Genomic DNA, 59,302 nt, shown 5'->3' with positions numbered 1-59,302 from the left:
ATAAGCACTTTATTAAAGCTGGTTTCTTTTAGACAACACAAACTTTCAAGCAAAATTTGATGATTTTCCTTGATTGGATGGAAATTTGATGAAAATTTGTTGTGTAAACATACAATTAAACCAAAAAAAAAATCATATGAGTATAAGAGAGTTTTGTCCAATTTTTATTAAACTATTTAACAAAAATAAAAAAATAAAATAGCAAGGAAATTTTACTCCTTAAGAATTCAGTGATCCACTGTTTATTGTGAAGTTTGTATTTTTAAAGTTTTTTATATAGTTTAATGTTGTTGAAAGAGGCTCAAAAAATTGCTAGTGGACGACAATTTAATTATTTATTTTAATATGTTTTAAAATCTTTTGAAAAAAAAGAGGGCTCGTGGAATAATCAAAAACTATAAAAATTACTGTGAATGAAACATCTGTTTCTAATTTCGACTTAATTACTTTTGCGTTGGTTCAAATTATTTTCTCTATGGTTATTAGTTAATTATTTTTCTTTTGATTTTAATCATTTATTTTCCACATACTTTTATTTTTCAAATAAACCACTCTCACTTTGCTTCTACTATAGATATACTTCGATATGGATAACTAAAATTAAATTTGATACCAGATTTGATCAAATAATGCTTAATGTGTAAATAAAATTCATCCAATTTCAAAGTTGTCAAATTTAATCGTCAAAATTCACTTGATGTATGAAGGGTGTCTTACGTTACATTTTATCGTATGTATATGAAAACAGTATTTTAGCAAAGCGTCTGTCATCATTTCTGTTGACTGTTGGATTGTTAGGTAATGTTTACATATAGGACAAAATCTACAAAATCTTAGGTTAAATAAAATTTGCTGACAGTCTGACTTAACGTAAAAATTTAATAAATCTACCATAAAAATTATAACCAAAATAAAAAACCGTTTCTTCAAACATTAATTATCGCTATTCTACTTTTACAAAATCTGACAATAAGTCTGACGTGAATATAGTAATTCCTATTATTTGCTGTTGGACCAATTCTGATAGCAAACAGTGTCTATATATACACAGCTTTCATACTCAGATTAAATCGTAGATTTATACGAATATGTAAGTAGTAACTTAGTTAATAAACTTATTGTGAATGCCCAATAAATGTGAATATAATGTTAAAAATGAAATTTGTTGATAAGCAATTTACTTTATTGCTGGCTGCTAAAAATCGTTTTTTGACAAAAGGTGAATTTTTATAAAATACACACAAATATTAAAATTAAGTTATTTGAAAGGAATGTTGTGGTCAATCACACTACATAAGAAGATAATCTACTAATAAAGAAGAATCTTATTTAATTAACGTTGTATTACTTTAATTTGAAAACTTAATTATAAAAAGAAAAATAAATTAGAAATATTAATTAGGTGCTTCTAATAAAAATATGTATTCAATTTAGACGGAATATCAAATGTTGGGAGTTGGTGTTATAGTTTTGGAAGAAAAGACTGGCATTGTATAAAGAATATCAAAAATGGAAAATAGCAAAAAAAATTAATATCAATGAAAAATGGTTTTAATATAGCGGAAGTTTAAGTGCTTTTAATACGATCAATTCAAGTGAAAAAGAAACATTTTTTTTTTTTGAGACAAAACGCGATTTTAAATATTGAAAAATTGTGACTACTCCCTTGGATATATTTAATATTTCACGAAAAATCGAAAAAAATTAAAATTTAATTCAAGTGTATGAGTTGAGGACAGAAAATTATTGTGAAAAAACTTCAAAGAAAAAAACCATGAACGGGTTAAGTTTAAGCGAATTATGTTGCTTATTCTGTTGTCCACCGTGTCCATCCAGGATTGCTTCAAAATTAGCATTTCTACCACCAGAACCCACTTATGATATTAAAGCTGAAGAAAATAATCCAACAAAATTTACATTAATATTAAATGAGCGTGCGGATTGGCAATTTACAGATCGTGATAAGGAATATATTGAAACATTTTATGCAAGATCTTCAAGAAATAATAAAATCGCATGTTTATTTGTTAGATGTAGTTCAAATGCCAAGTGAGTATGATATAAATTGTGACATATGTAAGATTATGCCTTAATTAAAAAAATCTTAATTAAATAATACAAAAGATATATTTATAATAAGGAATTTGGCATTGGTAGAAAAAGTACAATTTGTGTATACAGAAACTGAACTTTTTCCTTTTTCATTACTTATGATAAATCACCCGAAAATCTAGGATGTTGATAGTTATTAATTTTGTCAGTGTTGCTTGATATTTCATCTAAAACGAAATTCTAAAATGTTTCCTTAAACGAAAAAAAAAATTAAGTAGAGATATTTGCATATATACATACAGGTAGGTAGATAATGTACCTGTTTAGGTATATAGACTATACGTTATAATACAATTTATATAATACAATATATATGTATAACACAATTTCATATTTATCTACCTTGCATTGTAGATAAAAATGAAATTGAATGTTGTTATTCTTGTAATATAAAAACTTTAAGTAATTTTTCTATAAAAATAAATCAATATCGCCACCGTACGAAACTAAAAAGCAAAATAAAATAAAAGAAAAGTTTTTTTGTAAAAAAAAGTTTTTAATCAGGTTGATAAATTATGACGCATATCTTGTACATATATATCTATCCACATCACATATACATATATTTTTTTTTAATTTTCTTAATGAAAATAGTTTTGAAAATTGGTTCAAATTGTTCTCTTGTAAAATTGTTGAAATTATAAGTATCAGAAAACGGTAATTACCTACCTATTTTAAACTAAAATATTATTTCAATAATGGCTATTATTCTATGAAAAACTTATGTATAACTAATTTTTTGCTAATATATAATATTTATGACCGGTATTGTGGTAATATATAATATATAATGGCATGCCCGGTAGATAGGTTTACGGACTTTTTAAATTTAAAAAAAAAAGTAAACCAGGGGTTAGACATTAACGTATTTTTTATGAAATTACTTATACTTAAAAAATTTAAAACGTAAGTAGGTATTTGGGTATCTAGGCCTAATTATCCATAAATCAAAGTTTTGATAATATTTTCTAAAGAAGTTAAGTAAACAATAATAAAATAGCTATTTTATTTTGAACATTTTACATTTTTGAGATAATTGTAGTAAGTATAACATTGTTGTTATATAAGATGTTGCTTAAAAATCTAATATTATTTAAAAACATATTCACATAGAAAAATAAGTTTTTAACAAAACATAAAAAACATTAAATTATATATTCTTTAAGTAATAAAACAATAAATAAAATAAACTGTTTTATACGAAAACAATGCTACCTACCTACATAGATAGGGCTAATATTGTTTGGTCAAACTACTCTTGAAGCTTTTTAGATTATTTAACCAAAATATAAATTTTTAATAATCAGAGAAAAAAAACTAATTACAATGGATTAATACTAGTTGCGAAAATTAAATTGATATATGTATATGTTTATAGGTATTTACATACCTCATTTTATAAGATTATTCTGATAAATTTTCGTCTGAAAACGTCTCAAAAATATTTCATAAGATCTTAAAGGGGATAATATCGAACCAACAAATATGAAACGATTTCCAAAAATACACAAGTAATTATTGAAAACAGCCCTGTTGAACAATTCTTGTGTAAAATAGTTTTGTAGGTGTAAGTTTTTTTTTAATTTCTAAACTTAACTTTTCAAAAATCCAGCACATTTTTGATTAAATTCTAGCTTTTCATTTGATGTATCAAATTTAATTTTCAAATCGCTAAAATATCAATTTGTAAATGTTTGAATGCACAATATAGTAATTATTTTTCTAAATTCAACTTCCAAAAATTAAATATTTTAAAAATATTTATATACATATATATATATATTTATTTATAATAGTACATATTTGTTAAATTAATCCATACATATATACAGATTCAAAGAAACATATTCATAAGTATAATATGAACTATCATTTTGTAGCATGTAATGTTAAAATAATTTGAAATACTAGCAAAATTAATATTAATAAGGTTGTCTTAAGAGCATATTTTTCCGTTAACAGTTTCTATTATGGTTCTGATTATGGGTTTTTAAAATAAAGTTATTAGTTTATTTTAGCTTTAAAAGTTCAATCAATAGATAACGTTTTATCTTTTTTCAGTTACATTTTGTCGATAAAATTTCTTTGTCAACCAAGTATTCAGGATTAATCGAAATGAATTTTATGGCCATAATAAATAAATGATTACCTTTATTGCTTGGAAGGCTCTATTTTTATTAAACTTTATTGTGTCCATTATAAGTAGTGTATATTTTATATAGTTAATGACTATAGTATGATATACACTATATACATATGTAAACATAACCATATCTTATACTATTTATTCAAATATTCAGCGTCGATAAAGAATAAAAAAATTTAAACTAAAACATTTGTGAAAAATTTATTTTTGAATTTGGAAAGCATAATGTGTGTTTAACTGAGAAAAATGTTTCTTTTACAGTTTCGAACTGCCATTACAAATAAATTATGTATATATATCAAATGTGAAATTAAATTTTTAACCTTTTCTAAATTGCATAATTTTTTTACAGATTTACCATTCTGTTTTCGCATGGAAATGCTGTTGATCTCGGTCAGATGACTAGTTTCTTTTATGGTTTAGGACAAAGAATAAATTGCAATATATTTAGCTATGATTATTCAGGGTATGGTGTTAGTACTGGGAAACCTACAGAAAAAAATCTATATGCAGACATTGATGCAGCGTGGCATACATTAAGGTCACGATATGGTATTAGTCCAGAAAACATTATATTGTATGGTCAAAGTATTGGAACAGTACCTACTGTTGACTTAGCATCCCGTTATGAAGTAGGCGCTGTAATTTTACATTCACCTTTAATGTCAGGAATGAGAGTGGCATTCCCGGCAACTAAACGTACATGGTTTTTCGATGCATTCCCAAGGTATATTGAAAAAGAAAATTTAATAATTTATTTTAAAAATTTTCTTTGGAATTTTTAGTATTGATAAGGTACCAAAAGTCACATCGCCAGTGCTTGTAATTCATGGGACTGAAGATGAAGTAATAGACTTTCAGCATGGTTTGACAATTTACGAAAAATGTCCTCGAGCTGTTGAACCACTATGGGTTGAAGGTGCTGGACATAATGATGTTGAAATGTTTGGTCAATATTTAGACAGATTAAAACAATTTGTGTCAGTTGAACTTGTTAACTGACAAAAAGTAAAGAAATCACCTATTTTAAATAATCAAGAGGCTGATTCAGGTTTGTTTCAAGATAATTTTTACTTTAAAACTTTATTTTGATGAATTGTGAATCAAATATTTGTTTACCTTAAGGTGACGACATTTTAAATAATATTGATATGAGTGAAGATGAATCTGTAACGATGAGTTCTAACTCCAATACACACAATTCTACTACCGAAAAATTACTCTAGCATACAATGCCTGGTGGAAGCTTTAATCATTCTTCAAAAGCTGATGAAAAAATTTTGAATTCTCAAAAAACTACTAAAAGTCTTAGTACTAAGAAATCATCAGCTGCAAAATGTGATTCAAAAAATGAAAAAGCTAAACCAGGCAAAGCAACAAACGTAATTAATGATTCATCCTCCACACAACTTGTTGCAATAACAAATGAAAAATCAAGACAACTGCAGCAACAAACAACAAAAAAATCTTTAAATTTCATTAAAGCTTGTTCTTCTTCTAATTCTGTATCCCCATCAAAGTTGCCACCACCACCTTCTCCGCCAACACTTTCAAAAACTGATGCAAAAACCTTTTTGAAAATTGAAAATCGTGAAAAAGAAAAAATGATGTGTGAAGCAATAGCTACTATATCTGATAATAATAAAAAAAATATTTCTGCAAATTCTTTAAAACCACAAAAATCATCTTTACAATCCAACAAATCTAAACCCGATTCAATATGCTGTACATTGTGCTCATCAAGTGATGTGAATGAAATTACTTTAAAAATTAAAGCATGTCAGAGTTGTAACAACGTTTCAATCGACCAAATAAATTGTAGCGGGCAAATTCTGGTAAAAACAATCACAAAACAATCAGTGTATTTATTAAGTATTTTTTATTTCTAGAGTTCACCAAACGATATTATTTCAACTTTGACTGGGCAAAGTTCAATTAATTTTAACTACCAAAGTCAACAACCACCTCCAGTTAGCACAGTACAACAATGTTATCATCACTTAACTAATATTACACAAAAATTACGCAATATGTATAAAAACCAAATTCACACATCTCAATCGCAATCATCGTCCCAACGTTCATCAATAGTAACAATACCAGAGCAAGATATACCTATGGAATTTTTTAAAACACAACAAACAGATGCAAAATCACAATTAAATTCTTCGAAACATTTTCATTTTTCCGTAAAAAAGACCTCACCAAATACGGATCAGCCTCAATCTGAAAAACAATCAAATAATTCTACAATAAATTTAATTTCTTCCAAACCAAATATATCATCAATTTTCAACAATACAAGTAATATATCCAAATCAAAATATAATCAGAAGCAAGAAACTTCTAGTAAATGTAATATTAATGGAGACGTTTTAGTTTTAAAAATTTGTGATTTAGATCATAGTTCAAATTTGTCTAACAAAAAGTGTGAAAGTATGGGTAAAGTAGTTGAAACGACAAAAGCAGTAAAGTTGAGTGATTTGAATGATTTTGACCATGAAAAGTCATCCAACAGAAATAATAGCAATAATAACAATAATAATGAAATCTCATTTATCAAAAAAGACTGTCAACATGAAAATTTCAATCCCTTACGGCGTCAAAGTAGCGTAGACGTTGCAACATCTCCTTCGTTGTGTTCTCCAGCTCAGGAAGTCACCGTATTTAACTTAAGTCCAGATGAAATTAAAGTTGAAAAAATAACATCACCAGCACCTATTACTATTTCTCCTACATATTTTTCAGATAATAATAAGAAATTAAAGATCTCTTTAAAACGAAATGATTCATATCAAAGTGGTGATTCTGGAAAATTATCACCTTCTCAGATGTCATTCCCAAAAATTTCGCTACCTTCAAGAGGTAGTTGTGAAAAAAGATCACCAAAAAGTCATCAATTGCAGAAATCTCCATCAGGAACAAATTATCAATTGAAACAAAATAAAATAAAGATTCCTCGTAAAACTCAAAGTTTTCAGGGTGATGATATTCCAACAACCGACAGGTCGAAAAATTTGGTCAATAAATCTTATCGCAAAATAATGGTTATGTCCGAATATAATAAGGACAAGAATAAAATAAAATATAATAAACATTCAGATTTTTTGAATTCAAATTTAAACCATCGTCGTAGCTTGATGAAAAAATCAAAACAACAAAACTCTGAAATATCAAAGTCACTAGATATACTATTACCCTCAGATATCTTGAATGATTTTTCCGATCTCCCAGATTCATTCTTTAATCTTCCACCTTACACCCTAACATCAAAATCAACAAGTAATTTGAATGCAATTGTTAATGACTATGACGATGATGACGAAGGACCTTTTGAACATATCAATTCGGTTGAATTAATTTTTATATCTGATGAATTTTTAAATAAAGCTGTTAAACATGATCTTAAAATTATTAACTGTACTACAGATTTAAATGAAAAGGTAAGGTCGCCTATAGAAATTAAAGTAAGTAAACCGAATGTTTCATCAACTTCATCATCCAAAACAAGTTCCAAAAATAAGTTGCAGAAAGGTTCCTCTTCAACTGAATCGAAAACTATCAAAACTCCAGATTCAGTATCAGGTGGCAGTAGTCGTAAAAACTCAATATCGCCGTCAAGGCCCGATAAACCACTAATTACAAAGAATTTATCGGACCTAAATATAGGTTCAAAAAAGCTTATTGTAATTTCAGAAGATTTCAAGAGAAAATCACTTGAAAACACAGTTATCATAATCAATCAAACAGAAGATGACGACATAAAGCCACCTTATCCAGTGCAGCATCAGGAACTTGCGTTAAAAAACTTACAAAATTCTAAAGATAGAAGTCCCAGTGAATGTGGTACAACAATTAACAGCAGCAGTGATTGTATTGATGATAGTTTAAATGCTAATTTAAAATCAAATACGAAAACTACAACAAAGCGTAAAAATTTAAAAGAATTGAAATCTTGGGGTAGAGAAAGTTCTGTGGATGATGTTGGTAATCAGATGGTTAGTCATGCATTTTGTTCAGCTGAGGAACCTGATGAATTATGTCTTGAAAACAAAGAGATTGTTGAATCCATTAAATAAAATAAACTTTCAAAAATTAAGTCAAAACACGGCGAAAAGTCACGTCAATATAAGTAAAAAATTAACTTAATATTTCTGAAATTTGAATGTTTATTAAAGTAATATTTAATAATACATGCATTTTTGAAATTTTCATGGAAAATAATCATAATATTTATTATTGTCTGAAGAGAAACGAAATTACATAAATATAATAAAAAAATAATAAGTATTTTATTGCACTTTGAAAATTTTCAAAAACAAAAATAGTAATTATGTAAATTATATATGTATGTATAAATTATTTTTTTTAAATACATAAATGCATAATTTTTAATAACTTTAAAGAATTGTGTTAATACGAATAGATGAATATCCACAAAAGCCTTGTAAAGACAAACAATGTAACGATGTTTAGTGACAAGGATAATTGAATAAGTATTGAAGGCACATTTATGAATGTTACATATATAATTTAATTATGATTTTTATTGTGTTAACATTTTTATATAATATTTTAAACGAATTTACTATTGAAACCCTTTTTGCTTCTTTAAAATCTTGAAAACGACATTCTAAAAATCCGAAGAGTACCATATTTTTGTGTAGTATTTAGTAAGGCGGTATTTTTAGCCTTACGCAGTTATAAAATAACTTATTAATGCGAGAAGTTAGTTTTTAGGTGTGTTTTTAAATATTTTTAGATTATTTCAATAAAGTTTTACTTACCTTTCCGAAAACAGTAATTTTTATTTTTAATTTTTTTCAAATATTTAGAAAAAATCATAAGGTTGCCAAAAGTCATGCTTATTTTTATTCCTTGTATCTGAGTATCGAATATCTAAATATCTAAAAAAAAATTTTATTTTAAATTACATACATAATAAATATTTTAGTTTTACTTATTTCTTTTTAAAAGTATATATATATGCATACATATATGTGTACATATTATGTGAACATATATTATAATATTTAGTTTATAACAGAAAAAAAATTATTTTTTTTTCTTATATAAAATCTTATGTTTAAGTATTTTAAATATTCTTAAATTAAAAAAAAAAATAAAACAATAAAAAAAAAAATACATTATTTTATACAAATATATATAATAATCATTTTTTATTCTTTATTTTTATTGTCGACTGCATCTTTCTTTTCTTAAGCTCTTTATTGTCTCCCCTACTGATTTACAATATGTATAAAAATAAATAATTTTGATGTTGAAAAACTTTCCTAATAATATGCATGTCCAAAATATTCATAGCACAAATTATTAATGTTTGTTTCCGTGTATTTCTTTTTTGTGGGTTAAATTTTTTTAATATCACAGTGTTGCAAAAAATACAAAATTTCCATCGTTTTTTTTTTCAAATTTTAAAATTTTTGTATTTTAAGTTACATATTATATTAAAATAAAATTCAACTACGTTATCTAATTAATATAGTGCACATTTTGAAGAATAATTAGCACGAATCTAATAAAAAGTTTTACATAATTATGACACAGATTTTTAAATAATAAATTATAAATTTCAAGTATTTTTCTATATTTAAAATAAATTCAAATTTATACTTTTAAAGTTTACTTCTTAAAAACCAAAAAAAAAAAACCTAGTGCAACTTTTATAAAATTAAATATTGATAAAAAGAACACTAACATTTTATAGGATGTCTACCAAAATGCAGGTTTAACATCAATTCTTATTCAACAATGCTGTTTTAATTACTAAATAACGTAAGTCAATTTGATGTTAGATTTGCATTTTGGTAGATGCCCATATATTTCAATTTGTAAAAACAGAAATAAATATATAAATTTTAAATAAGGAAGTCTTCGTATGAACAAGTATTTAGTTTTGTTTGACCAAGTATTTTAACATTAGATACGTATACGCATGTTACTGATTTTGAGTTATTGTCTACGTTGTTACTTATGTATGTGTGTTCATTTAAAATATTTTATTAATTAAAATTTTGAATATTCTGTCTAATTAGGTTTTTCTTAAATAAAAAAAGATCGTTAATTTATTAAAAAATTTTTTTTCGCGGTTTAAAAAATTTGATAAAATTGTTTTCAAATTTAAGTCGCAACGACAATCGTCGCTTAACTTCGACAACTAGATTAAGGCTCAATATGTATTTTTTTAAAATTAATCCGAACGAGAAACACGTAACGGTTCTTTCAAAAAAAACATCAGAACCAGAACTTATTCGCTTATTTTGTATCAGATACTTAAATTAAATTTCGTTAATTGTAAAAATAAAATTTTTTTAAAAGTAAAGAGTATTTTTGTTTTATCGGGCAATGTATTTCGAATTTTTATAAATAATATACACAAATTTACCGTAAACTCATAATTAAGGTTCTTGACGTATACATTTTAATTTTTTTTTAAAAAAACTTTTAAGTCTTTTTTATTTTAATATTTCTTGAAAGTCTTATGACACTTATGCAAAATATATTATATTAAAATATATGTATGTACATTTTATGTGTATGTCTAAATACGTGAATGATAATATTTTAAGGCATTATCATTCTTATTGATTTATTTGGTTTTGTTATCGATAATTTAATAACTATACACTATGTCTTATATTATAATAATCCCAGAATATTCGTTAATAATAAATTCATATATTATTGAATATTAATCTGATATTTATTTAAGCTTTTAACATGTTTATGATTAAAAAAAATACAAAATATAATTAGGTATATGAAATAACTTTAACTAAAATTTTCCCATTCAAATAAATTAAATAATTTTTAAATTAAAATTTCAATATTAATTTTTGTTTTGCTATTAGAAAAATGTTGATGGGTTCCATACAGCCAATAAAAATATTTTATTACAATAGTTTTAAGTTTTCAAAGGAGCTTGGCAAATGAATTTTGTGTTTAAATGTCGTATTGAGTAAGGAAGCTTCTACTGTTACTGAAAAAAAATTTTTTTCGCTGCCTAAAGGAAATTGACATTGTAGAAGGAATATAATATACTCGTAATCAAACTTGTTGCCAAATTTCGATAAGAATTTTTAAAAGAATCAATAAGGGAATCGATTGCAATGAGTTTTCCTAAAATTGTCATTTCTTAATATAAAATATATGTCTGAACCATAACAATACGATGCAAAATATGATGAATTTTTGCTATGAATTTATACTAAATAAAAATTTAAAAACAATAATTAAGGTCACAATAAAAGAAAATAAAGTAACAGAAAGAAAATCGTGAATTGGAAAATGTTTACTTATATAAGAAACCTAATTATTAACACTATTCAAAAATATGATCTTTAAGACCGTGCCAGCTGGAGGGAAAGTTTTTGAAGTCATCTACTTTTGATTGCATAATTACTTTAAAACTTTTCCGCTGGACATATTATTTATCAAACGCTGAACCGTGTGAAGAACTATAATCTTCTAAATTGTACAAGTTTCTTCATGATAGTTGTAATTATCAATTATCATTAATTTTTGGTGACAATAGTCACTTGAAAAAACAGTTGACATTTGATCTAAAAAATCTGAATTTTAATGTTTTTATTGAAATGTAACAAATAATAACAAAGTTGAAACAAAATTTTATACAAACTTTTTAATTGGAAAACTAAAATTGAATTTAAAAAAATTTTAAATTTTTGAAAGGAAAAAGTAGAATTTACGAAAAACAAAAAAAAATCTAGTAATCAAAAAAATTTTTTCGAAACTTTTCTTGGTAAAGAAAATTATAGGTTTTTAATTTTTGCCAATTTTTATAAGAAATGGTACCTATATGCTTTGAAGTTTTTGAACACATTTTTCTCAGATTTGGTGCAATTTAAAAATTTGAAAAAAATATTTTCGAAGTCTGGACACCGTTGGGTATCTGAAGTTATTAAAATTATCCAGCTGAAACGAATTTTTAAAGACATGCCATATAAATTTTGACATTTATTTTATTAGAAAAAAATTTTTTTTAATAGGAAAATTTAATTTTGTTGTACAAAATGGAGTTTATAATTGATATGGTATTAATATTTTAAAGTTAATAAATAATTAATAAATAATTTGATGCGATTAATAAATTTTAAAGAAATTTCTACAAAAACTAAAATTGGTGTACGAATGATGCAACTAAAGAGGTGTTCCGGTTAAACAATTAATTTAAAATATGCGATTGAATAGAAATATATTTAAAAGAAGAAAAACATAAATTTTTGCCGAACTAGGTGAATCTCATAGGAGAATTTGGGGTTTGTTTTTAGAAATTTGTAAATTTTTTGGATAAGGAACTCTTATTTTTCTAAATTTTTTGATAAAGGAATATTAAATTGAATTTAATTTTAGTTTCATCAACATCTGGGTTTGATTTTATTTGAATTTGTGGCTCACAATATTTGTGGTTTTTGTGTTATATCCCCTCTACCATAAAAAATCTTTTAACGTTTGAGGACTTAAATTAAAGTTTAAACAGCTGGGAAAAATTCTATTAAAAAGAATTTAAAGTTTTTAAAAATTTCTTACGAAATTATCTAGTTAAAAAAACTGAAAAAATAAAACAAGGGAAAAATTTGATTTTCCCTAAAGTTCGAATGCTTTTTATTCCAAGGTACATAAAATACAGAATCAAGCAACATTTTTATTTTAAGCCCTTTACTAGGCCTTTCAGAAACTGTGTGTTTGAAGTTCCTATCTTTTTCAGCACGAAAGTTGTAATAAAAAAAACTTGCATAAGTAAAAATTTCGTGAAAATTCGTCAAAATCCCTGAAACTCGGAAACCATTGAGATTTGGCACCCAGTCCGGAACAAATGTTTTACCCATTTTCGATCTTCTAACCAATGGTATATGGGCCAAAATGTTTTAAAATTTAGTGAAAATTACAGATATGGATCTAGGTTACAACTCTATGATTCAGTAACTAAAAGAGACAGGGAAAAATCATACATATTATGAAAGACGGTTTTGTAAAACATTTACGAAAGTGTTGTTATCTCCAAAAATCGAAATGGCGGATGGATCATCTTAGCATTGGACCGACAATATGATATAACGTAATATTAGCAACTCACACAATCATGTTTTATACGATTAATTTTATATTCAATATACATATTAATTTTTATATCTAAGCTTTGTACGAGAATGCTGAGTGCCACCCCCTCACCGTAAAAAATCTCAAGACATGTAGTTGTTTTTAATCTTTTGACAAAAATTTAAAAATTGATCTTTTATTACCTTATTCTTTATTAATATGTATATATGAGTTATACATATGGATGTACATATGTACTTTTACCATGAATTTATTGACTTACTTTTCTCTATCCGTGGAAAATTGTGAAATCCCTTTATCACTCATTTAGTAATATGTATATCTGGATTAAAATTTATGTATATGTGTAGGTACAAGTGGTGGTTTTAGATGACACTGAATCAATTAATTTCGACAGTGAGATATTCATTACCCCAAGACAGGCCCTTTTAAACTTTTTTATGGTTATTTTGGGTAACACCAAGAAAACCTAAAAGAGGTTTTCAAGAATATTGTGAAAATAACATGGTTAAGGTCAACCTCCCAAAGATTAGGTTTAAAAAAAAAAAATATTTCTTGTTCTTAGCAATTTCTGCGGGAAATTTCTGTCGATACTATATATGTATATGTACATAGGTATTATAGAACCAGTGAAGATAATTTAACAAGTGTGTTTCATTTACGTTTTACTGTAAAAAAGTTTGATGTCGTTTTTATTTAAAAAAAAAATTCAAGATGTGTACATAAGTGTGTATGTACATATGAAGATTCAGCGACAAGCAAGACATTCAAATTATTCAAAAAAATTTTTTTTTTTTGGAAATATTAATGCTCGAAAATCCACGTAAGGGCCGATTTTTACATTTTATTCTATATCTAAGGATCTGATTGAAATAATTTAAGTTTTTCTTGTTACCTGAGTAAACGAACTTTTCATGGCATTCGAATGGCATAAGGTGAACCTCTACTAAAAGTCAAATTTTCAATTTTCTAGATAGGCTAACTAAATGCTTGAATTTGAAAAAAATGTTTGAAGGCCATTTTCATAATCTTACGTCCCACTTACACCCCACCTTTGCTATAAGAGAAGAAAATCTGATGTGCTGATCACATCATATTTTTTTTTCTTAACAAAATCAATTTTAAAAGAAATTTTCAGAAAATACTAAGAGCAGTCAAAAATTTAAAAGTATTTATTCTTCTTAGAAGTCCTATTTGAACATCTCTTCATAATTTTACCTACATACTTGTAATTTAAACAAAGAAGGGACATTTCGATTAAATTTCATGATAAAATTGCATGATTTAAAAAATTTTAGAAAGTAATATTTTTTACGATTGGGGTAAATTTATACAAAAAAATTGTTAAATTACGAGTATTAAAAATATTTTTAAGAAATTGTCAACATAAGAAAAAAAAATTAAATTGAAAAAAACTAGAACGTTTTAGGTATTGAAATATCATACTATCTGAGGTCGTCTTTTTCTTTAAATATCGTTCTCGACATACATATGTATTTTAGTACAAAACACAAATAAAGTGCCGTTTTCGAATTAAAGCAAACTTTTTTCTTTATATAAAGTTTCTTGTAAAATTATGTATTATAAATTTATTTTGTAAAATGAATCGATAAATTATAAAATTGATAAGGCTTCAATTTTCGCTTCCCCAAACCATGGGTGTGGTAACATAATTTTGTGATATTGTCTTAATATGTTGTTGACACATAAAACCCATTGTTAAAATTAATCTATGTAAATAAATAAAAAAAATCATTCTTACAACATCCGGAACACTATTTACCTTTTTAAAGATGAGGGATGTGCTTATATTCACTTCAGGAAATTATTTTACATAATGGTATATCGACTTCTGAGAACACAATCCAAATCGTTTAAGATTGCAACGGTTCGCGTCTTGTTAGTTAAGGTAGCATTTTGTCCCAAACCTAGCTGATTGAAGTCGGCGCTAGATCTGCAAGGTTAAGATTTCTTAACATTACATTGTTCAACACAAAACTCTGATTTAGACCGAGTGAAAAATCTTTATTCATCGTGGAAAAACGCTTCATCCAGTATACAAAGCCTAAAGCCTCCTCAAAACAAGAATAATCTGCACGGAAGATTTCCGCGGAAAGAATCTATAAGGGGTTATTTAGACAAGAACCTTAGTTTAGAAGATCTATGTTCATATCTAATTTAATGTTAATTCGGCCACCTGAATATTTCTTGGAAAAACACAATTATTATAATTAGTTTCCATACTTATATTTCAAGTTTCTAACAAATGTTATTTCATAATAAAAATTAATAATTTTTCTTTAAAATAACGTACATAGTATTTAAAAGTCATTGACTAGGTCTCTAATAACATCGTTTTAAAAATATACATGTGTGCCAAAATAGTTTGGCCATCATTTTTTGATATTAAATCATTTTTTGTTTTTACTTTGTCATTGCATTATGCCCCCTTTCTGTTAAATGTAGGCTTGCAGACAAGTGAAAAACATTCATCTACAGTAATTTGGTTCCAAATTGACTGGATGGTTTCTTTTAAATCACCGGCAGATTTTGCAGTCGCTTTCTCAGTTCCTTTTTCATCTCAACCCATATAAATTCTAAGTCGGAGAGATCGGGACTAAAGAGGGCCACGGAAGTAAGGGAATGTTGTGTTGCGCTACTCATTGCTTATTACTTTTGGATATATGACAGGTAGCACCATCTTGTTGAAAAATGTGGTGACTGTTACAACTTTGCAAAGTTGGAATCGATGGTATAATTATTTTTGATACCCATCTACAAAATGTAAATTTTTTGTCTGGAAATTTTAAATTTAAATATCATTTTCTTCGTTATAAACTTCTTATATATAACAGAAATCTTCGTTATAAACTTCAGTAGGTGTAAAAGTCAGTAGATCTTTTCAGTAGGTAAACTTTCTACACAAATTTCAAATGTGGATTCGTCACTCCAAACTATACAGATTGCCACTACGAATTTGTCCAATTTATATGTGTTTTATACTAACCCAGGCGGCGTTTTTTTTTGTATATTTGTAAGTAGAGGCTTTTCTTTTGCTTCTTGATATGTTGTAAAGTAGTTGAGCAAGAAAAACTCTTATTGTAAGTTTCTTTCCACTCACTTGTAATTTGCTTTGATATTCTTATATCAGTTCTAAGTGGTTTATTACGAGCCATAATTTTTTTTGGATTTTTTTTTATTATTATTCTTAATTTTTTTTTTCTTAACATTCGTTTACAACATTTCTTAAAACTACGATAAATTATTTTAATATTTATACTGCCCCCATAGGAGTTCTCTAAAAATTATATTCACAAATGCCAAATGTTTTTTTCCATTTACTTATACTATTACTACTTATTAATTAATTAATTCTAATTTTGTTTTAAATTAGTTTGGAAAATTATTTGAAAAAAACCAGACCTTTTTTTATACAAAAAAAAAACTTAAAACTAAATAATAACTAAATTAATAAAACTTAATCTAGTTCTAAAAAAACTAAATAAAAACTTATACTGGAAATAATATGTTATCAGGAATCATTCAACCACCATACGAGTATATGATTGGTTTTTTCATTTTTGTCCCTTTCAGTTTGGTAATAATCATATCTAATATCAAAATCATTATTGTTTATTACATAGTTTTGCGGATATAAAATCTTTTTATCAGTTGAATTTCTATTTATATGGTAAATAATCGGTATATTATTTTCATTTTTTACATATTTATTTCTATCTAAATAAATAAATGCCTGCGGTGGTATAAAACCTGATTGCATTGTATATCTTACATAATTATCATCTTCATATACTAAATCTGAGACCAAATCATTTTCTATCAGACTCAATTTACTGAAATAAGATCTTGTTATTTTAATTATAAAACTATCAATTTTTTTTATTTTACTTTCTTCATACAAAAACTTATTCGAATAATAGTGTTTATCCTCAGTTTCTAATTTTCTAAATTTACCTAAACAAATATCTGATACATTTCCTCTCAAACCTTCTTATCATTTCCACTGTCGATGTATTCACGTTATACCATATTGGGCATCCATATGTTATTATAGGCCTTATCAAACTCTGGTAAGACAGTATTTTCACTCTACGATAAATTTTATTTGAATAAAACAGGTGTTTGGCGATAGCAAATGCTTTCCGGGCCTTGTTAAGTTGTTTAACTACATGTAATTTGTAATTCAAATCGAATGTTAAAATTAAACCTAAATATTTTACACACTTAAAATTTTTTATAACTGTATTGTCAACAGTCGTTATATGTAAATTTTTCCAATTTTTTCGAATATTATTATTTGTTTCGTCAACAATTGGCCTAAAAAGTATGAGTTCGCATTTATTAAAATTGATTCTCAAATGCCAAGATTCAATATAGATTTGAACCTCATCAAATATCTTTTGCAGCTTCGATTGTATTTCTCCTATCTTTATTCCCGTAGTTATAATTTAACGATCTAGCTTCATAATAAGCCTCCAAAACATAAAAGCAAATAATAATTGTAACGGTACTAATAACTCCTCTTAAATAAAGCCTTAAAGTTTTGTACAGTGGCCGAACTGATATGATCAATAATATATGTGGCCGAACTATTTTGATGCAAATGCATTGTTTGAAATTCTTTCTAATAGCATCGCACATCGTGACTTTTTAAATACTATGTACGTTATTTCAAAGAAAAATTATTGATTTTTATTATGAAATAATTTTTGTTAGAAATTTTTAAATATAAGTATGGAAACTAATTATAATAATTGTGTTTTTCAAAGAAATATTTAGATGGCCGAATTAATACTAAAATTGCATACATATTCATTTACTCTTTGCAATATGAAAACGGGCAAAACTATTGTAGAGAAACTTCTAAGAATTCATGTTTTGTTTTTAATAAGTATTTTAAAAAAATATCAATTAAATAATTTCGATTGTACATACATGTATCTGTAAATATTTCAAAAGGTTTATTTAAATTTTTTTAATATTTAATTATGCTGTGTTGGTAGAAAAAGCCCCACACTAATTCCCTGCGTTGATAAATATTGAAAAATGTTTATGGTTTCCTTAAAATAAGTAGTCAAAAAAAGGCATTTTTAGGTCTTATAACTTTTAGAGAGGAGGAGATAGGTAAAAATTTTCTTCTATGGAAATATAAGTTTCTAGCAAAGATGAAATTTCAGCTTTTTGTCCGCAAGGTTGTAGAAGTTTTGTAAACAGACGCACGAACAGACACACCGACAGACGGATAGACGGACAGACTATAAGAAATCTGATTTCATGAATCTAAAATAGACTATAAGAAGTCTAATATCGTGCAATTACTTAGTCAGTTTGAATACATGTATAATGTGTCAATATAATGTATTAGATATGTATATGTAAAATTAATTATAAAGGTTGCATTTTAACAACGAAATATTCATGACTTTCAAATTGCAATACAGTAAATTTTGTAATTGCAACCCGTTAACTGATTTTTGAAGTCAGGGGAGATACAGTTTACATAAGACTTTATAATTTTGTCAATAAGAATGTGGGTTTTAAATAATGCAATTTGCATTACGTTTCTTTTTTTATATTTTGTATTGAAAACTGTACTTTTCAAAAACAAAGAATGTACAAAATTAGAATTAGAATTGGATTACTAAAAGTATATCATGTTAAGGTGGAAACATAGTAAGAGCTATAGGAAATTCGAAAATCAGTTCTGATTTAGATTTTAATGAACTTCAAATATAATTTTTTTTTAAATGCTTCGAAAATATTTTAAGTTTGAAAAACATCTCATTGAAAAATGTAAGATATTAACAATCTGGAAAAATGAACTATTTAATTTCTATAGTGAATTATCACGAAATAAACTGACGGCGATAAAATAGCTAGAATGCTATTTTATCATTGGCGGTTGTTTTTTGACATCATCTGTTGCCATTTGTTTGCTACATCATATGCAAAATATTGAACAGCAGCTGAAACAGTGAATTTAAAACGAATCTTGAAATGAAAAATACGTTTTAAATTTTTTTTTTATTTAATTTTATATATTAATTTCATTCATTTTGTTTTTTTTTTGTGTTTTTTGTTTTATGTTATTATTACAATTAATATTTTATGTTGGTATATATATCTATATATATATAAATATATGTATATATATATATATATATATATATATATATATATATACATATACATATATATACTTACATATATATGTTCATATATATATATATATATACATATAAACTTACAACTCTTATTTAAAGATTTTTTGGATTTATTTATTTTATAATTTTTTGTTTGCTTTTTTTTTGGTTTTTGACTTATTAATCTCTAACTATTAAGTCTAAAATGTATTATAAATAATATAATAATTTATAAATCATTTTCATTTTATTTTTTCAATTATAATTTTGAGAAACTAGGGGTATGTGCATTTTTTTTTTAATTTTAATTTTGTTTTTTTTTATTGGTTTTTTTTTTTTTTGCAAATTTACAACATTATTACAACAGTAATTATTTTTGTTTTATTATAGATATTTCTTTTATTACTTTTAATAAGTAATTATCGCTTTATATAATATTTTATTCGTAGACAAACTAAAATAATTTCTCAATTTTGTTTTAATTTTGATTTTAATATTTTTATGTTTTTATTTTTTTTTGGATTTTTAAAAGTGCTTTATTAATGATTTTATTTGTTTTGTTTTTATTTGGTTTTTAAATATTAAATATAAAATTCAATTTTTATAGGAGTCTTAAATCTAAATTTAATTCTTTTTCTTTAATTTTTAGGTTCAACGTATAAACAAAATTTTTCTTTTAATTTTTTTAATTTTAATTTTTTTTTTTTGTCATTTATTAATGTGTATATATATAAATAAATTGTACATATAATTATTTGTATATATATGTATATACACATATATATTTAATTACAAGTATCTACGTATATTATATATACTTATGTATACGTATATTATATATACATATACATTATAACTTAATTCTAAATTAAAGCTTATTCAAAGAACCTAATATTTTACTTTTAATTATTTTAAACTTTAATGTTTATATATGTGTGTATATATATATACATACATTTATGCCTAATTTAATTTATATATGTATATATAAACATATATGTTTTACATTTTCCTTAATACATAGTATATTTTTATATTATTAATATGAATATACAAATATAAATTAAATGTGAACAGAAGTATTATGTAGTTTAGATACATGTTTTATTAAATTTTTTCAATTCATATATAATTAATTAATTATATATGTATATGGATGTGTAAATATAAGATATTTATTATTATTTTTTGTTTTTTTTAATAGAATTGTGAAATTTTTTAATAAATAATTGATGTTTTCATGTACATATTTTTGTTAATAATATTATTTAAAAGTTAACATACAAAATTTTTATATTATTAATTGGAAATTTATATAAGAATATATAAAAAAAATTAAAAAATAATCAAAATTTGCATTTTATAGAAAAGTAAGATAATTTTTCAAGAAAGTAAGATAATTTAATTTTTTCTTTTTTAACTAAAATCAATGATTATTTGTTTATTATAATTTAGGCCGATTATATTTAATGAAATATATATTTACATACATTTATTAGCATATATATATATATTCACATATACTTATATATGTGTATATGGATATATATGAATATAACAAATATATGAATATTATTACATAATACATATATGTAGTATATAGGTACATATTGTTATTTTTAAATAATAAACAAATTTCTCATGTTATATATTCATAGTGTTTTTTTTTTTTTTTTTGGAAAATTTAAGATTAATAAAAATTCAACAATATTTGTTTAACGAATTTTTAATGATAATGTTATAATAATTTACTATTAGGTAATTGTATAATTTTTTATATACGTTATGTACATATTTATAAGAATATAAGATCATATATACATATATGGACGCGTGTGTTACAAATAATTAGTTAAAATTATATATCTACATATATACATATATGCATATGTGTTTAAGAACATGTATGTGGCAAAGAAAAATAATCACTAAACTTGATTTGTAAATTGTAAAGTTAATTGCTCTCACTAAAATTATGAGAGCAAAAATTAAAATTAACATAATTTCTTCTTTTTTTTAAATTTATCAATTCATAGAAATGAAAGCAAAGTCATAATTTTACTACAATACTGATTGCAAAACTATTTTTGTACTTTTTATACAATTAAGAAGCTTTAGCCTTTTTTTTTAAATATTTTTTGTTAATTTAAAACTCTACTTAGTGTTACTTTTTGTCGCTGTTTGGGCGCTAAACTTTATTTATTTTTTAATAACAATTTTGCTTTTTTTTAGTTATGATATATATATATATATATATATATATATATATATATATATATATATATATATATATCTATATTGTATTAATATTTTAAGTTAATTTTTGTTTATTATTTCTTAAGTATGCAAGCTTAGCTATTCTGGCTAGCTATGTATGTTTTAAATATTTAACGATAAATTTATATTTTAGCGGTTATTCCATATTTTGGTTTGATCATTTTTCTAGTAGTTCCAGCCAAAAAAAATTATAAGCACACAGAAATTTTTTCGTGCATAGGATTTGAACATTGAAAAAATGAATTAGCATTGTTATTAAACATTTCGCTAAAATTGACTTTAGCGATTATTCATTATTGCCATATATTATGGAGTAAAAGAGAAAAGATAAAATTCACATCAACATTTAAATTGAAATTTAAAATAAAATAATTTTTATCGTATTGCTATTTTTAAAATTTTGAAAAATTTTACTATACATATATGTATGTACGTATAGAAATTTTGTTCTAATCATTAAATTAATTTTTGTATGTTTTGATATACATATGTATAAGCATATATTTTTTTTACTTTTTTAATCATTTATGAAATCCCTGTATCAATTTGCTAAATAATAAAGAAAACAAAAAAAAAAATAAAGATTCTTATTTAATTTCAGAAAAAGAAATAAAATAAGAAAATTTTTCAATTTAACGTATATTTTTTTAAAAAATTAATTTATATAATTTCTATTCGGATTTTAATATAATCTTTATATAATATTACATTTAAATTCAACTAGCTTTTAAAGAAATTTATAAAAGAGAAAAGTTTTAGTCACATTTATTGTAGGGTATCATTTATACTTCTTTTGAGAATTTTATTGATTTATTAAAGTTATGTAGAAAAATTACAATTTAAATAATATTTAATATTGGTAAAGAAATTTTTAAAATAAACAAATTATAACGTAAGAAAAATCTTAAAATTTTATAATTTCAAATAAAAAAAAAATATTACCTAATTTAGAAATACCCTATTGCTGGAAAATAATAAATAAATATTTTTATACCAATAATATTGCATGGATACTATGCTTCAATATAATCTTTGATTTTTTAATTTACACTTCACATGAATGTGCGTTGACCCAAAACTGTGATTAGTTTTGTGATTAGTTCTTATTTGCATGTAGAGTAAAAATAAGTATGATATTTTGACTACAAAGAAACAACTTGACTTTTTAAATGAATTTCTTGCAATTTAACAAATTCTAAAATAATTTATTAAAAAATTTTATTATATTTCAAATCTTTATTTTAAGAATCGTATTAGAGTGAAGTATCGAAATTTACGTTATTAATAGTGCACTGGGAAATTGATATTGTATAATTTCAATAAATGAAAATTTTTATATGAACACAAAACAATTTATATAAAAAAAGGTTTTTGCCTTAGTAAATTGTTAAAGTTTTCATTATTAAATATCGTATATACTCATTTAGTGATAAACTTCTTAGAATAATTTACAATTAAAATATGCGCATATACTCTCAAAAATTTTTATATGCGAAAAATATAATTTCAAATAAAAATTCTAAAATTAATCATAATTACTAATTTTTTTTAAAATTGAATGAACTTTAAACCTATAAATACATTCGTAAAGTAAAATTTAATTTTATTTGAAGAAAATGGAGAAATGGTTACGTAACTCCATTTATTTTAGTTTGACAGTATTTTTCTTTTCTAAATTCATTTCAAATATTTTAAAATAAATTAATTAACAATTAAGCAAGAATAATAAAATAATTAATTTATTTGCAATATACTATGAATTTAATATTATAAATGTAGGTTAATTAAAATAAAAATATTTAGGCCGTTAAATCAATAAAACCATGTTATGAGCTGCAATATCTGAAATTGCATTCTGGGGGGGATAAAAACTATTCCGGATTTTTTATATTGCACGAAAGCATTGCTCATATAGTCATATGTCATATGTATGTTTCTATTTTGAACTTAATAATAGTATTTAATTGTCTATATATATATATATATGTATATACAAAATGAAATAAATAAAATGTTAATTAAGGTAATTTTATTTAACTAATTTTACTATTTACTATATAAGCTTAAACCAAATGATTGAATTTTTTTTTTTTATTCATTTTTAATAAAACTCTATAGAATTAAAATTGCAAAGGGTTTAAGTATATGCAATATTGCTATATTTCATTATAAATATGTACATATTTATTAGTATTTTTGCAAATGCTAAATGGTAAATGTGCACTTTAACAAAAAATTTATATATGTAGGTACTAGCGTAATCTTATTTTACATGTATTTGTTATGTATACCTTTATATACATGTGTACTTTTTCTTTAAAATTAAGTAATAATATAATATACTAATAATAATATTGTGTTATGGTAAATGAAGATACAATTTATTCATTTATTAAATAATTTTTTTTTTCAGTCTTTAAAATTTAATAAAAAATTATATTGTGTGTATGTAAAAAAAAAATTTTATTTAATTTTTTTTTTTTTTAAAAATAAAATGTTTTTGAAATTTAAAGCGATTTCGATTAAAATTGCTCATTTTGAATTTAAACTTTTGACGATAACTAAACGCTTAAGGAAATTTTTAATAAATTTATTTGTTATAATTTCAAATTTTAAGTGTTTATCATAGAGTATCTGTTAGGGCTATCGTAAAAGGTTTGACGATAATGTCAATCACTTCATTCGCTTCATTTGAAAATTTCAATCTTTTGAAATTAAGTAATTTTCGCAAATGACATTTAAAAAATTGTTTTGATAAAACGGAAATTGTCATTTATTTCGCTAACGAAATTTTCAAAAATCTTCATCCAAATTATAACAATATAATCTATTTAATTACTTATTATTTTTCAATTATTATTAAAGAATTAATTTAATAATAATTGAAAAATTTTTTAAAAAACATTTTATTAAAGTAATCAAATCAAATTTCAAAAACATTTTAAGTTTATACATATGTAGTTGAACATGATTATTTTATAAATTTATTTAAGTAATTTTGTTTTTCTTACAAAATATAAATAGGTTTTATTTAGTTTAAATTTTCAGTCTGTTTAAATTTAATTGAAAAACAACAAAAAAAACCTTAAAAAATGCAACCCATTGTTTTTATTGTATTTTTTTTTTGTAAAATATTTTTTCTATTTCCTATTTGTGCTTAATACTTTTTTTATTATTTTTATAATAATTTTTACTTTGAAATAATTAATAATTCTGGAGAATTAAAATAAGCTTTAATTAATTATCTTTTCTTATTTTTTTAAATTTTGACAACCATTTGATTTTTGTATTTGGTTTTCGTTTATTGAACTTATAAAAAGCAAATATATGTATATATATATGTAAGTCTCGATCCAGTGAGAATATTTAAGAAAAACAAACTAGAGAGTTTTTATAAATGGGCCTCTTATATTTATTAATATAGTTTTGTATTTTCTATTATATAATGTATATTTACTATTATATTTTATCGCGACATAAGATTACAAATTTAAATATTATTTAGTAATATTTTTTAAAATATTTTTATGTTAACTTAAGTATAATGTAAAATGAATGCTGAAGAAGAAAAATAGATGTATACATAATATAATTTTTAAACATACATATGCTTGATTAGTTGCATACAAATCAATAATTATCCGAATACAAGAATGTTTACTTGAGTAAAGAGCATGAAAAAATTCTGAAGAATTTTTGAAATCTAAGTTTTATACTTGATTTCAAGTTTATAATTATTGACTTTGAAATGAATCTTATATTTTACATTGATGAAATTAAACCTTATAAGAAATCACATACATATATATTTCATCATTTGTATTATAGATACAAATAACGTACATACATAAGAACTATCTGAAATAAAAAGCTAAGAAAATTAATTTGAACAATGTTTTGAATTTTCATTCAAGAATTCTTCATTATTATAAATTATATTTTAATAAATACTATATTGTCGTTTTTTAATATTAATACATAATTATATAAACTTTTTATATAAAACGTAATAGTTTAGAAAGAATTTTTAAAAAATTTTGAGATAATATATTAAAATAATACAACTTAGATTAAAATAATTGTTGTTGTACAAAAAAACAATGAATATTGTTCATAAAACTCCAGAATAGACAGAACAAGTCGAGGCAGAAAAATTTCTCCTCGAACTTAACTCTAACCAGTGACCTACCGCTTTCTGGGCGGACGCTCTAACTTTATCAAAATTTAACTCTGACAAATCTGTTTTAATTTTTAACTAAAAATATTTTGAATATTCTCATCAGCATTTTTTATATATATTTATATATACATATACATATTTTGAATTTATTAATAACAATAATACATATTAAATTAATAAAAATTTATAAAAATCTTCAAATTATTATTTTAAAGTTTTATTTGCGTATATAAATTATTGCCATTCTATTTATGTAAAGATTACATAAAAGTAAAAATAATTAAAAATTTTTTTATTTTGAATAATTAACATAATATTGTCCTAAGTGATGTTTACACTTCCACGAGTTTGCAGGTTATTTATAAAAAAGTTTATCAAGTTTTTTAGTTATGCTAAATCGATAAAAAAATTATTTTCATTTATTATAAATTTTGAAATTTCTAATATTATCTATAAATATGAATTTATAAGACAAATTAAGTTAATAATAATATTTCTCTAAATTAATCTTGCTGTGGCTATTTCGTTTGGTCAAATTGAGAATTTTGATATTGACACGTAATGTAACTTTATTTAACAACAAAATTTGTGTTACTGAAAAAATCGAACTGACTTACTAGAACAATAAATTTTCTAAAATTTAATACTACAATTTCATATATGTATATGAGAACTCAGCTTTTATATTTTATAATCAAATTTCAATTTTAAAATAAAAAAAGTTCTTGTAAATTTCTTAAAACTTTATTTTGACTTTATTTTGTTTGAACCTTATTTTATGTATGTATTTGTTTTCAATAATATACACATATGACATTCATTCATAAAGGATCCTATAAGGTGGCACATTTACAACATTTTAACTTTTGATTATTGTTTTTATTATTTTCGAAATTATTCTGAATATAATTAAAAATCATTTTAACATAATATAAATTAATATATACATATATATCGTTACGGAAATATTTTGTCAATTATCATCAATTATTTATTTAAAAAAATCACAATTTTAAAAAAAAATATTAAAATTTAAATTAAATTATTTTGTTCTGTTCTTTCTATATTTCAAGTTTTGAGATTGTTCATTTTTTTCCGTTTACATGTACATACATACACATACAATACGGTATATAATTTTTAAATTCTCACTGTTTGCCTTTATTTTGTTTATTTTATTTATTTTAATTTTTTGTATTGTTAAATTTTTATTAAACATTCATAAAATTGTTTTTACATTCTTTCAATTTCCATATTATTTCTTGTCATAATATAAAATATATTATGAAATACATATTTACATATATATATATATATATATATATATACATACATGTATATATACATTTATACATATTAAATAGATATTTTTTTTTTTCAAATTAACGTAATTAAAATATAAATTAAAATAATAATTGAATTATAACGTAATTAAATATAAATTTTGACCTTTATTTGTTTCTTGCGTCCTCCTTTTTTCCTGTTGCAAATCATTAAGTTTATTTTGTGATTTACATCTTAAGATTCCACTAAATCATGCATACAGTATAATATTCTTTTGGAAAAATATTCATTTGTATATATATTATGACATTTTTTTTTTATAACTAATTGGCAATAATATTATTTATTAAAAATATAATAATTCAAATTATCAATGTGTGTATTTTATTCAATAAATAATTATTATAAACATATTATATTTCCTAAATTTCTTGCATGCATTGCCGTCTTTTAAGAATAATGTAACGAACATAATTATTTTTTTTAACAAATTAATAAAACTTATTTTGTCAAAATATTTCAATATTAAACTAGAAGAATGCTTTAATAAATCCAATTAACTCTAAAATTGAATTTATGTTTTGATGCTATTAAAATTAATTTATATTATAATTATATTCTTATTTATAGCTCCGTCAATATGAAAATTAAAAATATACATACATATTAGTAATTTATGATTTTTAAAAATTTTACTAAAATACTTATAAGGAATATTAAATTCTAAATTATTATGTACTGTATGTATAAGTTATTGCAATCTTAATGAAACAACAAAAAAAAGGCAAGAATTTCATCAAAATGATGAAATTGAAAAAACGAAAAAACGGCATAAAAATTCACAAAACATAAAAGTCTTAAAAGAACAGTTTTAGAGATTTTCTTTTTTAACATGTTATCTCTGAATGATTATCGGGATTTATAAATCGATCATTAAATGCTTGTATTGTGAATGGTACAGAATTTGCATTAATTGGGGAATTGCAATTATTACCATTCAATAATTCAGAATTTTTTAAATCTATTGATCCATTATGATGTTGCTGTTGTCCAGTACCATTTGTTGCTCCATTTAGTGATGATGTTTGTATCCCAGATGTTGTATTTGTTGTTGCAGATGTTGTTTTATTGTTATGTATATTATTTCTAATATTATTTGTTTGTATATTAGCGTATGGTTGTGATGGCATTATATGAAGTACCGCTGGTGAAATATCTGCATTATTTGCACATTTCTCTAAAGTTGTTGGGTCTAATGTAATACCATCTAATTGAGAGAATGATATATGAGATTTTAATGATGTAGGTGTTGGTTGCGGTGTATCTAGGCTTATTAATCTTGTATCTTCGTCACAAACACCACATGTTGTTGTTAATAATGGTTTATTTGTATTATTACAGCTTGTTGATGTACAATAACCATTTGTTGTTGGGGCTATGGTTTGTGCTGTTGCAGAAGATGTTGTTGTTATTGAATTTGGATGTACTGTTGTAATACAATGTACTGTTGTTGATGGATGATGACTATAATGATTTTGATGACTATGATTATGGTTATGATGATGATGTAATTGATGTTGGTGATTATGTTGTCCATTAACAATATTATTTAATGCTGGTTTTCTACCATTCACTAATTTTGTATCACTATTAATATGATGTTTATAGTAATGTTGTGTTGGTGAATGTTTATTATTTGTATTTCCGCTTGTCATTTGATCATTATTATTATTATTGTTATTGTTATTATTGTTATTATTGTTATTGTTATTATTATTGTGATTATTTGCCATTGTAAATGATGTCTCCCACGATTGATCCATGTTATCATCGCATTCTAATGAACATGATCTTGTTAATAATGATGATGTTGAATTAACAACAGTTGATGTTGTTAATGTATCTGATGGTAATGTTATACCAGGCGATTCTTGTAATAAACCAGTCAAAGTTCTTGATGTTTGTAAGGGTACCAAATAGTCTGAGGAACTTGGAATCTGTAGGCATATATCTTCTGACATTGTTGGTCTCATGACAGTTTGATCACGTTCAGAAGAAGGAGGCCGGAAAATACTTGGCAATGGTGCATTCATTATTTCTAAGTCCTAAGAAAGTATAATTATGCATTTTTTTATTTTATTCGGTTTATTTTATTAAGAAATAATTCTCTGGAAAACTAACCTGTGTGCATGTCGTTAATTTATTAAGTAGAACTTCAAATGTTGGCCTCTCCTCTGGAGTAGGATTCCAACATTCAGCCATTATTGAATAAATTACGGGCGGACAACCTGATGGAGCATCTAATCGACCACCACCGGTAACAAGTTGCATGACATCACGATTGGGTAAACCAGTGTATGGCATTAACCCTAAACTAAAAACCTGTGAAAAAAAATCTTAATCATCAAAGTTCCTATAAATTAGTGGTTTTATTTTAAGAAAATATTTTACCTCCCATAGGAGTACTCCAAATGACCACACATCTGTTTTTGATGTAAATATACCATCTAAAAACGCTTCAGGTGGCATCCACTTAATAGGCAGCATTGCCTTGCCACCTTTTCGATAGTAATCACTCCTATATATATCTCTCGCCATTCCAAAATCGGCTATTTTTACTACACGACCCGGGCCTTTACTACTTAAAAGACAATTACGTGCCGCGATATCTCTATGAATAAATCGTTTACTTTCCATATACCGGCAGCCTTTTGCCACATCTAATGCACAAAATACTAAATCTTTCATTGACAATGGTGATGGTCGTTCTGGCTTGTTTCGACCTTCACGTAGGAAATTTTTCAAATCACCGCCTGCTAATAATTCCAAAACAATAAATCGTGGATGACGATCAAAGCATACACCAATTAAATGTACTATATTTGGATGATTAAATTTAGCCATGATAGCAGCTTCCATAAGAAAATCTGCTTCAGCTTGACCAGTTGACATTTCTGGCAAAGTTTTAACAGCAACAGGCATTTCTACAGCATCACCATCTCGATGACGGTATAAACCTTGATAAACTTCACCAAATGCACCTTGACCAAGGGCTCTAAATGAATATAAAATCACGTCAGATAATTTATAATTTTGATGATATTTCTAAAACACATTATTCGTTGTATATAGTTGACTTATATACTTACTTGACTAGTCTTAAACTTTCTCTAGCAACTTGTGGTAAACTTTTAATATCAACGTTTCCATTGAGTATACCATCACAACCATAATTCGGATTGAAGTTAGTTAAAGCTGAATCATCTGCATTGTGTCTTAATCTACTTAGTTGTAGATCTTGATCTTGCAGCATTTTATGACGTTCAGCCGCTTGTTTCTTACGTTGTAATCGATTATCTGTTGTAAATAATTTTATAATTTAAGTAATAATTGTAAGTAAATATTTTATGCCAGCATTTGTGAAAACCGTATAACCGCCCATCGGTTACAAAACTTTGTTCGTTAAAATTTAAATTTCTAGTTGCATTTTAAATTTAACAACAAAGCGTAAATATTTTCACAGATTGGTAATTCTTTATTTATGAATTATGTCCCATCACCTTGGATCACATATAAATTTTAACTTCTTTATCAAATACAAATCAAAACATGTATCAAATTTTGGTTTCGTTTTGTGTTAAAAAGTTTGATTTAAAAACTAGTTAAAAATTTGATTATACAGTTTTCTCTTGGCAAATGCTTTAGAAATATTGAATAAAATAAAGTTCCTTACATAAAATAAATATTAAGAAAGTAAATGCTATAGCTAAAAATACTGAGATGACACAGAAAAATATTATTAAATAATCCATCGGCAAGTCGTCAGTTTCATCACCTATCACTAAAAAACACATTATTTTAAATTTTATATTAAGATTACAAATTCAAGCATTCTCACTTTCACATGAAGTGTCGTTATCGCGTTTTAATTTCCATTTATCCGGGCATATACATCTCGTAATTGATCTATATTCATCCAAAGCGATACAACGGTAGTCACAACCACAACCTTCGATTGCCGGTATTATTATAACAGAACCATGACCGGTATTTTCGGCTGGTAAAATACGACTCAATGATTTGAGACTTCGTCCTGGATTTATAAACGAGGAGCCCCCTTCACCATTGATCGAGTCTCCGCTATAGCTGTTTCCTCCAGAAAAACCACCACCACCTCCTCCTGTTATGCAGCCACCTCCACCCCCACCAAATCCTCCTTGACCGTGTATACCATTTGTACTATAACAAGCGTGACCTCCCCGAGCACCTTCTAACAATGACGCACCAAAAGTTGGTCCTAACGCAGTATCATCTCTTGCTTTCCAACCACCACCAGGACCGGCAGTGCGATTACCATCTGTGTATGAAAGTCCAGTAACATTTTTACGATCTGGCTCAAATCCTTGCCCGTGCTGAATATCTTGATCAATATAGCGTCCAAAACCAAGACCTCCACCACCACCAGCTATTATTAAAGGGATCGCGTCACTACTTCCAGAGTTTATCTGAAATAATTTTATTACAGAATTATAAAGAAAAAATAAAATTTTTTATTTTAATAAAACTACGGTTTGTACTTACTAGAAATATGAAAGTGCCTCCACCGCCCCCTCCAGCTGCTGGATCAAATACAAAGTTTTTCACCATATGTGTTTTAGAAGGATACCCCATTAAATCCTGGTAATTACTTGAATTTCTCACACAGTCGCTTTCTCCAAGTGTTGCTGGGCATGCATTTTCTCCTTTTTGTCCAACTGATATATAAATTTCTTCATTTTTATGCAATTCTAACACTGCAATGGAAGTTGCACCGCGTGATGATCCAGCACCATTTGAACTCAATCCTCCACCCGCTCCCTTAGCAATAACACTAAAAAACCAACGAATCTCATAATAAATTTTGGCCAATATTATTGATTTAAATAATTGATATAATTACGTATAATATCCTTCACTTGGAACTTTCCATTTTTGCATTCCTTTGTAATTATCTATTTCTAAAATTTTGACATGATCTAGGGTATATGAATTGTTCATGTCTTTATATGCATTTTCACATTGAGAGGCAGTGGGCCCTAGTATTCCACGTGCTCCACATGTATTTAATTCATAATCTGCAAAATGTTAATTAAGTAATTAAATGATATTGCAAAATTTGTAATAATTTTAAGATATTGTAAAATTAATATTATAAAATTTGTAATATTCAAATATTTATATTTTTTACATGATTTTTTAGCAAAATCTTTGTGCGGATCTTTCTTAACCCGCAATCTAGGATTCCAGTAATCATAGCCATCTAATTGATCTTCTGGGATATTAATACCGAAACATTCAGGACTTAAAGAAACATCGTCAACTGCAACATCTGAAAATATTCTCATTCCCATTCTGGCTTCAAATTGAAGAAAATATCTGCAAGGAAAATCGTGTAAATAAAAACAATATTTCAAATACTTTAAAACATTACCTTGTTGTAATATTTGGTAAAATATGTATTTGTCTGTGCCACATTTCCCCTCGATTTTTCATACTCCACCATAAGGTCGTTGTAATATTTTCTGTTTCTTTAATTTCAACAACAGAAAAATTAATGCTACCTGCATTCAATCCGTATTGATGAACGTTAAACCGCACCTATGTTTAAACATATTTTAATAGATATAATTTCAATATTTTTTGAAATGTGTGACAAAATAAAATCTATTATATATGTACATATAAGGTTTTATTATAAACGAACATTTTACGTACCATACAAGAATTACGGTATGGTGAATTTGGATTACCATGTAAAGATGGTGGTGGGTTAAATATTTTGCTATTCATAATAGCATTTGATGCGAAACCAATTTTTCGATCTGGATCCTTTTGGCTTTGATTCATGTTGACTAACATGTAGTAACCACTTGAATTACTCATATGTTGGTAAGTATGATCACCTTCAGGACCAGTTTTATCAGTTGGGGATGGACCTGTATGCCTTGACCATAATAGCATATTTTTGGCACCATTTTTCCATCCACACCAATCAGCTTCAAAATCACAACGACCGCCATATGGAATTTTATCTAAAACGTTAAAAATATCAATATAGTTTCTCATATATAAAAAAAGAAAAAACTAATTTACCGCAATTAAGTGACTCATCTTCATTATTATCACAGTCTTGATCAATGTCACATATACTCTCCAAATCTATACAAACAGGTACTTTATTTGATGTACATTTCAATTGTGTTGTACTGCAGTTACGATTTTTTGCACTATCTTTGAAACATTTAGACATTCGTAAATTATCAATAGCAACATGTGCACGATTTTTTAATGCTTCTGGTGGTACAATTTCTAACAGAATGCGAAAATCTCTTTGAACTCGACCAATTTTATAATGTTTTGGTTCCCATATATTTAAATCATTGCCAGCAATCTCGGATATTACCCATGGACTTTCACCATCTTTAGTCGGTTGTATAACTATGCGTGATAATCCATGAAACATATTACTTTGATGCATAAATAATTCAAGCTGACAATTTTCTAATGTGTTTGAAAATACCGGGGAGGTTAATGTTATGTTTGACATATCCGGATGCAAACGTATATATAAGAATTTTCCTATAATTTAAAAAATATTGATTAACTTTAAAAATAAATCTAACACAAAAACTTGTATACCATTTGCATCATCTAATGAATCAGCTTTAGGACCTGGATATAAACCCGTCAAATTTATGCTTGCTAAATCAACACCATTCGTAACATAAACTGAATCAGAATTTGAAATATTTTGTGTCCATTTCCAAGCACATTCTGTATCAAATGTACATTTCACTCCAAGGCGATCATCAAAATAATTTGAATAACTTGGGTAATTATCATCAATGTAGCTCTAAAATGTGTAATAAAGAATTATTTTAGTTGATTTTTATTCAGAAAGTTGTGAAGTTAGACAGTTTGTTATTTGGTTTTATAAAAATTTTTAGTGAGAACAAATTTCAGCAAGAAAATTTTGTTATAATATTATCAAATTATTAAATATACTCAATAATATACTCGAAAAACGAAATATTGCGCAAAATATCTAAATGGGACAAAATTGCCATAATGAAAATTTAACTTTGTTCTACTTTACGTATTCATGAAATAAAATTGAAAACAATTGGAACAAGACAATTTGAATTCATGTAAGTCATGTAAATCTTATTTTAGTCTAGAAGTGTAGCTTTTCTAAAAGTAGTTTAAATATTTAAATAATATTAAAGTGTAGCTTTCATAATTCGTTCGAATATTTCTTATTTTTTCGCGATTTTAACATTTTGTAGTACAAAAAAAAAACATTTGTTAAATTTAGCAATCGCAGTAAAATAACATTTTACTTATGCTACTGCAAATTAGCTTAATAATACCAAGTTTTTAATAACAAATAGCCTAAATTATCTAGTGGTTTAAAATTTTAGCAATTCCTTTATCATAGAACACAATTAAATACTCGTACTTATATATTTTGAATACGACTTATTCAGAACGAACTCTTTTAAAATTTTGCTCTCATCCAAATGTTGTGTGAGAGCTACGAGTAATACACGAAAATAATATTTCAAGAGTTTACAATGAAATACTAATTGAACTGAAAGTTAGAATTGTAATAAAACAGCAATATGTACGACATATTTCTGTTCATTAGAGCTCAATTAATTCACGTTGTGATATTTATTAAAATAAAATAATCGGTTTTAATTGAATTTGATTCTTTCATATTCCGCCGTACTTTTTTAATAAAAAAAATTAGTTTAATTAATAATAGAATTTTCACTTAATGAAATTTAAATAAGGCCTTTTCAAAAAAATAATATATAAATAAATTATTTATTTTAAATATAACTTACGTTATTTTTTATTATTCTATGAACTTGCGAATATGCACTATTTGATAAACCACCATTATGATCATTATAGTCTTCTGCAATATCAGTTCTAGTACCATCAGCCATTAATATCTTTAATATATCAATCTTGTTTGTCCGATTAACTGATCCTGCTTGATGTAAAATTGATGTCTTTGAACGTTCAATATTATTGTTATTATTATTATTATTATTATTATTATTATTGTGGTTATTAATATTAAAATTGTTATTATTATTATTATTATTATTATTATTATTATTGTTATTATTTAACACAATACTATTTTTCCATGGTGGAAGCTGATAATTATTATCAAGTGATGTTATTGATTGTGGTATGTTTGATGATCCTTGTGGTTGCTCTTGTATTAATTTATTTCTTAATGAATCAAATGAACCTTTTGCAGATTTTTGATTTAATATATTATTTTTTGTTTTATTATATGGTGGTCTTGGACGATATTGGGTTGATGGTCGTCGTGTTGTTGTAAATGGTCTTAAATTACGATTTAATTTTTTATCATTTATATCAAAACGTTCTGTATATGGTTGCAATGTTGATGATGTTGTTGCATATATATGTTGACCACTTCTTAATGATGATTTACCCAAATTTGTTGATGCCGACGACGATGATGATGGTAACGAAGATAATGATGTAGATAATGATGCTGATGATGAAGATTGTGGTTTAAAATATGGTGTTATTGAATTATCCGAGATATTTTTATATACTGTACTATTGCTGATTGGTATCGGCCTCTGACAATAAACAATTGTTGATGTAATATAATAAAAAAGGGCTATTCCTTTTGTTATTTCTAATAAAGCAGATTTAGATTTTGTTGATTTATTTGTCATTGTTTTATTTTATATATACATATGTTTTAAATGTTTTATTGATTTTTTTTTATGATTCTTTTAAAAAAAAGAAATTTTTTTTTCAACTATATTTTTTAAGTTAAGTTAAAAAGATGAAGATTTTTCTTAAAAAAGAATGTATATATATATATATATATATATATATATATCATATATATGTACGTAGCTCTGCTGGTAAATATAATTTTGTATTCCGCTTAACAAGCTTTTACAGTATCGTTTTATAGTAATAGCAGCATTCAACTATTTTAAAAAAAAGTTTAAAATAATTTGTAAATAGCTTTTGCTTTACAACCATGTTTTACAAATGAATTTTATTGTTTATATTTTCACAAGTTTAAGAATCAGAAATTTGTAAATACGTCTACTAAAGTTGTTAAATCTAGAAAGAGAAGAAAAAGAAATTAATATTAACTTTTATTAATTAAGTTCTTTGCAAATATTATTCAGATAAATTCCTAATATAATTAAAACTATATAGACAAATCAATTATCAAAAACGTTTTTCAACATAGCTTTCAACGTAAAATAAAATTTGTTTTTTTTTAAAGTTTTGCTATTATGTAATAATGAAATATGGCATGTATTGTAGAGCCCAGCAAACATTTTCCAAAAATAAAAATATTCTACAAAATTTGGAGGAATCAAAAGAAGCCGTTGTACAGTAAAGAGCAAAATGATATCACCTTCCGACATAATTTTTAGTGAGTTTTCTTCTGATGAAAAAGAACATTTCATTCAATTTCATAATTAAACTTGAATTGACTAAAATATTATAACAACTCGTAGAATAGAAATTTAATTATCTAAACAATTTTTTTAAGAATGCCGAAAATTTTACAAAATCAAAATGTAATCAAAATGAAAAGGTGGATATTTCGCTTTTGTACGTTTTCTTGTTTTTTCATAGAAGTTCGAGTAAACTATTGCAAGTACATATACGAAAAAAGGAAAACTAAATCGAAGTGTCATTTCCTAAAACTAGAAGACCTAGCAGAAAAAATTTAATGGGTCAAAAAATAATGTTTTAGCTATATTAAACAGATTTTGAAAGAGATCAATGAATTAAAATGTAAAAATTTTAAATTTCAATAAAATCTTGTATTTTAGTCATTGAATATAATTTTCTGCCTAGACCATACAAATAAAAATCTAAGCTATTTTGCATAGCTTAGAAATTGTATAATATTTCTGGCTTCACATAAAATTATTTCTTCAATTTTATATTAGAAAAAAATAATACATTTTAGGGATAGTTATAGAAGAAAATTCCTAAACTATTATGTTTGGTAGAAATTTTACGTATTATAATGTCTATTCAATTGAAAGAGTAAATCGAACTTTCTGAAAGAAAGATATTTACCAAAAGAGCTATAAATTAATTATAATAAAGCAATATAAAGGAGAATATACAGAATGATTCAGTAATAAGTATAAAATTATATAACAGGGTTGTCCAAAGGTCTTGATAGTGTGATAGCTATATTTCAAAATTTAAAATTTTTGAGAGCTGTAGCTAAAACTGTTTTAAAAAGTTAACTTATCACAAATTCTAAATTATGAATTACATCTGTAGCAAGAGTGATAATAGGAGGAATAGTTTCATTCAAAGTTCAATATGAACTGTCCATTTCAAAGAAAATAATTAATTAATCGGACTCGATCGGTATCGGAGGATTACACAACATTTTATATTCCTTCGCAAGTTTTTCGATTAGTCAACATCCTTAACTTAACAATATTAACTTGAACAAAACTGAAATTTGTTTTAACGGTGCACTTTCATATTTTTTTTCAGTAGCTTAAGAGACATTTTTTAAAATAAAATAACAAAAATGAAAAGCGAACTTCGGTACATTCATCGAGAGCCAAAAAAAATTCTTGGAAGAGTCGCAATTTTTTAATTATAAAAAAATATGGATAGGTAAGAAAATATATAAGGTCTATAGTGATCACCCGTAGGCCTTTTTGATTTACTCTAAACAGCTTTATTTATTGCTTAGAGTCAGAAAAAATAAAATCATAAAACTTTTCTTTAAAATTTGTTGTGCTACAATACAAAAATTTAGAAATTCTATTATCTGAAAAAAAAGTACTTAGTAGAGCTTCAAAATCTTCTTACTAAAAAGTTAAAAAGAAAACTGATAAGTTAGAATTCTTCTTTCAAATAAGTTTCATTTGAACGTTCTATCAATTTTGCAAAAACACGTGAGCAAGTAAAATTTTGATCAAATATTAACACGTAATAATAATTTTGATCAATTCCTGTACCTCTTGCACATTGAGCTTTGACCGATTTGAACAAAAGGTTTACCCATTTTTGATTTTCTAAATATGATAATAAAATGTTACTTATTACTGAACCACCATTACCTAACTCCGGCCGATTACTATAATTACTACAAAGTACCCGCCAAATCTAAATGCTAAACACTTGTTTTTTTCAGCTTTGAATTTTAAGTTAGAAAATTGAAAATTTTTTAAAAAACGTTAATTATCTCAAAAAATTTCGTTAATTTTTCTTTTTTTTTTTGACACGTACTGTTTGTTCAGGCAAAAGAATAATTTTCGCAAAAATAAATTACACACGAAATCGTTTTTACATGAAAACGGTGAGTCTGGCATCAACCTAATACTCGTATGTAGACCTATTAACTAAAAAAAAAGGTTGTAAACAATATATTAGGTTCAATAGCATCGAATCTGCTATTGACATTTTGTCAGCCGGATTTCTTTTTAATCTGTAAGTAAAACTTATTTTCTTTAACCCTTCAAAACTACAATTAAACTTCCAAAACCCCAAAAAATATGCAATATTAACGAACAATTCAAGTTAAAATTAGTTTTATAAATACTTATATGCAAAAAGAGTTTTTATACCCGTACGATGGAACCCGTACGTGTGTACATCTCTAATTTTACTACACATACATATTGTGCAAGGATATAATTTCTTCCCCTTTTCTATTTCAAATTAATATAAATTTTTTCAGCATTAATAAAATATAATAAATAAGACATTTCGTGAAACTTGCTTTCTTTTGATTTACAAGTATGCAATTAAATTTTATATAAAATAAAGTTGGGTCAAACCAATGATTTGCAATGTAGCACATTTCCCTTCAACTAATGAAAGTATTACTTTTAAAAACAATTTATGCGATAACTTGACAGAGGGTGTAGATGGAAAACAATTTTCTTTTAACGAAATTAACTATTTTTTAGTATCTAAAAGCTGTTAAAATTTTAGACTTTTACAAACTGGGGCTTAGAACAAAAACGAAATTTTGCGAAATTGGAAAAATGCTTATGGTTTCACTGCAATAAATAGTTAAAAAATGGCATTTTTAAGGTTTTGAAGGTAATAATTTTTAGAGGGCGGAAGATAGGTAAAAATTTTCTTCTACAGAAATAAGTTTCTGGCAAAGATCTATTTGCATACAAAATTTCAGCTTTCAATCATCAAGGGTGTAGAAGTTTTGCAAACACGTCCACGGACGGACGGACTTTCTTTCAAAAAATTTTTGGGAAAAGTGCTAATGAAACTAAATATTATTCTTATACACTCGTGTATAATAAAATAGCGAACATAATATGAATAGATTAGAGCGAATTTTGGGGTATTGGTAAAGAAAGATAATACTAATAATAAACAAGCTTAATGGTAGTACTAAACAGAACAATACTCTGAAATCCTTTAACCCCAAAAGTAAGAGGGTACTGGTTTATTTATTTTTTTGCGTATACAACTAATTTGTTTTTCAGATAATAATGAATAGAAAATAAAACTTTTTTTTTTAAAAAGAAATATTGTTACAGTTCTTATATATTATACACTTTTATATTATGTGATTTGAAAGAACATATTCTATAATGTGCATATAAATATAAAAAACCAGATTGTTAATAATAAATAGCTAAGGGATACTATCGCTTCCTCTGGAAGATTAAATATCTATAATAATATCATACCATTTTAACAAGGTTTAAGATGTTGCAGTCATTTAAAAAAAATAAATAAAATTTTAAATACTTACATATCTAGCTATCATTATAAAAAATATTATTTTAATATATATTTGAAAATTTTTATCAATTTTTGTAAAAGTACAATATGTGCATAATCATAAAATGTGTACAGGCTTTTTAAGAAAATCTCTTAAAATAAATAATAATCTTTTTATTCACTTTTCTGAAAAACTCTTGTGTTAATAATTAACAATGTCCTAGATCAAATATAACTCTCTCATAGATTATAACATAACTTTATGTCTAGATATGTCTAGTTTTTATGTTAAATACGCATATGATTGATTTAATACATTGATTTTATGAACATATTTCAATTTTCTAAATTTAGGGATATATAAACAGATTTATTACGTACGTATAATAAGGCGTCTCACGTTAGACGCCTTATAGGTTTACGAAATTCCCGGTATAACCATAAATTAGACCATCGCCAAATATTTTTAAAATTATAATATTATTAAATAGTTTTGACTAATAGTGTTATTGATATATTCGCAAAAAAAAAAAAATGTAGATATTCTCGCTTTCAAGCTACCTCCTATTGTGAAATGTACGACCTATGCATTTTTCGCATGTTATAAAAACACATTTAACACGTTTTACTAGCAAACTTATGACAGGTGAAGGAAAATGTTATGTGGGTTAACTATTAGCCCTCATTTTGGCGTATCGAAAAACACAAAAGATGAATCATCTATAAAACAAGCCAATGTTACTATATGTCACATGTCTCCGAAGTTATAAATATTTAATTTTAGCAACCTGCCGGTCTGTGTGTGGACGCGTGTATCTCAAGTTTGGCTGAACCGAATTTGATGAAATATTATATGTAAGTTTATTTCGACTGTGGCACGAATTAATCAACTTTTGGGATATATCAGACCTCGGGAACTGAGGTTTTTAGCGGGCCCGTTTTACATTTTTGATCATTATGAAGAAAATATTCAACAGATGTACTTGAAATTTCATATATAAGCTTCGCTCGATCATCCGTGAAACCTCCTAACTTTTGGAAGAAATAAAACGTCAGCAACTGTACGTTTACTGCTGGCCAAATATACATTTTTGCTTATATAAAGAGAAATAATCAACCGATTTAATTGAAATTTGATATATAAATATTCCTTGTATTAAAGCAATGAACATATAAATTTTTTGGAAATATCAGGGCTCAGAAACTGATTTGAGTGCCGATTTTATATTTTTTACCACATGTACGGATGAATTAATGGGATTTCTTGAAATTCGATATTTGAGTTTTGGTTGTTACCGAAACTAACTGGCGAGCATTTCAGTAAATTCGGGTGACACAAAGTGAAACTCTACTAATATCCAAATTTACATTTTTCTAGGTATGTTAACTATAAACTTACTAATGCTCTAAAAATTGGAAAGAAGTATTTAACAGACATTTTTATAATATTCTGCAATACTTTCACTTAACTAGACAATACACATTGCGGTCGGTTATGTGCTGACCACATAAGATTTTTTTTTACTTATTTTGGATCCGTTCAACCTGCTAATGGCCTATATATTTTGTAATTTTTTAAATATTTAATTTTAAGATAAAATTTTTTTCACACAATAACAATAGAAAATAATTTTAAAAGAATGTTATTCCTATTCTTAGCAAGATACTTATGCTATGATCTTTAAATGATAGTCTTATAGGTTAGCGTTAGAATAAGTAAAAGGTAATTCAAAATACAAAACTTAGTTTACTAATACATTCATATTATTTTTGAAAGAGATATTTTTCAATAATTTTAAAATTAATTTAACTTAAACTTGACTTTATTATATATTTTATTTATATTATAGTATATTTATATAAATACTTGATTAAAAGCTAAGTCTTTATTAACTTTTAAAATATTACAAACTAAATTCTATAGGAAAATATTATGAAAAACTATATTTAGTAAAATAGAGTATTATAACATTTAATGTATATATACATGTATGTATGTAAATAAAAAAATTACAAAATGCTGAAAAATATTGTAATTTTCCCTTTTACAAAAAAATTTGTAAAATAATATTTTGTATGTATCACATAGTAAAATATACATTACAACTTAAACCAACCAACACATCATTTACATTTACATTTACAATATATAAAAAAAAAGTACAAATTACAAATATACTATATTTTTTATATAAATTTTCTCTTTCCTTAAGAACCATTAAAAGTATAAGAATTTGTTCTTGAACTTTTTATTTTCCTTTTGAAAATACCATTTAAGAAAAAATAAAATTTATGCATTATGTGCTTACATGTATATAAGTATATATGTAAACGTAAATACATTTATATTTTGTTTATAGATGGATACATGTCCATCCATATGTACATAAAAAAGAAGCACACATACGTGTATTAAAAAAGAAGGAAAATAAAGTACAAAATAGAAATAAGTTATAAAAAACGCAAAATAAGTAATAATAAAAAAAGGGAAAATTCCACCTTACCCGCGCCTAAAAATATGCTACTAGAATATAGTTAAAAAAATTTAATTTTTTTCATTCCATTTTTTATTTATTTTATTTTATTTTTTCTTTTTTTATTGCAAAATTTCTGTACTCTTTCTTTTTCTACACAAATGTAAATATATATACGTATACGTATGTATGTATGTAATTATATTGTGTGCACATAATATGTTTATAATAGGTGATGGCTGATGTCTTTTCTATTTTATTAAGTTTCTTTTTCGCATTATTTATCTGTACTTTAAAATATTTGTACATATATGTATGTGTGTATGACTTGTACCTGTACTAAATACACGTTTACCAATTCTTTTAAAATAAATATTTACTATTTATTAATTTTTTTTCCAACGAAGTTGTTTTTAATAGATTTTCGTTTAATAAAATCAAAGCAAAATATATATATGGATAATTGAAGTGGAGTAGATTTTACACATACAGCGATCATAAAAAAAAATCAAGAAAAAAGAAAAAGAAAACATTAAAAGTCTAGTATTATAAAATCCTTCATGATTGCACAATAATTTTTATGTTATTCCTGCGTTTTTCCTATATTTTTTTCATCTTTAACTTCTATAGCATGTATTTTTTTTTTTTTTTGCTTTATTTTTCGTACGTTTCAGTGTACGAATTTCAATGTATGTATAAATATTATGTGTGGTTGTATATGGTCTGTGCATATGTTGTACCTATAAAGATATCATTTGAATTGGTATCTGCTGAACAAATTACAGATGATGTACATAATATGTACTTATATGCATAACATATATGCATAAGGTTACCATTTCCTTAAAATTTAAAAATACAAACTGAGAGCGCGGTTTTACCTAAAAATGAGTTTTATTTTAAGTACATTACAATTTGTATTTTTGTAATTACCAAACAAAACATAATATATCTTTTGTATAACAAAGTTCATTTTAAAATAAAAAGTGCTATAGAAATTAAAAAAAGATTTTAGGTTTTTCAATCATGACAAATTTCTAAGGACAATATTTCTGCTTACGATAAAAATACTATCAAAAATATTATAAGCAAAGAAGTTTGTAAGTTCTCGTACAAAGTGAGTACAAATTTCTTAATTTAATGAAGGAAAATGTAAAAAGTATATAGAAATCCGAAACAACCGAAAAATAATTATTAATATATTATTTAGTTGATAGTAACAATTTCGGTTTTTTTTCTATTAGACACTAAACTGTTTGATATTTTCTCCCTATAAAAAATAAGAATTTTGATTCCTTTGTAAAAATTGTCATAATTATGAGGTTTTGTATTTTTCATTTAATTTTTTTAAATTTTTCTAAATTAAAAAAAAAACGAAAAATTTTGTTTTTCTCTTTTTTTTCTTATTAATTTTCGTATTAAATAAAAATATAAAAAATATTTTGTATTAATTTTTTGCACACAGTTCTGGAAAACTGAGTGTAAACAGAAAGGTAGGAAATTATTTTATAAGCAGATTTCCACTCCTAGGAATATTTTGTTTACTTTGTCAATTATTACATAGTTTTTTACTTTTTACTTTAAAAATTTATTTTTAATATAAAAATATAAAAAAAGGATTAAATTTTATTTTACTATTTTGGAACAATTTAAACATTATAGATGGGTTAGATATATCAAATATAGGAAATCATACAGTCAATCTTAAGTATGGCAACCCTTATCCATGTACACATTGTGGATAAAACATAGCAAACATGGACCAAACCATTTTGTATTATTATACACTTTGGATTTTTATATAGATTTTGCATTTCCATACATACAAGATCATGTTATATCTATATTTACATTGTATTCTTTGTCATATAATACGTACTTATGTATACATATGTATATATAAATTTGAGTTTGGGGAGAAAATGAAAAGGAAATATCTTCATAATATTTATATGAAACAAAAAATTGTGATAATAAAAGAAAACAGAACCGAATTATAATAAATAAAAAAGCAAAAGATAAAAAACAAACTAATATGGAATAATATTCATATAAGAGAAACAAGAAAAATAATAGAAAAATTACTATTTAGATAGATGTATAAAGATAATCTTTAATCTTCAGATACTCGCTCTACAAATAAAAAACATACATATGTACATTACATAGCCGCGTTCTTCAAACTTTGTTCCGTGGAGAAATAAAACAAAAGTTCAAATACATACATATGTATATGAATGGTTCCGTTTAAATTTTTTAAAGTTTCCTTAATAACGGCAACTGCCTTTAAATTTTATTTTGAAGAACGTAATTTTTAAAATTTATTTAATATGTTCAAGCATCTGAACATCTGTTATATTCAATAAGAACGCCTTAAGTATAAAAATTTGGAATTTTAACATTTTCGTTGTTTACTAGAGCTTTTTCTTTCTCTTAAAACTTTGAATCAAATTAAACTTTAGTGCTGCGTCAATCAAATTCAATTTAATTATTAGTTTATATGTGCTCTGTACAACCATAACTGTATATTATCCTTGTCAAGCAAAATCTAATAAAAAAAAGTATTGTTGTGCTTATTTCAGACGAATCATTAAAAAAGAATTATTTCGACATTTGAAATAGCGTTTAAAGCCAATGAATCAACAAATGCGCCTTTACCGCCCACTTTAGGAATACAAGTTGCCTTGTACTAACGTATGTTAGAATCGTGTACTTAATTTGCCTTACCGTTTGAACGCTAAGAAATAATTGTTTCAAATATAAACATAAAAGTATATTTTAGATCAGCGTCGAATTCTGAGTCGATTAAACATGTCTGCCGTCTGTCCATCCGTCCGTGCGTCCGTCCGCCTGTCCCAACGATAACTACAAAACTAGGTGAGCTAAGCTCACAAAATTTTTACAAATATTTATAATAGTAAAAGTCTGAACCCTACTAAAATTGATAGAAGAATTGAAAATGTACTTAGAATATAAATTGATGTGATGGAGTCAGTGGTTTCGGTAGCTGCCGTTATTTTGCATAAACGGATATGGTTAAATAGCCATAATTTTCGGTAAAAGCTGTTAATATATCATGAGTGCTAATGATAGCTGCCATACAACTTCAAAAGTTTATTTTAATTTCATAGAAACTGTAGAGCCTACAGTATTGATATTTCATACAAGCAAATATTTTATTAGGCACAGACAAATATTTTATCAGGTTTTATATTTTATAAAACTAGCTGAAATTTCTTAATTTGTTGTGGCAGGTGCCATACATCTTCGAAAGTCATTTGGTCTTATATTATGGAATTTACTTAAATTACTATGCTGTTGACACGGTCAACTCTACGTATTCCCGTTCTTTTTTATTTTTATTTGTAAAAAAAAACTTTAAAAACTGTTCAAAGTAAAAGCTTATTAGGATTGTTGATTTATTTAATATATGTTTTCAGGTAAAATTGAATATATAAAAAATTTATTTGAAGGTTGGAATACTGCATTATGCTCCCTCTTATCCCACTTTTCAAAATTCGTAATTCACTTTATTTTGTAAAATAAATATAGTTACTTTTAAAGAAATTGCAATATATTTAGTTCCGATATATTTTATTAATTTTTAAAAATATATTGATCATATCGCCGGCAAAACTGCACGTAACTACAAATTTTTCAATATCCACTTCTTTAATTATTCGGAAAGTAAAAGTTATTTTGCAATTAGAAAACCACACTAAAATTACTAAAACTACACTAAATTAATATCAGTCAATTGGAACTTGTACAAGTTTTTATTGCAGGAAAGAATATCACATGAGCTGCCCAGTATTTAACTACGTTGCTTGTACTTTCAAGTGCTTGCATATTTGAATTTCAGTAGAGTAAAGCTTTAAATTATTTAAATGAATAAATTAAATTGATAAGTTCTAATATCAAAAATAACCAAATATTGCAGAAACTTTTTAAAATGGAAATTGATTTTGTTAATTTCAACTATAGAATAAAAGTTAAAAAAAAAACAATTTACTTATACTTAATGATTTTTGTAATTATAACAAAGCTGCGAGTAAAATTAATTCTAATAGCGTAGCAAGAACTTCATTTATGAAGTTAATTTTCAATGCAAAAGTTAATTAAATAAAATATGGTCAAAATGGGATTAAAATAAAACTAAATTTCGATAAGGAATAGATTGATTCGCTTGCAAGAAAACCGTTAAAGCAACCGCAATAAAAAAGCTCTGAACAATTTAACAAAGCATGATTGAAGGTGACTGGTACTAAATGCAATTACTTGCAATATGTTGAAATGGGTAATCTTTAACCATACTTAACCACAAGAACTTTGCTTTACAATCATTTATAATACTGATGAATCATATCAAATAAGAACAAAATTCAACTTAAAGTGAAACAATCATATATCATTGAAAGAGAATTAACTGGATTGTATTGTAATTCTCAAAAAAATTTCGTTATTTGTCAGCAGTTCTTTACTTTTCCTGAAGATTTTATAAATTTTTATATTAAAAATTGAATGATTTAAAAATTGGTAAATCAAACTAATATTTTAATTTCTACAATAATATACAGATTGTTTTTCAATTAAAAAAAATTATTTTAACTATATACTATGATTATAAACATAAATATTTATAATATATCGCGCATGCATTAAATAAAAATAATTAAATGTTATGATGTTTTAAAGTAATTTTTGCTATAAGAGTTTAGTGTAATATACAGTGTTAAATCTAGGAAACTTTTACTTTTTAACACACTTTTCAAAGCTGTAAACGTAATCAAGCTGTGTAGATGGATAAAGATAAACATGCCTTGAGAAATTTAACTAACTTATATGGATAACAAACGATTAAATCCATGGATATAATCGACCAGTTATCTACATCATGGGCTAAATTTCGAAAAACGTAATTTCAACTTCTTCGGTTATGTGGTGACTAGCCAGATTTTGCAATTTTGGATATTTATATTTCAGAAATATGTGGAAAAGAAAAGGCTTTGAATCGATTCTTCACAAGTATGTACGTTATAACTGTGCCATAAAATTTTTATTTTAGTGTATGCTTAGGTGCCTACGTCGCAAAATAGAGAGCAATTTGTAAGACTTATAGGAACCATATATAATATATATTAATAGCAACTACATACAGTTTTTCTATGTCCTGATTGTAATGAGAAACAGTGAATGCTTTTAAATAGTTTTAAATAGACATAGAGTATTTGGTTGTGATATTGAGTAAAAAGTAACAAAATAAAATTTAACAATTTCAGCTGGATCCTTTCTAAAAACAAGTTCTTTTATATATAAAAAATTTTGACACGAAATATATTTTTATTCCTTTAATTTTCTAAAATGGCCTTTGGATTTAATTTTAGATAAGGAATGAAATATTTACTTGTATATTATTATGTACTTGTATTCTAGTAAAAGTTGTTTTGTTTTTGTTTCTTTTTTTCAAATTGAATTTGTTTTTGTTTTAATATATCATTATTGAATTTATAGAAATAAAGTATATTTTCCCATGTTTAGAAAATTTATAAAAAATTTTTTGCAAAAAATTAATTATTTACACTTTATAAAACAAAAAAAAACACTTGTCACTTGTCACACACTATAATAATTTGTGTATAATACAAAATGTATGTACATATAATATAAATATTCATAATGCATCATTAAAGTTATTATTATTTTTGATTTGGTATTTTATTTAATATCGTAATAATTTAGTTTATTTTGTAGTAAAGCAAAAGTGCTAACTAATTGTTTAGTTTTTGTTGTATAATGTGTATGTTGTAAATATTTTTTTAAAATGAATAAATTTGTTTTTGTTTTTGAAATCAGCCCTTAAACTTACAACAGCTACACACTTATTCGAAACAATAAATTAATTTAAAATTCTAAAGATCAAAATTTAATCAAAAATAAATCAAAAAAACAGAACAAAAAGGATTTATGTGAATCGAATATTATAGAAATTTGAAGACCTCTGGTTTTATAATAAAACATTGGCATACAACATTGTAAAATACACACACTTTATAATAAATACAATATGTTATACTAGTACACATATATATATGCATATGTATAGGTATAAGATATACATTGAATCTATTATTGTATTGAAAAACACAAAAAGACAAAAGACAAAAAATAGAATTGTATATAAGGACTAATAACATTTGGAGTACAGGAATTTTTTTTCTGTATTTTTCTTTTTTTTTTTATTATTTTTATTTTTCCCATTTTCTTATTATTTTTTCCTTTAATATTTTTGTTTTTTCTTTTCTGTATAAAATAAAAATGGAAACGTAATTTATTTAAAAAGATTTTTTTTTTAATTCACTCACCTTTTTATAGATTTTTATTTTTTTTTATAATATTTTGTATTTATTTATTAATTAAAATACATTTTTTAATTATTGTTAATAGTTTTATTTTTATACTTGAATATTGCTCTTTACAGCGTTTCACTAATATATATTTCACTTTTTATATTCATATATATTATGCTTATATACATACGTATATAATATATTTATGCAAACACATATTTATTATATTGAATTTAATTTTAAATAATACTGCATCTGAATTTTTTGAAAAATATTATTATTATGTATATTTATATATTTTTTTCTTCACTTAATTTCTGTATTTTTAAAAACGAAAATCACATCATTGTATTAATATATACACATACTTAATTATAGTATATATATAAACACATTTAATTTTAAATATTATATTTAATTCCCTATAAGTATAACCTTATTAAAATTTCACCATATTTATTTATTTTATGCTATGTAAAAATTTTTATTTTATTAAAAGTTTTGCTTTAATTAAATTTTTAAGAATAATTACATATTTATGTAATGTTGTAGGGTTTTCAAAATTTTATGAGCAAATATTTTTATTAAAAATTAAAAACATAAGTACATAATAATATTATTATGTATATAAATTTATAACTAAGTATAAATGTATTTAAAAAAACAATTTTTAAAAAATATACTTCAGAACACAATTTTTTTTTTTAAATTTAGTGCAGTTTTATTGTAAATTAATATATGTATGATTTTATATTATATTATTTTAAATATTCATATGAATGTATATCAGTAGGTATATAATGTATGTATTAATAAGAAATAAATAGTCCTTATGTAATATTACTTTTTTTGTGGAAAAAATAAATTGAAGAATAAATCATATTAATAATTTTTTATTTATAAACCAATTTATTATTTTTAAACTTGTTAAAAACAAACTATTGAGCAAATAGTTAAAAAAAAATCACTAAATATTTTTGTGCTTTTTTTATTTGTTTTGTTTTTTTTTTGGCTAGACTTTTAGTATTTTGATAAAAATGTAAAATATACTTTTTACTGTTTGGAATTGCTTATTTCTTTTATTTTTTTTATAATTATCTGTTTCTTTAAAAAATCATTTTAATTCGTATATGTATGTATGTATGCACGTTATATATTTCTATGTATGTACATCGTTGAGTATAATATATTTAAACCCAAATTTTGATTTATTAGTACATATATTTTATTTTGATAAATATATTATTTATATATATACGTGCATAAGTACAATATATCTTTTGTAATTAGTGCGAATATATATGTATACATATAGATATATGAACGTTTATTGTACACCCATATAGTAATTATATTTAATTTAAAATGTTTAATTATAAATGAATATGAATTATATATTTGTATTTATATGTACACATACATAGTAAGTATATACACAGTAAAACTCATTTAAATGAAATAGACAAAAATATATATATGTTAATAGTATACGTATATAAAATTTACTACTTACTTTAAACTTGTTTTCATTATAATTAATTTGGGATTAACATGATTATATAATTATGTACTATATAGAGAGTTTCAAGTGTTTTCATATAAATAACTGTGGATTTATACTCCTGTCAATATTTATATAAAATGTATTTATGAGGAAATGGAATGTATTTCAGGACGGTTGATTTTCTTTTTGTATTTAATATTTAATTTGCAAAATTTGTATTTCAAATTTAAACTAAAAATATCAAATTCAGTAATTTTTCTGGCAAAGAATGAAAAATATTTTGCAGTCTGATCGTAATCTCAACTAAATATTTAATAATTTGTAGTTGATTGTTGCAATTAAATGCAATTCTTTCATTTGTTTTTTTTACTTTATGTGTTTAACAGTACTATGTTATAAAATTCTTGATCTAACCATAATATAATCATCTAATAATAAAATATCTAATTTGTTCAATAATAAAAGTTTTAATTGTAAATCGAATACAAAATCATTGCATACTATTATAAAATTATACTTTTATTTCATTCAATATTTTTAATTTCAGAATTATAAAATAAAAGCAAATATGCATAATATTTGCATATTGTAAAAATGACTGAGCTAAACATGAAAATAAATAAATAAATAACGTGTGCAATGTAAATGTATCTGTATATGTTATAATATATTCTTTTCCATTACACGAAATTTAGTGGTTTAATAATTATATATATAAGTAATAAGTTTGCATACCATTTGCACAGCATTTTGACTTTAAATTGAAATTTTTAAATAATTGTGTTCAAATTATACTTTCAAAATATTTAATTGATTCATAAACTATATAAAAAGATAATTATAAACAAAAATATTATTCAAACTTTAATATAATTATTTTGGCAACTGGAGTTGATAAGTTAAGGATTATATTGGTCGATATGACAGCAAAAAGCTAAAAATAGTAAACTTAAGTTCGATTCGTGCTTGCAACTACAAAGAGTCTATAAAAATTTAAAAAGAACTGAAAACTATAGCTATACAAAATTGTAAGCTCAACCGAAATAATTGAAAGAAATGATAAAAACTTTTTGAATGCACCATAACGTTTAATTTTGCTTTCAGTTTCACAAATTAATATAAAAATTATTTAAAATTATTATTTATTATAATTGATTTTTCCTGCGTTATATTATGTTTCATACACAGTCATACACATATATTTCAAAAGTTTAAGTAAGCGCGAATTCACTGTTTTAAGTATTTTATCAAATATACACATATTATGTATATATATTTAAACAAGTATATTATTATAAGATAAAAAGTCCTTTAATGCTAATACATGTCATTATTAAATACACATTTGTATACATATACGTACATTTTGAATAAAATACCTAGGACGTATATATATGTACATACTTATATGTATATTAATATATTTAATTTTTCTAATATTTTAACTTGAATTTGCAAAATTTTCATTACAAATTTTTTAAAATATAAATTTCAAGAGGTGAAAAGTAAAAAAAAAAAATTTAACAAATAAAATTCATTTTCATAATCGCAATTTGAAAATTTGTATTCATAAAATTTTACCTTTATTAATATTTTTTTTATTATAAAACAATATGAAAAACAAATTAAAGAATTTTGGTAGCTACCTAGGCTCTATACAAAACAAAAATTAGTTTTTCTCAATAAGAAAATTAATTTTTTTAAAAATTTAATTTTTTTTTTAATCAAATACGCTATTACGAAAATGTATGTATTTGTATGTACATATACGTACATACTTTAATATTACAATGTATATACACACATTTATCCATTAACATATATACATACATTCACATATATTTTTTGACAGACTCCGAGAACAATTGGAAAATTCTTTTACTTTGTCGTTCCTTCTTCACTTTTTTATTTTTTTCTTTTTCTTTTTTTAGAAAATCTTTTCATATTTTTTTCTTCCACTTGTTAAATTTTTCACCATATTTTTTTCTTTTGATTTTAACTTTAATTTAATAGTTTATTTTTTCAATTTTAATTACAAAAAGCAAAATTTATTTTTTATTAAAAAAATTTATTCAACTAAAATATGCTTTTTTTTTTTAAATAAATTTAAATTTTTTTCATTTTTTCATGGTAGAAAAAAAATTATTCTGTTCTTCTTTCCTAAATGAAAATTCTTTTTCTTCTCAGATAAAATTTTCATTATACACTCGACTCTTTTGGGATGTGGAAAAAATAACTTTTATATAAATTTTCTCTTATATTGTTATACACATTCTGTTATACAACAATAGTAATATACCATTACCTTACCATATAAAACTAATAATAAATAAAATATTATTCCCGATATTTTTTCTCTCAGAGTATTAATATTGTTGTTGTTATTTTTATTGTGTTCTTATGAGATTTGAAAAGAGTTTTTTTTTGGCAGGAGAATTGTAGGGTAATTTTATAAAATAAAAATTTTAAAATATTGTAAAAGTTCGAGTTTTTTTTTAAATACACACATATGCGTATTTATATATGCATATATTTATATTTATATAAAAATATAGAGAGAAAGATGAATGCTAGCTAGATATACAGATATTCTATTAAATTAGAGTCTATTTTGATTTGAATATATGAAATCGAAGATCAGTGTTACAGCGAATACAAAAGTTATAAGTTTTTATGCAGTGTCGTCGATCTTTTTTTAAATTTTCAAAGAAATATTTATAGTTAACATTTCTATATATTTCAATTATACACAAATTCTGTATAAATGGCTTTTCCAGGAATTTTAATAAAAATGAGTGCAAACGGTATCTCTTGAAGTTTTAATCTTAAAGTAATAAAAAAAAACTAAAGCTGAAACTGATTTTATTTATTAAGACTTCTTGGGAACTCTGAAAAACTGTAGCATTTTTGACTATCAAACAATTTGTAAATTAACAAATTGTTTCATATGGTACAAGAAAGGCTTTATGTTATTGAAAATTTCGTGATAGAGAGAGTAAAATATATGTGGGTAAAAAAAGGTTTAGGATGTTATATTATGTCGACTATATTTCACTAATGAACAAGGAAGAATGAAGCATAATTTTTTTAGATAGAGTTAAAGCATTCAAAAAATGTATTGTCATTATTTTTTAAGAAATTTTTAAAGGAAGGACAAGTGTTTTAATATTCATATGTCCTTCTATTGGAAGATATAAATAATTTTTTATTTGTTAATTACTAGTAGATTCTCAAAATCAGCATTATCAAAGTTCTTTCGAAATATTTTCCGGATTTATTTAGATACGAAGAAATTTTAGACGATATAGACAATAATATACACGTTTTAACGTGGAATATGAATTAAGTAAGGTTACTTCTTCTAATTAAAAATTTCTATTCTTATTACATTTTATCTATAGGATAGAAAATTTTCCAGCATAAGCGTTTGATACAAACAAATCGAAATATGTATGCATATAATTTTGACATTTGAGAATATTCGAAATTTGGGATGTTATTGAAAATTATTTGTATCGTTGTTTACTCATTATGTATGTATTACAAAAATTTTATTTTTAAGAATAAATTTTCGAGAAGAATGCAATCCATACGGAAAAATAATATATTTCGAGTAGAAAATTAGGAATAAATTAAATTTAAATATGTATATATAATTTGCTTAGATCGAATATAAAATATTTTTTTTCAATATAAAATAATGTTACTCTAGTCACAAAAATGCAATTTAAGTGTTATACAAAATTATTGTACATATGATGAGCATGTTAAAAAAATTGAGATTCTTATAAGAAAAAAATAACAATATAATTTTTGTTATACCATTTCTTATCCTCTATACAATTTACTTACACATAAACATATAACATTGTATTTGTGAATATCTGAATTCTTTTTTTTGTGTAAATTTGTCTAGTAATATAATATTATGTGTAAATTCAAACATGACATATACTTTATAGAAGATGGTTTGAAAGATGTTGTTGATGCTGAATACTTTGATGCTGAACATAAACGTGCTTCTATATTGTATATATGTATATGTATATTGTTTTACTGTGTAAATGCATACAAATCTTTACAACATACATATAATAAAAGAAAACATAAATTCATATTTTGTATTTTCATGATATGGTCTTTATACTCAAATTTTATATTATACGTTTATCACTGCGCGTGACCATACAGACTGACTGACTATGATTTTGTATTGTAAAAATATAATACATATTTTTTCTTCTACATTTCATATTTCAAATTTGTGTATGTGTTTTAATACTAAAACTGTATTAAAAAGATTAAAATTTGTACATTTAAAATACAAAACACTGATTTTTCATTTTTTTACGTCCTTTTAAAATGGTATATGTTAAATATCTGCAAATATGTGTATATACATGCGTTGCATATATACACATAATATTATCGTATGCGTATTAAACTATATAATACATATTTTGAGTTGGAAAAAAAAAGTAAAAAGAACTTTAAGAAAACTGCTGAAAAATGAAAAAATAAAATAAAAATGTTATGTAAAGAAAACGGTTGTAGACATTTTCTTCTATAATGCCGTAAATAAGAAATATCTCCCAAAAGTATGCAATAATAAGAAAAATCTTTTGTATTTAGAGAGAAATTTTCTTATTATTGTTATTGTTGGTGCTGTTGTTTTTGTTGTTACGAATGGTGTTTATAATACATATATTTACTATAGTATTCAGCACAAAAATTCACAAATTGGTGAATATAACAGTAAATATGTATGTATATTTTATAAGATTTTAGTATTTTATAAAATTTTTTGGTTATACATTTAGGATACATAGATTTTCCATTAATATTATGTTTGTAGGTAAAAGTCAATACATTATAAATGTATGTATTTATGTTTTGAAAAGAAATTTTTTTTTGTATCACATAAAAACTTTTTTGTTTTTATTCTAGAAATTATATTTTACACATACGTATACGTTCTTGTTAAGACTCCTTAATATTGTAATTCTTGTTTTATATGAAAATATAATATAATATAATATAAGGTTGATATTCAAATTTATAAATATGTATATAAATATATTTATATAAAAAATATAAGTATTCCTACCTATTATTTCACTCTGTGTACATGAATTTATAAAAAGTTGAATTTATAAAAGTGGGAGGAGAAGGGGTGTAAAATATTGTTTTGTAACTTGACATTATAAAATATATTCTATACATAAAAAAATTATATTTTATATATCTCATATATGTATGGATTTACATGCATGTACATAAATATTGACATATGCATGCAAAATTTATGAGTTGTATATTTTTTTTATATTGGATTTTGTGTGAGAATTGAATTTTCTTGTGAAAAAAAAATTATGTATACCTATGTACATGTATAAACCACTCTTCTCACCACTCTGCTAATGATAATATAATTTAAATTCATATACAATATGCATATCTGTTTGTATACTATTATATTGTAATTTACAATAAAATAAAATATAATAGATTTAATATTAATACTATACTAAAACCGAATATAACCGATAGCCGATCACGAAAAAATGACATATTCAATTATATGTATGTACAAATATAATATCTGCACATATATATATGATGTATGTATTATACTATATTCTTACATAGTACAAATTTCATGCTGATGAGTTTTCTATACTTTAAAAAAAATTTGCAATACAAATTTGCGTAAATTTTATTTTTTAACATAAAATTATTATTTGTATTTAATTATAATTTTTGCCTTTTTTACTATATACTATATGTGTATATGTGTATATATTGTAAATTTGGAAATAATTACTAAAAGTTTTGATGTGTTCTTCAACATTTTCCATAATGTTACGTATTAAAATTTTTTGTAAATATGTACGAATGTAGGTGCAATGTGTATATGTATTAAATAATTGTCATTATACACTGTTATGATATACTTTTTATAATATACCTGCATAAATATTATTTTGTTATCTTATTACTGTTGATATCCTGACATGATATTATGCACTCATTTTTTTTTTTTGCTCTCATCTTAAAATAATCATTATTATTTCACTATGTAAATGCATTGGTAATCTTTTTCAAGTATATTATGTATCTGTACATATTTTTATTTTAATGTCAATATATTTTTAAATGATGTTTTGTTCATATATTGACATTTATATTTTAATAACTATGCACATATTCATATATAGCTATTAATACATAAATGTACATGCATATAAAAATATATACATATGTATGTTTGAATAAATAAATACAACTTTCATACAAATTAAAAAGATATACTCTTTTATTTAAAATTATCAATGTATTGGATGTATTTTTTTAAAGAAACAAAAAATACATATGTAGGGAAAGGATAAAGGATGGAAGATGATAACTTTTTTTGTTATTTCTCTTTCCTCTTCCCTATATTGTGTAAGATTTCTTCCACAATACTTATGTTCCACAAATTAAAAACAGAAAAAAAAACAAATTTTCATTTTATAGCATTCAAAGTATTAAATGAAAAAAAAAATTTCAATTTTCTTGAAAACAAAAACAAATTTTCTATGAATTAAACATAGAAATTAGACATTAAGTACCATAATTTATTAAAAATTCTAAAAAGTATAAATAAACTTATTTAAAATATTTTTTTTTCATTTTTTTTAACACTAAATATGATAAATTTATATATGAACGTATCCTTATAGTAAAACTATTTTTCATTATCAAAAATTTTCTATACCTATCAGGATACGGCAAAATATTAAAATTATAGGTGAACTGTTACAATTATTTACTTCTACTATTATAAAGGGACATCTGTATGTATGTATATTTTGTAAATAAATTGGTATGCATTAAAATAAAAATAAAATTTTATAATTATAATGCTCAATATTCTCGATTTGAGAAACTAACTTAATTTGTTTGTACATAAGTGGTAAGTTTTTTCTGGGCTCGTTAATATTAAATTCAAATTTCTATAGATAATAAATTGGTTAAAGTGTACGATAATTTTTTTTTACTTTATAAATTTTATTTTTACTTTATTGATGTTATAAAATTTTGCAATATCTCAAAAATTGTAACAGATAAAGCAAAACCTGTAAGAAGTTATGGTTTTACATATGTGTATATATTAGCATTCATAGTCCGAAAGTTCGACGTTGAATTATGACTGCCAACGTTCATGCTAGCTTAAATATTTGTTGAATTATTTAATATTAGTATAGTGGTATTGTTAATTTGATTCACCTATATAAATCTTCCGAATATTTAAACGGTAGGAGTAAAACAGAAATTTTACTTTACATATAACTTATTTATCTAATTAACATATAAATTAACAAGTGGAATTTCTATATTGTAATTTATTCAACCAGTATGTAACAATATTCGAAGTCTAGTGACTAAAATTCAAACATGTTGACGTCGATTAAAAATATACTTTTAAATTTTTACAGAATTGTGAAAGGCGATAGTGCCGCCACATTAGCTTTTCGAGCCGCATTGCAACTACCTAAACCAGTGAAACCATTCAATTAAAACTTTCGGAACATATAATACATACGATGAAAATAAAAACCCATTTACAAATTCCTATTAATATCTTTATTATAGGTTTTGTAATATTTTATTTAAAATAATCTCTTTAAATTGTTTCCGTAATTCGTATTAGTCCAATAACAATAGAAGCCGCACTTGGCAGAAAAGATACATTTTCTGAAAGTTTGATAGTGTTCCCTTAATTCTTTTTTGTCTATAGTTAGACAGACGGATGGACGGACATATATAAATTAACGCTGAATTTTGCGGTTAGCAAAAATATGTTTACATATTAATACCACAGAGACGACTGTTTCATGTGCTTACAATTCAAATTAAATTTAAAGTACCCTTCACTAAAGCGCAGCGTATAAATAAGGTGTCGCAAACATTGTATCGGTTTGGGCATGATAACGATTTGAAAAAAAATTACTTGCAGTATAATACTCAGCTTTTCAATTTTTGTATTTTCTGCGCATCACGTCATCTGTGTGGTAAAATTTTATATACATATACATGGTGTTAAAGGAAATACACATATTAAATGTAGACTTAAGAACGCAATTTTTTGAAAGTAAAACATACTCAGTAGTTAAATTTGTTGTTAAAAATGCTTTGAATCGAAAAAACTTCCTTTTTACACCTGTACGAACGTATGTTCTGGTAACATCTGATAACATCCTGTATGCTAAGAAATATTCAATGTCATTCATTTCAGCCTATTCGTTAAAATTATTCGGAAATCAGAATTGAAAATTTTTTCATGAATATTTTTTTTGAAATTCGAACTTTGATTTTCTTCTCCACTTTTAAATTGAGATATTATAGAATTTTACTCCAGCAAATAATTATAGTTGCTACTTGAACTTCGAACCAAAAAAATAATCATACAGTCTCCTTTTGGAAATGCAGTCCTAAGAGAATTTTGTTGCCTTTGAAACAATCACAAACGATAAAAACTTAAAAACGATATGCAAATAACCATTAGAAACTTTTAATTACGATTAAGTTTTTACGATTAGTTTAATCGTTAAGTAAAATAATTTTTGTTTGCATTTCGTACCCTTCACATGACTTAACAAATTATTACCCAATATACCACTGCGTTTTTCTTGCTATGCATAGTGTAAAGTATTTCTCTGGGGTAATTTCAATTTCACTCATAAAATGTTATCATCATGGTATAATATGTTATTTGTGTAGGAATGAACAATTTTAATAAATGAAATATGAAACATCTTTTTGGTATTAGCTTATTTTTTGTTAATTTTTCAAAATTCTGTAAAGCGAAAAGTTTGATATACGCCCAGGAAAAAGATAAAAAAATTTTACGTATGTATGAACATGTAAAACT

At 24.2% G+C, this 59,302-nt stretch overlaps 2 protein-coding genes across 4 annotated transcripts; one reads left to right on the top strand and one right to left on the bottom strand.

Annotated features, from left to right (window-relative positions):
• Positions 1–1,271: 1,271 nt before the first annotated feature.
• LOC129619165 (alpha/beta hydrolase domain-containing protein 17B-like) lies at positions 1,272–9,184 on the top strand. Of its 2 annotated transcripts, XM_055515541.1 has the most exons (4): positions 1,272–2,049; positions 4,611–4,985; positions 5,044–5,309; positions 5,384–5,524. In XM_055515541.1, the coding sequence occupies exons 1-3, from the start codon at positions 1,775–1,777 to the stop codon at positions 5,258–5,260; spliced, it is 867 nt and encodes a 288-aa protein (XP_055371516.1). In that variant the 5' UTR covers positions 1,272–1,774; the 3' UTR covers positions 5,261–5,309; positions 5,384–5,524. The 2 variants fall into 2 exon arrangements, with proteins under 2 accessions (XP_055371516.1, XP_055370699.1); XM_055514724.1 differs by lacking the exons at positions 1,272–2,049; positions 4,611–4,985 and adding an exon at positions 6,148–9,184 and having other exon boundaries at positions 5,169–5,309; positions 5,384–6,093.
• Positions 9,185–28,021: 18,837 nt separating this feature from the next.
• Positions 28,022–52,559, bottom strand: LOC129613551 (tyrosine-protein kinase receptor). 2 transcript variants are annotated; one of them, XM_055527705.1, is made up of 16 exons: positions 52,219–52,559; positions 48,900–49,201; positions 35,155–36,439; positions 33,944–34,157; positions 33,398–33,883; positions 33,020–33,336; positions 32,736–32,902; positions 32,493–32,680; positions 32,205–32,379; positions 31,847–32,135; positions 31,164–31,770; positions 30,999–31,106; positions 30,415–30,622; positions 29,717–30,320; positions 29,447–29,647; positions 28,022–29,370 (listed from the first exon to the last, which is right to left on the bottom strand). In XM_055527705.1, the coding sequence occupies exons 3-16, from the start codon at positions 36,034–36,036 to the stop codon at positions 28,153–28,155; spliced, it is 5,664 nt and encodes a 1,887-aa protein (XP_055383680.1). In that variant the 5' UTR covers positions 36,037–36,439; positions 48,900–49,201; positions 52,219–52,559; the 3' UTR covers positions 28,022–28,152. The 2 variants fall into 2 exon arrangements, with proteins under 2 accessions (XP_055383680.1, XP_055383736.1); XM_055527761.1 differs by having other exon boundaries at positions 48,900–49,139.
• Positions 52,560–59,302: the final 6,743 nt, after the last annotated feature.

The sequence above is a fragment of the Condylostylus longicornis genome, unplaced genomic scaffold (genome assembly GCF_029603195.1).
Source record: "Condylostylus longicornis isolate FDR11 unplaced genomic scaffold, ASM2960319v2 ptg000001l, whole genome shotgun sequence".
Lineage (NCBI taxonomy): Eukaryota > Metazoa > Arthropoda > Insecta > Diptera > Dolichopodidae > Condylostylus > Condylostylus longicornis.
This window is presented reverse-complemented; position numbering and strand designations above follow the sequence as displayed.

Bases quoted from the DNA above. Each gene is read 5' to 3' on its own strand.
- LOC129619165 (XM_055514724.1), top strand. From the start codon at position 5,491: ATGCCTGGTGGAAGCTTTAATCATTCTTCAAAAGCTGATGAAAAAATT. The intron at 6,094-6,147 runs GTAAAAACAATC...TTTTATTTCTAG, and splicing joins ATTGTAGCGGGCAAATTCTG to AGTTCACCAAACGATATTAT.
- LOC129613551 (XM_055527705.1), bottom strand. From the start codon at position 36,036: ATGACAAATAAATCAACAAAATCTAAATCTGCTTTATTAGAAATAACA. The intron at 33,337-33,397 runs GTAAATTAGTTT...TTAACGTTTTAG, and splicing joins AGATGAGTCACTTAATTGCG to ATAAAATTCCATATGGCGGT. The intron at 32,136-32,204 runs GTAATTATATCA...TTGGTTTTTTAG, and splicing joins CCAAGTGAAGGATATTATAC to TGTTATTGCTAAGGGAGCGG.